Raw genomic sequence first — 71258 nt, 5'->3', positions numbered from 1 at the left:
GTTTTAATTATTGATGATTGTATTTGAGATGCTCTAACACTTGTTGTGCGGAGCACTGCCATCCGGGTAACCCCAGCCCTGTGTGACCCAATGGGGCTGTGCTGCTCTCCTTGTGGTTCTGGAGTGTGGGGTGGAGCGGGACCAACTGTGAGCAGCCCAGGTGAGGACCCGTGTTGTTTGAACGTACCGAATTGTGAACCTGACAATATGCCTTTAATCTTTGTCATTTCACATGCCAGATCCCAGAAGTGCTGAATTATAAAGTCTAAAGTTCCAAAATAAACTCTCACTCAGAAGATTATTTCCATATCATTTGAAATTTCCTGCTCTAATAACTCCTGCTCTCTGCCTGTCTCTTTGCCCTAATCCTGTTCCTAGGGCTGAGCGCAGCCCCTGGGGTGGGCTCACCTTCCCCCGCTCCCAGATCAGCCTCTCTCCCAAACTGCTGATGGCTTAATTATTACATGGGGTAATTAGCGCGAGGAACCAGACTGAGTCCTCCCCAAACTCATTTCACTGAGGAAATCAATCCGATTCCTCCCAAAGGGCTCGGCTGCCAAACTTAATTCCAAATAATTTAACAGAAAAGTTCTCTAGTGTTTCAAAGGGGGTAAACGTGGTAAAGACCACAGGTAGCCCAGGGCACTTTGCAAACACTCCACGCTCCGTGCTGTACTTGTATGGCACCGTGTGAGCACCCAGCCGTGCTGCTCACCCTCCTGCAGCCCCAAATCCCATTTGGGGTCTTGGTGGCTCAGTCCCACCGACTGCAGGGGCAGCTTTGAGGCAGCTCTGGGGCACTAGAGCAGTGTGATGCTTGCATGCAGGAGCAGAGAACTGCACCATGGGATGTGTGGGTGGGCACGGGGATGGATTGGACCCAGACAAGGTTATTTTTTGCCATGAAAAGGAAAACCACGCCTTTGCTCTCTGGATTATATATATGTATGCTTTTCCCCCTGCAGTAACTGGAGAATAGAAATAAAATACTGAATTATTAACTCTAATTACCCCCAGAATTACTTCAATAACAGTGCAATTTCACAGACGGCTGCTGCGAAGACAATGTACAGGGATAAAAGGAGGCAGAGAATCCACTTCCACCACAGGAATGTTTGCAATTTATTATTTTCACATTAGTCCTTTTAATTTTTTTTTTCCTTTTCTTCCCAGTTTCCTCATCTTTTCCTTAACAGTGGTCAGATTTCAAACGCCCCGAAGCATCACCCTGATAATGTGTGGCTGCATCATTTGGAGCATCCCAACTCCTGTGGGCTGTGCTGGGATCCACGCAGGAGCTCCCAGGGGAGCAGTAGAACGCTCCCGCAGTCCCACAGCTCCCACTGCACAGCCCAAGCCATGGGGCACACCTGGGGCAGCGCTCCTGAGCACAGCGCTCTGTCTTTCCTGTGCTCCCCTGCAAACCCAGACCTGATCTCTAGAGAGGTTTAATGTCATTTTGTGTGTATTGTATTGGTGCTAAGGTCACTCAGTGCCCTCTGCTCTGCACATGTGAAGATGGTTTTATCTTTCTTGCCTTCCTGTATGTGCACATTCTACGTGAAGTTTTACAATGAGGGCTATGGGCAGCACTTTTCTGTTGCAGGGAGGAGAAACGCTGCAGCCCCACAGCTCCATTGGGATTCTGACCCCAAATGAGGACACCTTGGATTTCCCAAGTTGCATTCCCAATTATGTTTTACAAGCAGTTGGGGACAGGTCCCTTTTGGGATGGCTGCAAGTTGGTGCTCCTCATTGTGAGGATTCCTGGGCTTCATCCCTAGCGCTGTGCTCTGCTGCACTGTACCTGAGCTGCAGCCTGGGACCATGTCCTGCAGATTTTCATGAGCATTAAATCAAAAGGGTCTCCTGTGAGGAGGGTCGGGGGTGGGGGGAAGGGGAAGAGAGTGGAAAAAATGCACTTTATGCTGGAATGTGACCAGCCTGGGTAACTCAAACCAGAAGGCAGCCAGTGGCAAGCACGCAGCTGGCAAGCATCTCACGATGCTGGCATGGCCGTGGAACTGACCTGCCAAGAGCCTCTCAGTGCTGGGTGAAAGAAATAAGAAACCCAAACCAAAGAACGTGCTGACTTGGAGAGCAGCATCCCTCTCCTCTTCCTGCTGCTGATTGGGGGCTCTTTTTTACTGCCATGTGAGGAGAAATTGCAGCGTGTCCAGGTGGTGTGGGTGCACAGCTGGATGGTAGGGGTGTGGGGATGGGCTGTGGAGTGGATGGTGGGAACTGCAGAGGGGCAGGAAGGTTTCTCAGCCCCCAGAGCAAGGCATGGAGTGGGACTCATCCCTGAATGCCTGCCCTGAGGCACTGGAGGGCTGTACTGGGGCTGTCAGGGCCTTTGGGGCAGGTGAAGGCGCTGCTGCTGTCCCTGCCTCCACCCATTGCTGCTCCAGTGAGTTACTGGGGCTTGGCCACATCCATAACTGCAGTTCATTTACCTCCATTGGGAATGGACTCACTCTCTGCACCTGGCCTCTGTTCCCCTCTGTGTCCATTCTGTCTTTCCATCTCCTGCTCTGGAGGGCTGAGGGCCCTTGGACACCTGGGCAGGCACTGCACTAGTGCAAGTCTGGCAACTCTGGAAGCCTCTCCTGCACGGTGCTGCTTCCAGTAATGAACAGGAACAGAACAGGAATGGAGCAGGCATCTCCTGTCTCCATGGACATCCTCTCTCCAGCACTGCATGGAGCACAGCCAGCTCTCCCTGGGGAGCATGTGTTCTGGGATCAGCAACTGGAGGGGTTGGCTTTGAGATGGGGAGGGAAATCCCCAGCCCCTGGCAGGATGCTGCTGAAATACTGTGAGCTCTGCACTGAGGGCCTGTGTATTTTGTCTCTTCTTTCTGCATGTTCCCATCACCTGCTGGCAAGAGAGTCAGGAGGGAGCAGGAACAGGAGGGAGGTTTTGTATCCCTGATGGGCTCAGGTCTTTCTCTGCCTGCATTCCCCCTTCCCAGGGGTGCTTTGACTCTGATTTAACTGTCCCATGTGCTCCCCACTGCAGCCTCCCTGCATCCCAAGTTGGGTGCTACTTTTGGGAACAACAGGAAATCTCACTACATTCTGTTCCTCCATCAGCTTTCCCCACAGAAGAGGAAGAAATTGCAGCAAGGAAACGAGTAGGGGACAGCACTGGGGCACAGGGACACCCAGCCTACAGGGGACATAGGTGGCACATGGGATGGCACTGTGTGCTCCTGGCATCTCCTGGCTGTATTTCCTCCTTTAGTGCATGATCAGCCCTCAGAGCCACTGCTCTGCCTCCCCACAAACCCTGCCGGCCTCACTCCAGCATCCCATCTCCACTAGGAAACCATTCTGCATGATAATGCACTAAAGCAATCATTATTTTAGCGATCATTCTCATATTTCCCTCTCTTTGTTTTCCTGCCAGACTTTAGGGGAAACGTAAGGAGATAAATCAGTGCTCTGAGCAGGTGTGGGAGATAGGCTTTCCCGTGCTGCTGGGAATTGGATAGATGCTTTGAAGCACTGAGTGCCGGATCCAGCAACACCTGCACAGCCCCTTGTGGGATGGACGTTCCTTCTGTCCAGCTCTGCCACCCCAGAGCTCTTTCCTTGCAGCTCTGCCTGATGCACAATGCTGCGCATGTGCCCTTGCATGCTGTCCCTGCACTATGCCAATGTGATGTCCCTGCGTGGTGGTGGCTTGGTGGCCCCATGGCAGGTCCTGGTGGCTGTAGCTGCCCCCAGTCCCTCATGCTTTGGGTGCTGCTGTCCTGGGAAAATGCCTGTGGCCTCACAGCACAGCCTGGGAATGGGCTGGGGGCTTTGTGCCCTCTTGGAGTCAGCCCGCTCAATGGGAGCTTTCAGCTCTGCCTTCCCCTTCCCTTCTCACTGTGCCCTGCAGCCAAGTCAGAACCCCGTCTTTGTTTGCATTATTCAAAATAAATCACTTTGGGGTGAATTCCTTGCTGTGGGACAATGCTGGCCGGGCACAGACCATAAGGGCTCTGTTATTGGCAGCAGGGTTGGGGTTTGCGGGGTGGCCTCTGCAGTGCTGGGAGCGCTGTGTTGCTGGTTCTGAACTGGGAGAGACTGGGGTGTGCTGGGGGAGGGACCAGGGATGGAGAGGGGGGAAGGGACCTGGGGGAGTGAGGCCTAAAGCACAGATAGCTTTGATAATTAGACAGGGCTGTGAAGGGAAATGATGAAAGGTAAAGAGGATTTGTTTAAGCACGGCATTTTTTATTGCTTTCCTCTCTCAAAGTCTCTCTTTAAAGTGGTTGGAAGATTTTTGCTCTTATTTTGCTTCAGATGTTGAACTTTAATTACAGTCAATGCGGTGAAATACCTGGAATAGGAATAAATCATGCAAAAGATTTTTTCAAGGATTCATGCTGTCCCCTGGCTCTCCCTGCTTGGCAGCCGTGGCACAGACCCTCTCAGCCCCCCGATATTCTCTACAGGCAAACAAAGGTACCCTCAGGAAGGACACACTGAGCTGCTGCCCCCCCATACAGGTCACGAAACGGGCGTGGGGAGACCTCAGCAGTGAGGGGACCACAGTGCTGAGCTGCTTGCTCAGCGCCAGGGAGATGCTGCAGGAGGCTGGGTAGGCAAGAGCCCAATTAAGATAAAATCACAGGGAATTGATTAATAATTAGCAAGTAATTAGTTATCTGTCTACCATCTGGAGGGCTGAATCTGCTTGTGAGGAATCTGCTGTCTGTGGGGTGTCCCCACCACCCGCACTGCTTGTGCTGTCCCTGTGGCTCCCCTGCCCTGTGCCCACACTGCAGCTCTGAGTTCTGCACAGCTCAGTGCCTGGGTACCCAGCCCTGCCTTTGCCCCATGTTGCTGCCAGGGAGAGCTCTGCCATGGGCCCAGCCTTGCTTCGGAGTCATCAGAGTTATCAAAGAGTGCATGTGCATCCTCTGCTGTAACACCAACAGAATGGTATTGAGGTGAGGACAGAGGGTGGTGGAGGGTTGGGATGGTGGCTGTGGGAACATCTCCCCAGCACTGTAATAATAACGAAACCAACATGTTTCTTTGTTTATGAAGTAGAGAGGGCGGTCCTGGGGAGAAAACACAATAACAAAAGCGGGATGGGTTCCATGGAATCCTCCCATCTTCTCTCAATGTTTTAAACCCATCCATTTCTGCCCAGAGGGTCTCCATCCACAAGACATGTTCTGCCTGTCCCACCCTTCCCAGTCCCTCTCCTCTGCCATGCGAAGCTCCCATTCCCGCAGCCCTGGCTGCCCTCTGTGTGGCTCTGCTGGCTCTTGGGCTGTCTCCATACACGTGAGTGCTGACAGCACGCCTCGGAGCACCCGGTTACAGGGAGGTGAGCCAGGAGCCAGGAGGCTGATTGCCCTTAGCTTGGGAGGGAATTGCTCTGATGAACACCGCCCGTGCAAAAAAAAAAAAAAAAAAAAAAAAAGGCCGAAAGTTTTTTCTTTCAGAGGGAGGAATAAAAGAGCTTTGAAGACACAAGGAAGACAAACACCATCTGCCAACATCCGGAGGGACCTTGAGTTGCAGGGTGCAGGCTGTGCCCTCTGCAGCCTGCAGCTCCAGCTCTGCACTGGGAAGATGCTGAGAGTGCTGGGTCATCCCTCCCAGCCCGGCGTGGTGGGCTCTGCAGTGAGGGTGGACCCTCTGTGGGTGTGCAGCTCCTGGGGCCGACTCAGGGCTGGCAGAGCTGCCCTTCTGTAGGATGGGGGGTTCAGAGCTCCCCACGCAGTTTGGAGGCTCTGTGATAGAGGAGATCCTGAAACGGAGCCAGGGAGATTTCTTTGGCTCTCCCTGCTGCAAGAGCATGCTGGAGAACTTGAGGGCTTTGCAAGACCTTCCCGGGGCTTTGCTAATGAACCCCTCCCCGTGCCACATATTTCATCATGAAAACAGAACGAAACCACAGAAGTCCATGGAGAGGCATTTCTACTGCTCCAGAGACAGCAAAAATGTTCACATGCAAAAGCGTCTGGTTTCTGCTTCTATTACGGAGCCCAAAGCAGCTCCATGCCTCCTATTTTCTGGTTACCAGAGCTGCCCTGGGCAGAGGCTGGAAATCTGACAGCGTGTATTGTCTTTCTTCTGGGAAGAAAACAGACGGGAGCTGCTGAGTTGTAATTTGGAGGAAATCAAAGCCTTGTCCGAGGGAAGGGGAGAGCTGTGCTGTCTCCAGTCATCTCTGCATCATCCCTGTGTCTTTCTCATGCCATCGTAGAGGCCCTGCAGACATCCCCAACCAGGGTGCGGTGATTTTCCACTGCCACTGCCAGCATCCCTGCAGCAAGGGCCACATTGGCCTGTTGATTCCATGCTATGTATCCCCTGTGGCCTCATGCTCCAGCTTAAGAGAGCCTCCAGTGAGGGCATCCTGGCTGACATCAGCCTTCCCAAGTATCCCAGGTTCCCTCACTGTGAAACCTCAGCATCCCAACCCCCACCCCTCTCCCTTTTGCACAGCCAGTAGTGCTTCCCTGCAACTCACTCTGGAGCCTGACATCCCCTTGTGATGTCCCCCATGGAGATGGAGGATGCCTGGGGAGTCACCATCACCTTTCCCTGTTCTTTTGTTAAAGCAGGAGTGGAAACCATGTGTGGCTGGTGTGTGTAGCCCTTAAAGGAGTGCAAAGGAGGTCAGGGAAGGACAGTTCTCAGCTCCGGGCATGGAGTGAAGCTGATGCTCACCTGCCTCACCTCCAACCCCCACTGTGAGCAGCATTGGGATCATGCTTCTTGCTTCTCTGCCCTTCATTTCTGCCTTGTGCAAGTCCTAAGCTGTGCCAAAGTGCTTCTGAGACTTAATCATATTTATTACTGCTTTTCAGGGAGAAAAAAGAGCTCCACAAATACTGAGCATTAGCAGTTCAGACGGGCTGAGAACACCCCAAATCCTGCATTCGGTGTGGCTGGAGGTGCAGCACCTTTGTGTTTGCTTCCCCTGCTCACAAAGAGCCCAAACTCTCTGCTCACATACATTCGCTTCTATTTTTTTGTCTCTGACTTCACCCCAAACTAAATTCTGCCCTGTGCAAACAGAGCTGGGCAGAGCCAAGAGCAGGTGGCAGGGCATCAGCCAAATCCATCAAGTAAATGGGAAATTTCCTACGAACATCAGTGAGCCTGGGCTCGAGCCAGGTTCTTCTGTTGATATTTTAATGACGATAAATGCAATTAAGGATGAGAGAGAGGCACATTAAATTAAATAAAATATCGAATGCTTGAGGATTCTTAGTGGATGGGGTCACAGCCATCTCTGGGGTATCTGTAGCCAAGTGGCAGGTGCTGCTGGATTGCCTTCCGCCCGTGGGGTGCATCCTGTCCGTCTGTCTGTCTGTCGCCTGCTGCGTGCAGGTTGGCTCATCGCGATGGATGCTGTGGGACACACTGTCAGCTGAGCACAGATGTACAGCACTGAGCTCCTCATGTCCCACCCCTCCGAGGAGGGCTCTCTGTCCCCTTGCCAGCTGCAGGGCCACAGCTGGGGTTGGGGTGGTGGGTGCAGGGCCTATGGGTGGGAAAGTCCCAGCAGAACACTGTGTGGGCTTCACAGCTCTCCTGCCCTGGTCCTCATGCAGCTCCTTGAGTCTCTAGGGACATCAGTGGCCCAGTGGCTGGTAGCTGAAGGAGCTGGTGAAGGTGAGGGCACCCAGTGCCTGAGGGGCTGCCATGTGCTAGTGCTGTGTGGGATCAATGGTAATGGGGGGCTCTGTGCATCCCAGCCCCATCCCTGCCCTGTTAGCATTACTGAGGGGAAAGGACAGGAGTAAGGGCTTTTGGTGGGCCGCGCTAATTGCCAGGCTGTGCTCTGAGCATGCTGCGTGGCAGCTTTGCCATTAGGCTGCGCGCCCCTAACGACGTCCCGTGGGCTTCCTACCTTCCCCTACCCCTTTTACAGCAGTTACTGCTCCGTGAGACTTTAAAGCTCCTTTTGTTAGGGACTCAAAGCTGCCTTAAAGGAACCATTAAAAAAATGGAATTAAATTAATTAGAAAGAGAACCATTCAACATCAGCTTTCCGCTGGCTCTGACAGGTTTTTCCGCCCAGTTTGCCTCCCCATGTGCAGGCAGTGGGGCTGTGAGCCCACATCTCAGACCTGGCAGGAGGACATCAGGGTCCCCAGCACCAGGACCTCTCCCTCTGGCTATGGGGATGCAGTGGGCAGACACCTTGCTTGGTGACTATAGTGCACATCCTTGTCCTCAGCTGTCCTGCATGGGCAGTGGGATGGCTCTTGGGCATCTGCACAGTACAGTGTGTGAGGAGGTAAATGCTCCAACGTGGTCCTGGAGTTTTCTTTTGTTGTTGTTGTTGACTATATCAGAAAACGAGAGCACAGTTAATGGGTTTCCAGGCCAGAAGGGCCCTCTGTGATCAGCTGCACTGACCTCCTGCATTCCGCAGGCACTGCCTTGGCAGAAACCTCACTGCTTTAGTTCAAGCTGAACCATATTTTTTTAGAAAGATACTCGGTCTCCATTAACAGACTTGGAGTGATGGAGATCCTGCTCTGTCCCCAGGGATACGATCCAACGCTTAATTGCTCTGACTGCTAAAAATGTGCTTCTTATTTCTAATCTGGATTTGCCTTGTTTCGGCTTCCAACAGGCAATGTTGTAATGCCTTTTCCTGCTAGATTAAAGAGCCGTCTGCTATCAGAGATCTCTTCCCCATGCATATGCTCACGGACCGTGAGCAAGCCACCTCTCGGTCTCCTCAATAAACCAAACAGCCGGAGCTTCTTCGCTCTGTCACCACAATGCTTATTTTCCGCTGCCTTGACTCACTCCCAGCTCTCTTCTGAACCCTTTCCAAGTTCCCCTGCTTGGGTTGGGATCTTTGCAGCAGGCTCCTTGTGCCATGTGGCCGGGCAGCAGCATCCCTCCCTCTGCCTTTGTGGATACAGCCAAGAATTGTGCTCATCTCCATGGCCCCCCAGAGTGAATCCAGCAAGGGCTGAGCTCTGCCCTGACAGCTTTGGGAGAGGAGCTTTTGGATGTCATGAAGCCCAGGACTAGATCTAGGATGCTGCTGGTCAATGCTCATGTACCTGCCAGGTCAGGAGGACCTGAAGTGTGGAGTAGGTGTGTGAGGACCAGCTCTGATGGAGGATGTATGGAAGGGCAGCCCAGGAAGGGAACCCAGCTCCCCATTCCCACTCCAGTGACTCCATCCTGGCCCTGCTGTCTTTCACCTCATCTCCCAGGTTTGGTGTTGAAATGAAATGGGATTCAGAACAGCCAAACATGGCTCACAGGGTTGGGTGGGGGTGGCTGTGGGAATGGGGAGGGGGAGAAAAAGGTCTGGCTCACATCCAGCTCATCACTACAGGCAGCATGGGGGCATTCACCCACCATCTCATTAGGGCTGAGACTCATGGAGCTGTCGGTGCTGGGAGAGCAACTCCCTGTGAGATTAATCGTCTGTGACCCATCCAGGCTTTGTTTTGGTCTCCTCTCTGAAGCCCATCCTGTTCCCATTCCCTTCCCTCCCAGCGAACTTGGCTCTGTGGCCGGCCAGAGGTCGGCATTTCTCTTCCCTTCAGAACAATGGAGCACGGGCTGCAGCAGCCGACACATAGCAGCGTGCTGATGGTTGCCAGCTGTGTTGCCTTAACATCTTCCCATTATCTCCACACTGCTGGCTAACCCTATCTTGGGGGAAGCTTCATCCTGACTTTGGCAGAGGAAGGAGTCTCCCTCCCAGCATGGAAAGCTGGCCCGGTGCTGGCTCACTCTGCCCTGAACATCTGCTGCTGGCTTGGTGGGGAGCGGGGCTGACACCGGTCTGTAGGAACACACGCAGCCATGATGCTGCTGCCTGTGTGGGGCTGAGTACCGCACAGCCCAGGGCACTGCACAGCTGCACAGCTGGGTATCACTGCCCTGGGCATCATACAACCCTGGGTATCACACAGCCCCAGGTATCACACAGCCCCAGGTATCACGCTGCCTCAGCAAGGAAACCTTACTGTCTGCAGCCCCTGCTGCTCATGTATGCACACAGGCACACACACATGAATACACACATTCACATACACATGCACATGCACACTCCTCCCTGCCAGCCACGCGTGCGCACTGCTGCAGAGCGGGATTGGTGTCTGGGCACATGAACTGCTTTACATCAAAGCAGGAGCAGCTGGAGGCTTGGATAAGTGCAAACAAAACCTTTTTTTTTGAAGCCCTGGGTGGCTGCGGGTGCATGCATTTCCTCCTGTTACTTTCTCATGACTTGCTTTACCATGTGCAGACTGGGACCTGGCTGAGAGAGGCAGAACAATGCCAAGAAATGCTCCTTCCTGCTGGAGGCAGATGCCTGAAATGCAAGGGGTCATGTCCTTCCAGCAGGGTGGGCTCTGCCCAGGGCACACTGCTCACCTGGGACCATCCCAGACATGTGGGAGGGACCTGGGGGTCTGTCCTATCCCCTTGGCAGAGTTTTGTGAGTAGGGTCCCAAGGAGTTGGACCCTGAGGAGTCGTCATGGCTCTGCCCTGTGGGTTTGACTGAGCAGGGTGCAATGCACAGCTGGGACACCCTCACAGTGTGGGTCTGTGAGGGGCCCTACTGATGGGAGAGATGGGGAACCTGAGCGTCTCTCGCTGTTTGGGTTTTGAGAAGATCCTTAACGGAAACACATGTGAAACACGTTCGCAGTGGATCTACACGAGAAGGCTTTTCCGTTTTTGCTGTGTTAGCAAACTGCAGCCAACTCTTTCTCTCCGCTGTGAACTACTGAGCGGGGACCTGGACTCTCCACTCCGCTTTCATTCAGAGCCTCTGCCAGCGTCATAAACCCAGTAAAACGTTATGGCACTTTGCACCCACTGGGAAACCAAATGTATTTTAATGTATATTTAATAGATTTCAGGTCTTTCTGTTATTAAATTTGCTTTTCGTTTGCTCCCCCTCCCCCTCTCTTTGGTGCATCAGATTGAATGGGAAATTTTAAGTGTATTAAACCGGCATCTCGCAGAAACAAATCCAGATGGCCTGGTACAAATCAGGGAAAGAAATCGCATCACAATCTATTAGAATCTCGGCTCAAATACAACGCACGTTTCACCAGGCAGGGACTGCCCCGCTGCTCCGTGGTGGAGGAGCTGCCTTCACGCCGGACTTCTTGGGGAGGGAAGGAGCAGGGGGTGTGGGAGGGATCCCTCCTCCATCTGCCGCGGTGTAAGCACACACTGAGGTTGGGCATGCTGTGTTTCCTCTGCCATGACCCAGGGCTGAACTCTGTCCCAGCACGGGCTGTCTCAGCGGTGCGGTGGGTATGGCTTTGTGCTTCATTTTGTTGTATTTAAGCCATGTTCCAGAGCAGCGTCCATCCTCCTGTGTACCCTTCCTTGTTTGCCCATGGTTTGCATTCGAGCAAACAGAGCTACGGGAGGAACGTCCACAGAACGGGTGAATGTTAAGGCATTCTTGTAAAATATTCATAGAAAGCAAATCTTGAATTAATACAGAATGTGTGCACTGAAGACTTGGTGCTAAGAGTCATCTGCACAGGGAACGGAAATAATCCCCTATGACCTATGCGGCCAATAAAGCAGCTTGACTTTTGAATTCTTGCAGTAAACTGCCTGTGAACAAGACACAGGCCAAGAATTATTTGCAGAAATTATTCATTAAGGGCCTAATCCAAAACCCAGCTAAGTCAGTGGAAAGATCCCCCTATGTTAGGCCCCAAATAATTTTGGATAATGAATACATTTGAGAAAACAGCGATCCATTCCCGGACAACTCAACTACCAGCAGGAAAAGAAGCAGCCTTTCCCAAGCAATGTTAGGGCTGTGCACGCCCTGTGAGTGGCTCCTGTCCCGTTGCATCTGCTTGTCCCCGGCCCAGGGGACACCTTGAGTGCTGCACAGTGTCCCCTTCTATGTGGCTGTGGCTCTCAGGGGATGGGAACAGCATGGCACCAAGCATCTGAGTGGATTGGGGAACACCCCATGGGGATTGGGAGAACTGCTTGGCGACAAAGTTGTTGTTATTATTATTGTTGTCATTATTATTCTCATTATGAAGTGGCTGTAATTCCATCAGTGGATCACAGTGACAGTGGAAAACACACAAGCAAGCCTTGGAGTTGCCCGAGGCCCTCTGTGCTGGAATGACACCATTAATAGCCGTGCAGTTTTATTGCCGTGTTTAGTGCTACACATTAAGTCTCACAGATCCTGCCATGTTACTGCATGTTGTTTTCCAATCCTGCCTCAGCCTTGTTTGTGCTCGGTGATGGGGTGAGGGAAGTTTGCTCTGCCTCTGGGTGCCGCATCCTGCTCTGTTGGTGATGGAGGTGTCATGGGGCCATGGTCCTGGTGCCCTGAACAGCACTGTGCTGTGTTTATCAGCTTGCTGTATGAGCAGTATCTGCCTTCAGCATCAGTGCGATGGGAAGTGAGTGTCAGGGAGCGTGACCTTGTGTCCATCTGTATGCAATTCCAGACCAGCATCTGAAAATCAAATACATATTTTTGAGGCTTATCAGACAGAAAGGGCTCCTTTCTGAGCTTCTCCTTTGGCATGTGCGTGTCTGATGTGTGTGCACACTAATGGGGTCGTTGTCACCCACATGTGACGTGCAGCAGGGTCAGCCTGGCATCCCGGCTTGGTGGTTCCAGCACTGGGCTGGTCTCAGGGTCCCAGTTAAGGCCTAGCACCCTCATCTCCCTCAGCACCTGAGGTGGGGAAGCGTTCTTCCCCTTCACTGCCTCGTGCTCCGTGTAGCTTGAAAAATGCGGAGCACGAAAACAGCTCCAACTCGGGGAGCTGGCAAATCCTCTGCATCTCCTCTCTCTCAGCACTGCCCCCGCACTGCAGGGGAACGTGGCTCTTTGTAGAAGCCCGACTCCCCTGCTTGCTGCTCCGCCACGGAGCGCAGGGAGGAGCGGTGCAGCGCCGCGGCCATGGGAGCATCCACGGAGCATCGCGGAGCCAACCCGCGCTCGGCACCGCACCACGTGGCCGGTGGCACGCGGCCAACCCAAACGCCATGGTACATGAACTACAAGTAAACACAGCTTGAGTTTCACATGTCAAATATGCTCAACAAACTGCTGGCGGATAATCTACAGGCCAAGAAACCAGACAGAAGAAGTGGATGATGAATCAGTCGCGGTGATGAATAAATTAGGGAGCGCAGCGCTGTGCCTAGAGGGGCGCAGAGGGGGTGAGGAGGGCAGCCCAGCAAATGCACGACTGTTGGGGGCTCAGCCCAGAGCTCACTTCTACCAGGAGCAAAGCACCTCCCTGCAGCCCCAGAGGGCTGTGCTCTATGGGGCAGGGCTCCGTGTGTCGTCTTTGGATAAGTGAAAACAATGGTGTTGTGCTCAACTGTTTACAATCCTTAATGGGGTTAGAACCCCCTGCTGGGGCTGGGGCTCTGTGAAGATCCCTGTATAGGGACCACCTCCTGGGGGATGGCCTCCCTCCTTCCCTTGTTTATGGGCCGCTCCATCCCCGTGCCGTGCTCGGTGTGACACATTGGGGCACTCCCGGCTCGGTGCAGTGTCACTGCGTGGAGAGGGTGGCACTGCCCAGCAATGCCCCTGCCAGGGGGATGCTGGCAGCCCTCATTGGTTCCATTGGCCACTGGCTGCACAGGGCATCTGGAAACCCAAATTCCCATCTTCCAAACTCAAACAGGAAGATTCATTAACCGTATAAATATACAGAGCCCCAGCCCTTCAAAAGCCTGCAATTTATTTTACTCAAGGCAGCCAAACTGCGTATAATCTGAGATGAATACAGGGATCAGGCGAGGAGCAGGGGAAGAGCATATGGGGACAGTGACGGGGCCAGGCAGGATAGAGGTGTCTGTGAGCACTGGGGATGAGGGTGGTGGGGAACCAGGGGGCTCTCTGGGAGGACAGCAGACGTGGGGCAACGCTGAGTGATTGATGAGCCGGCGAGGTGAGCAATCAGCATGCCACTCCATCCAGCCAACAGACCTGGAGCCACCGGTATTTATACAGGCCCCAGCGTGATTATTATTGTAAGAGAGATTTCTCTAATCAAAACTGCACAATTACATACAGGCTTTTCTGATTAATATTACATGATAACAGCAATGGGGCACATCTGGCAAGGGAACCTTGAGTTCTGCACTGTGTCCTGGAGGGGGGGATAGCAAATATCTCCTCCTCACCATAGGGATGCTTGGGGTGGCTGATGACCCATCTGGTGCTGCTCCAGCATGAGCCTTGGCCTAAGGGAGCCCAGTGAGAGGCATCAATGCCCTCTGCACCCAGCATCACCCATGAGCTGCTGTTGAGCTGCTCCTCTTTGCCCCGCTGTATGAGATGCTATGGATGCTAATGTGATGCTTCAGGGAGCTGAGGATGGAAACAGTCTGACCTTATAATGTAAAAAACAACAAATATGTGGCAAGGTGGCCAGGCATGGAAATTCCATCCAGGCTCTCAGTGCCATGAGCTCAGCTCTCCAGTGCAACCAGAGGCATTCTGGGTGGTGACTGCCCCGGATCCACGTGGCGTGGCCATTTGTTAGGGGATGTGGCAGTTCTGGGGCTGGCTTTGGACTGAACATGGCTGTGGGGTCACCTGCTCCTTATACTCCAGGGACATGTCATTGATCCTCCTCTTTGCACAGGATCCTCCTACAGTGCACAGGATTTGGGCGTGTTGAGCTTAATCAACCAAAATCATTGATGAAATCCCATACATTGCAAATAGACAGAGGTTGTAGCAGAAAAGCTGAGTCACGGCTTGAAGCAGTGATAGAGCACCTGGTGGGAAGGCAGGGAGCTCAGGTGTATATAATGTACCTGAGTGATGGAAGAGATTGAGCCAGGATCCACCTCTTCCAGACCTCACGTAAGGGTTGGCATTGGAGGCAGGGGGGAGCTTGTTGGAGATCCCTGCCTGCCTGAGGTTTTCTAAAGGTTAGGAACTTTTTTTGAACTTTTTTCCTTTGTTTGTGACACCCACAGCTATTGCATTTGAGCAAATGTTGCTTTCCATCATGTTACAGAGGTGCGTTCATGTTTTTGGAGGGTTATGCTAAGCAGCTTAAGCTGAAAACCTGACATGCCCTCGCTTGTATTGCCATGGACTGAGAAATGAGTGTAAGTACCTGCAGCCCATTCCTCATACATCTTACACGTCTTCAGGCCATGGAGGGAGATACACAGCTGCATAGGCTCTCTTCTTCTATCTCTAAAAAGGGCAGCAGGAGAATATTGTTTTTTCTAATAGAGATAAATGGGGATGAAAAATGCTTTGTGAGTATCAGCATGTAAGAGCAGAGAATGGAGAGTGCCGGGCATGGCATGCAGTGTCCAGAGCTCCTGGGGCTGTGGCAATGGGCTGCATGGGGCTGTCCCTTCTGATTTCCACAGTGCTGCCAAGTTTGGTTCCTCTCTATGCTGTTACCTGGATCCGCACAAGGTTATGCATTATCAGAGATTTATGAGGCATGATTTATGGGCCCAGTCGCTGTGCTGGTGTTATGTACCCTGACTGAGGAGTCCAAATTTATGTGTAGACTCTGTTCTTGGATCACTGTACCTCCAGATACAGCAGAGAAATAAAAACATTTTCCTGTTACCCCAGGGATGGGGAGCAGAATGGGGTCTGGTGTGGGGCTATCCTGCAGGCTGTGATGCCAGGAGGGAGCTCACAGCCCCAGGATACTGCTTACTCCTGATATGGCTCTGGACAGGGCCATGTTTCGTGGTTGCTCCAGTGGGGAGGGAGCACATGGGTTATACGCTGTGTCCTCCTCCAGAAAGAGGCCATGGAGATACTGTGCCCAGCTTCCCAAGCTAGTGATGGCCAATCCTGCAGAGTGTGGATGACTCCAGATATGTGTGTGCCCCCTGCCCACCACTGTGGCAGCTGCCTCCAGCACAAAGCAACCCCTGCAGGCAGTGCAGATCCACCAGGGCCAGGGAACGTTCTGCTCCTGGAGTGACACCGGCCATCTGTCCCCTCTGTCCTTGACATTCCAGCATTGCTGTTCAGCCTTTCTCTGGCTGTGACCTGCTGGCAGTCCCACTTGTCTTGCAGTCCGTTAAGAACTGTGCCATGGCCTGGGAACACAGCTGCTTGCTGTGCCAGGGTCTGATGCTGGCAGTGTTGGTTCCACACCTGTTTTCAGCCCATAGCACTGTTGCGGGGTCACAGGGTGAAGACTGGCAGCCCCTATCCTGCAGCCAGGGCTGTGCTTGCAGCCTCACACTGCATAGCACTAGGATCAGGGCTGGAGGGGCACAGCCACCTGGCTCCCAACGGGAGGGCTCCTTTCTCCGGAACAGGGCTGTGTTATTTACTCCACACATGCCAGGTCTCTGCTACCCTGTTCAGAACAGCAATCAGTACAACAAGACACAGCGTTTGCTGCTTCTCTCACTCTATGCCATGCAACCTCAAGGAAGAAATGTGCTCTCAGAGTTGTTGTCCCTGAGGTCCCTGCTGTGGTATTAAGGCAGCTCCTGGGTGCAAGGGTTTCCTCCAGCCCCCGGGCTGCTTGTTGGCGGTTATGCCATCGCTGACTGGTCCTGGTAAAATAAAAAACACAGAAATGAAGTAACAAACCGCTGAGGTTTGCTGCATGGCTGCCCTCCCCACTGCTCCCCAGGTATGTGTTGCTGTAATAGGATTTGGGCCCTGGAAGCCCTTCGAGGGAGGATGTGAGGTTTTCATCACGTTAACTCCTTCATGCACCAGAGAGGGTGAAACCTGCCAGGGCTATGCTGTGTCCCAGGCTTTGCTGGGAGCCATGGCTAAGACACTGCAGCATGGAGAGCAGTGGTAGCTTTCTGGGGACTGGGAGGTTGAACACCTTTTGTCAGCCTGTGGCTGCCAGTGATAGAGAAAGGAATGGGGAAAGCCATCCTGGGATGCAGCAGCTGTGGGGACCCGGGGTTGGGCCTGGGCTGGGAGCTGCTGTCCACTGCCCTGCAGGGCTTTGTCCAGATGGGAGTCCTTTGGGTGCTGCAGTCCCATGGGTGCCAGGCTCTCTGGGCACTGCTCCTTTGGCTGGTTTGGCCAAGGGTGCTGGGGAGCAGGTAGGCATTTGCCAGAGCCAGGCACTGCTCCCATCCCTACATCCAAGCAGGTGCCTGGGAGAGCTCTCACACCTGGCCCAATTAGCACACTCTCAATTAAATGTATTGGAACAAGCAGGAGTGAAAAATGTCAGACCAGGGGCGAGGTCCTGGGGAAGGAGGGCCCTGCCATGCTGTGCCCCTGCACTGGATTTTCTCCTGGGACTGGGGGAACAGGGCTGGGTGCTCTGCTTCTACCATCCCTGCTTCCCTTCCAGAGCATCCCTGCATTTCAGGGTTGGGAGTGTTTATCCTAAACAGCCAGCACTTGCCTGCATGCCAAGGCAGGGGTTATCTGAGGCTGCTGTCTCATTCATCAGATCCTCATGTTCCATTTAAAAGAAATATATATATCCTCCCATTTGAAATAACAAGCCTATAACATCTTATGAGGTAAAATCACTGCGCGTGAGGCAGTAGTACCCAATGTGAGTGCATCTGAGCTCAGCAGCACTGCACTATGTGCCCAGCCATGGAGGGATGCTTGGGGAACCCTGTGTCCCACACTGCCCCCAGCACACCCCCTGGGAGCTTCCCCTGGACCGTCACCTCCCCATGTTCCCTCCACTGCCCCATACAGGCTGAGGGTCTGGGGGCCCTGTGATGCAGCCTGGAGTTGGGAAGCTCGGGGCTGCCGCCCACTGCGGGGCCATGGGGCACAGAGGCCCCCCAGACCAAAGAGGCTGGAAATGGGGAAGAGTCACAGCACAGAGACTGAGACTATAAAGGGAGCTGAGGAAACTCATAAGGAGGTGTAAATTGGAACAATATGGGCTGTGTCGTGTCCTGATTTGGCTTTGGGGAATTAAGAGCTAATCTTTTCCCTGAGACTGGAGTTGCTGGAGTTGTGCATGCGGCACACAGGGGAGTTTGTGATCTCAAAGCAAGACTGGTGAGTGCCAGTGCAGGAGATGCAGGGCTGAGACTTCAGATGATTATTTTTACATTTGGTCTCTCTGTGGTTATTGAGGTCCGTATTTAAAGTAAAAGCTTCTTTGTGCAGATTTCCTCCTTTTTTTTTTTTTTTTTTGATAAAGTATCCCTGTGTGCACTCAGCTGAGAGAAACAGGTAACAAATCGGTGATAGTGGGCTGGAAATTGGTGACTGCAGGTTGCAAACTGGAGGCATCTCACAGGGCTTGTGCATGGATAATAACAGCAATTCCATCCCCGTGGTCAGGGACAGAGGGCGTGAGGTGCCTGTGGGGCTGAGACCCAAAATGAAGGGGCTGAGCTGGAGCTGCATGTCCCTTTGTGGCACACAGGAGTCAGTTGGAGGCTGTGCACACTGGAGCTGAGAAGTGGTGAGTGGTTCCAGGCAACAAACCCAGGAATCACTCGGAGTTCAGTGCATTTGTGCTGGCTGTGGGTATTGCAAAAATTGCTATTGCTGCTCCTATGGAAGGCTGCACTTTTGGGGTCTGCCCTTTTCCATCCCCGTGGTGTTTCCGTGCCATGCCCAACAGAATGTTGCTTGCTGCAGCCTTGCCCTGTGCCCCAGCCTACTCCTCCCCCACCTCCCTCACTATCTAGGTCAAAGACTCAAGCACAATGTTGGGGGGGGGAAAGGGGAAGGGAAGGAAAGCAAAAGCATCATGTCTTTTATGTGGACATTAATGGCAGCTTGCAACGGAAAATACATCCTGCCTGTGCTTTAGTCTCCGGTCTTTCCCACCTTGCTGCACACACCAGGTCTGAGCAGGAGGAGGAAGAGAAGGAGGGTTTGTATGTGTTGGAGGGATCAGCACAGCCAGCCTGGAAGCAGGGCTGTCCCAATCTGAGGAGCATGATGTAAGCTCCCAGCACCTTGGCCAACCTGGCTTGTAATGTCCTGGGTCTCCGGGAGAAGGGCAGCCCGCAAGTCCCACTGGGTGAAAGGTGTGTGGAATTGCCTCCCTTGGGAATATAAGAACTTCCTCTGTGGCATATGGTGCTCCCAACCCCAGGTCCGTGGGGCTGGCCTGGGGGACAGCACACTGGGGTTGTATTCAGTGATGGACAGCATCCAGGAGGTGCGGGGTGCTGGGCAGCCCTGCTCAGGTGCTGGCTGGGGAGTGCTGTGCAGGAGATGCCAGCTGCAAGCAGCATTGCTGAGCCTGCCAGCCCAGATTGTTTCAGTCCAGCGACCTCACAAGTGGCTTTGCTAAAGCTGCAAGTTGATCTCATGGAAGGAAATTGAATTGTCGTCGGGGCTGGGTTTTATCTGGGCTTTGGGCTTCGTTGCTTGGCTTGACCTATTAGCATTTGCTTGTCTGATTACATACACAGCTCACGGTGAGAGGTTGGGTTTAGATCACGCCTCTCGCTTATCTCATCAGGCAGTGTGCTGCTGGGGGCTGGATGTGTGCAGGAGGATTGGGCCGGGATGGGGGAGTGGTGGGTGCAGAAGGGAAGCCCAGGAAGGACAGCAGCTTCCCGGGGCAGCAAACCAGTGCTGAGTATCTAGGTTCTTGGGAGTTGGAGACAAGGATGCAAGGGGTGCATGGCACAATCACAGGACTTTGGTAGCACCACATCCAAAGCTGGCCCATGAGCTTTGGTGCCACAAATCTGGGATGTTCCTGTTATCTCTGCCCTATCACGGCTGGACCCAAGAGGGGATCTCCAGATGCAGGAATGGGTTTTGGAGCATCTGGTGATTATGGCTTCTCACTGGGATGAGTGCTTTTTGCATCTGCCTTGTGGCATCCGGATCTGTAGGGATTTTCTTTTGCGATGCGTTTTTCACCCACAGCCGCAATAACAGGTGACCAATTTTACTCAAGAAAAATAATAATAAAAAAGTCACCTTTCTTCTTTTACCGCAGGACTCGGGGAGCTGGAACTTTAAGTGTATATCTAGAGGGAAGGTGCCCACTGGCTTCCTGACGCTGCATTCCCGACAGAGCTAAAGGAAGCAGCCCGGCGGCCCTAAGTGCCCTTCAGCTCGGGGTCTTTAACGACCCTTAATCACCAGCTCATTTGCAGGCACTTTCCCTCTGCTGCCCTCCCCCAGCACGGAGGAAATAACATCTGCTACCCAACACTGCCCCTATAAACCGCTCCTATTTCACATCACAAAAAATATACAGTGTATTAAACTAGGTATGTTTTATAGGGGAACTGTCAGGCATCTCAAACGCAGTCTCTGACCTACTTAAAAGTTGTCCTAATCGGGGGAGGCATGTGTGTGTGTGCTGAGTTCACATCTCTGCTTCCATGTGTCACACTGGTGCTAAGGAAAGAAAATGGGAATTATTTGCAGAACCAGAGTGGCTTGGTGATGGGTGAGGAGATAGGAGAGCAGTGCTGTGCGTGCAGGGTCACTGGCTGCTGCCCCTTGGGGACGTTGCCTTGCTCAGTGTCATGCAGGAAAGGGATGCAACATGGAGCATCCTGCCCAGGTCCCTTGCAGTCAGGATGGGAAGCCAGAAGAATGGGAAGGTCTCACCCAGCCTTGACAGCAGCCCTGGTTCCTGCTGCCCCATGTCTGTGCTGCACTGGAGATGTTTGCAGATGTTCACAGTTGCAATAGGTGCTTCATGCTACACATTGTGTGGCAGCTCTTCCCAGCAGCTTCCTGGAGTACTGGAGGCATCAGCCCCCCTTCCCTTGGGTGTTTGTGGGGGTCTTTGGGTTTCTTTGCCCTCCACTGTGGCCGTGTGCAGCCTGCAAGCTCTTAAACACCGGATATTTATGAAGTGTCTGTAAGCTTTTTGAAGGCTGGCAGTGCTGCCAGCAGAAACACCCCTTTCCTTTTCCTTCCCTGCACGCTCCCGGCTCCCTGCCAGTCTGCAAGGAAGAGGAATGAGGCTTTGCCACTGTAATTCAAACCAGCATTGAGAGCAAAAAATGTCATGGCAAGGAGAGACCCAACCAGGCCCTCAGCCAGGAAAGCATTGCCTGGTGAGCTCCTTGCTGAGGCTAAGGGCTGGATGGAGAGGGTAGCCTAGTCTCCAGAGGTTCTCTCTGCCAGCCTGCACCCTGCACAGCACAGTGAGATCCCTGCAAAGGGTCTCTGTGCATCTGCTGCCATTGGGCAGGCTGGTTGGTGATACAGCTCTCAGCTCCTTGGCACACACAGTGTGGCTCCAGTGCATCTCTGGGCTGGAATCCCCTGTGCCACCAGCCCCCAGTGTGCCACCACCCCTTGACATGGAGTAGCCTTGCCGTGGTGAGCCACCACCCTGCTGCCTTCACAGCCTGTGCCTGCAGCTCATGACAAGTCAGGAGATGGAAGAGGGGTAGGTCATGACTCTTTCCTTGGTGTAGAGGAGGGAAAGGCCCATCCTGTCCCCAGGGCATTGATTCAGCCCTGCTGGGAGCCTCTGCTGGGCTTTGTTGTGAGTCACAGGGTAAGGAGTAGGAACCCGCCCTGGTGCGTAGGAGCAGCACCAGGCATTGCCACAGAGAGGAGAAACCACTCAGCCTGCGTCTTCCTTGTCCAAGCTGGGGCCTGCTGCGAGGGGTGGCAGGAGTTAAAATGCTCCTGTGCCAGTTCTCATTTCCTTGGAGCTGTTTGCCATCCCCATGGTCAGCACAGCCTTCATCTGTGCCCAGGAGGTAAAGCCTCCAGCTGGGACGCTGTGGTGTCTTATGCAGTCCTGCAGCTTGGCCATGCTTCCCACTCCCAGATGTGTTTGGATGAAGTAGCAAAGCAGAGAGGAAAAAGTGGGGGGAGCGGAACTTCACCCCCTCAGGAGGCACCAAGCCCAAGGTGATGACTGTAGTCCAAGTCCCAGCTGTGGCTCTGCAGGGTGGCTGATGACCACAGAGCTCCTCTGTCCCTGCTGTTACATGGGGACCTCCCAGCAGAGCCCAAAAAGCAGGGGGCAGGACTGCCTGGTCCCACAGCCCCCATGGCCGGATCCTGCCCTGTCCCCTGCCTGGCTGCACACTATGACGCACCATCAGCAGACATCAAAGGGGCTGCTTTAATGGGGTATTGAGTGTTCGGGGCTGGTGCCTGGGTATCTGCTGCTTTCCACTCCGCCCCCCCCCCCCCCCCCCCACCATGGCACTTAGTCCCTAATTAAACTCTACACAGCATTCCTTTCCCATCACACCTCATAAAAATGAGGAACCCACAGAACACGGGCAGTGTTACACTGCGGATAATGATTACGGTGCGGTGCAGTGTGGCTGCGACTCCAGCCGAGAGCAGAGCCCCTGCCAGGGAAAGTGTGACTGGGGTGGAAGGCAGCAGGGTGGAGGAGGGGTGCTCCTCTTGGTGTCAGTCTCTTTGCGTTAGCATACGTGCAAATAAGCAGTAATCCACTGTAATGAAAGTGAAAACTCTGCGGGCTTGCAAACGTGCCCCTGTGGGTAAGGCTGTGTGATCTGTGCAGGTCATGGTGTCATGCAGAGCAAGGCTGGGAACCGCTGGGGGTTTGCACGGAAGGATTCAGGGATGCTCGGGTTATAAAAGTGGTTCTGTAGCATGTAGGGTAATAGCAGCCAGCATGTGTTCCGGGTGAGCTCTGGGGGTGACCCATCCCTCTGCCCTGTGGGGAAGCCACCGTTGCTGCTCAGCTGCGCACCGGGTGCCAGCAAGAACCCAAGGGCTCTGCTCCTCCATCCCCCTTTAATGTGTTTTACAGATGTGACAAATATCGAAGGAATTTGTTTTTTAAAGCCTGTTTTGATTGAAATCACACACAAACCGGCTCATGCTTGGGGCCTTCCTGTGAGTTATTATTATTTTTTTCATTTGGGGGGAAGATTATGTTTCTTAGGCAAACAGGAAAAACAACAGGGAAAAAAGGCTCTGTTTGTTTCTTTAACTTGCAGCTCTCCACTGGAGTGGTTCCCTGTGGTGGATAGAATGGAGATGTGGTATTTGAGGGCGCCTGCGCCATGCTGTCCCATTCTGTGCCATGCTATGCCATTCCATGCCATGCTGTCTTGTGCTGTGCCATGCAATACAATGCTGGTAGCAGAGGTGGAGGTTTGGTAATGTGGGCCCACTGCACACTGGGGAATGATGGCCCAGTGTAGGTCCAATGAAGGGACAGAGTGGGCTTTTTCTTGGCTTTTTGAAGAGTCTCCTGGCTGCAGTGTGTTGGGGTTACTCTGGTTGTCCCCCACTATGGGTGACCCTTCTGAGACACAGCTGCCAGCACAGCAGGGAGAGCTTCCTCTGCCTGTCCTGGTGGGAGGACAGCTCTCCACAGATGTGAGGCTGATGAAGACTATGTCTGTGTTCAGGTCATAAATACTTTTTGATGACCTCTTGGGCACTATGTTTCTTTTTAGGAGCTGGAAAGACTCCCGTGCATGTCCTGGCAGTGACTGTGGATACAGCACCCTCTGGGACCCTCTGCACCCAGGCTCCAGCAAAACTGGGTGCCAGCAGCCCACACAGAGCCAGCACTGAGGGAAATAGTATTTCCCATCCTTCCTGCATGTGCTGCAATGTTCAGACCAAGCGTTCTTCACCATGACGAGGATGTGCCTCCATGTCAGCAGCTGTGGCAACATCCTCAAGGCCATCCAAGCAATGCTGGTGCTGAAGTGTGACCCAGTGGGGACCTCGTGGTGTTGTCCTCCATCTCTTCCGTGAAGCCAAGGGGACATGGGAGCCCTGCTCAGAGCACATGGCTGCAGAGGAGCAGGAGCCCCGCTCGGTGGGAACACGGAGGCGTTTGCAGGTCATTTCAGCATGTTGTCCCAGTCAAATATTTGTCTAGTTAATAAATATATTGTTGTTTTTTTCAGTGAGGAAATGAGGAGACTGCAAAGAAAAATAATGAAAGGCCTTTCTTGTGCAGCCCTGCTCTGCGAGAACCTGGATCAGGCCCTCCTCCTTCTCCTTGGCCCTCACGCTATAAGAAATCCTGCTGCGGATTTCACAACGGAGTGATTGACAAGATTAGAAATTATCTCCCCCTCTCTCTACATATAAGGTTACTGCCGCTCCAGGCACAGTGTGAAATTCCCCTCGCCGGAGCTCATTAAATGGGTCAATGGACGCGTTCCAGCTTCTCTGCAGTTCACAAAGGGCTGAGTCCTGGCCACCCCACCAAACTCTGTCCCAGGCTGTTGACGAGTAAGTGCTTCCATATGGCTCACCTCAGCATCTTCAGAAAGATAACAGAGAGCTAATGGCTTGCAGATTCCACGGATGCTCTTTGTGAGATGTGTGGGGGGAAGGGGCTCCAGGCTGATGGGAATGGAAGGGACTGTCCCCCAGACCTTGTCAGGGGGCCACAGGGCATGGACATAGGGCAGAATGGAGGGAAGGGCTGGTGGACAGCAAAGCTGAGGCAGCACAGGGCTGGTTCTGAGGCTGTGTCATCTTCACAGCCCAGGAAAGCAATGATGGGCACAAGCAGCAGTGAGATCCTGGTCCTGGGCCGGGTCCACACACAGTCCTTCAGGTATCAGCAGTGCAGAAGATACTGATGGAGTTTTGGTGATGTGAAGCTGGGGCAAAACACAGGGAAAGCATTCCTTCTGATATGTTGGCTCTTTCCTCTTTCTTTTTTTTCCTTGATGCCACATCAGCAAGCAAATTGCTGAAGTCATGAGGTACCAGTTTCTTCCTGATGTTCTCCCCTGTGAGCCCACCTGCAGCCCACCCACTGGGACATCCATCGTGTGCCTCAGACTGGTGCTGGCTGTGTCACCTTGGTCCTCGCCACAGAGTAGCTGGGTGGCTCCCATCACTTACAGGCACAGCGAGGAAATCAAATGCAGCCAAACGCTCCGTTCATGACACTGCTGTCGAATATTTGAGGATAAGATTTATATTTAATGAGCGTGCTTGCTGGGAAAGTTTGAGTGTTGGCATTATTCATGCAGAAGAGACACAATGGGGTCAGGAGCACAGGGGAAGCAGAGTGCTCCCACATCTGAGGAGTGTGCAGGGGCTTGGCTAGCTGTGCTTGGGCTGCTCCCTGCTTTCCTGTGTGTTGTGTCCCTGGCCATACACTGGTGCTTTTGGCAGCCCTGGGATGCAGCCCCTTGTGCTTGAGGAATAAGGAAACGTTCAGATCCTGGAAAGCAGTGTACAGGCACTCCTGGGGTTGGTGCTGGGGGTGAGAGAGGAGAGAGAGGAGGTCTCAGCCTCAGGAATGTTGCCTTCACCCCGGGAGGTGCCAGCATGAGGAATAGAAAGGATGGCAGAGTGGTGACCGGTGTGGTGTATGGTCCTGTAATTACCCAGAGCGGCACCATCGCCATACAATTAGATCCGTCCTTCTCAGGCTATTTGTGTAACTAAGGACCAATTAACAGCCCCGCTTTCAGCTCCTAGCTTCCCCCAGGCACTTGGGGTCGGGCATTGATGTGGGGTGGCCACGGCACCGAGGAACATCACCTCATCCCATCTGGGAAGGGATGCTGTGGGTGCACAGCATTGCTCCCTGCTCCACACCCACTCTTCAGTGCCCCCACACTCTCATTGGGCCCCCAGCACTGGGCAGAGCGGGTGGTCCTGGGGGAGCAGGGGGCTGGTGGTGGGTTCTGCTTGCAGCAACACTCAGCTACCCTTCCTCCCTGTCTGCTGAAGCCAAAATAAGTGAAATTACCTTTAATTATTCTCATTACTTTCTTTGGGAATTCTGAAGTGAAAGGCAGCATTTAGCTGTGAGCTACAGCAGGGCTCTGCCCTTCCTCCTGCCCCCGGCTGCTGCCTGGTGCTGCCCCCCAGGCACCAAACACTCATGGGGCAGAGGGGGCTGTGAGCTAGGGGCTTGGACTGGCAATGGGGTTGGGATGCTCCCAAATCACTGCTGGGCATGGGGAACTGTGCTGGGGTGTGGGAGAGGTAGGGGATCCTGTGCCATCCCTGCTGTGTGCAGGAGGGTGAGCATCAACCCCGCTGGATGCAGGGGTGCAAGAGTGTGGGCATCACCCCTCACTGCCTCAGCTTCAGTCTAGTGCTGTTCGTGAGGTGCTGCCAATTATTCCTCCCTGTTTAATGACTCCTGGCCATGCAATTTTTGCAACCTGTTTACAAGGTGTCTGGCACCTTTCAGCAGGTGCTCAGTGGCTTTTACACACATGGGCCAGGCAGGATGGCACAGGAGAGGCTCTGCACTCCATGCTGTGTGCATGCAGCAGTGTGATGCCCTGGGCCCTGCAGTAGAAACTCTTCTTTGGAGAGCAGGGAACAGCTCCCTCCTTCCCTGTCTGTTTTGTGTCTTGTCCAGGGGGGAGGGAAGACCCAATCAAACTGCGGTCCCTTAAGACCTACCAAAATAACACCAGGCAGCGGCAGAGCAAATTGTTATCCAAGCAGGGGGAGAGGAGTGGGGGGCTGGGGAGTGTGGTCCCAGATGGACACTGGGCCATTCTTCTGGAGAAGGTCTTGTTACCCTCCAAGGTCAGACAGAAGCGACACTGAAACCGCCGGGGCCTTTGGGAATGAACATTGAGACACGTTCGCTGTCAAATGGAATCTATTAAAAGGGATTAGATGCTTTTTTCATCAATACCCCTGTGACACCATGATGGGTTGAAATTGCTGCAAAAACATCATTATTAAAAATGGGCCTATTAGTATTAGAATGGACAGAAGCTCCTCACTAATTTTAGCAGCAGCCACTGGGAGGGGCTGAGGGCAGCCAGGGGGCCACAAGGAGGTGGGTGGGAGCAGAGTGGGGGCTGCAGTGGGTGGGAGACTGCAAAATGAACACATGCACTCATCTGTGCCCCAAAGTGCATCCATTAGTGGTGGGATGCTGTGATGCATTTGTTTTCCTACAGAGATGGCACTGCGGCTGAGAACACCATCAGGGCTCGAAGGAGATGGTTCTGGTGCTGGAGATCCAGTCATTAAAAGGGGATTTAATTGGGGACTGGTTGCTGCTGGGAGCTGGCAAAGCCATGTCTGAGCTCCTGGTTGCACCCCGGGCAGGGTGCTGTATTGCTGCATGGGAGCTGCTCGTGGCTGGACTTAATTGCTGATGGAGGAGGCTGCTGCAGGTGAGCTGGTTGGTATTACTGGACCACAACTGATGAAACAGAGATGCACCTAGGACCTGTCCATGCAGGAGTAGCAGGCAGAGTCACCTCTGTGCTGCAGCCAGGGCAGGATGGTGTCAACACTGCTGCCCTGTGACTGAGCATGGCTGTGGTGGGTGGCTCTGAGGATGCTGCGGTGTACAGATTCCTTGCATCAAGCTCCTGGAGCAGCAAACAGCATCTCCAGGCTCTGGCCTCACCAGGGCAGGGACATCACCAGGCCCACGGCTCCCTGCAAGGAAGGAGCCCACGCTACTCCTGGTGCCCCTCTGAAGCCAGGTTTTGTGTCAGTGCTCAGCAGAGCTGAGCAGCTGACAGCAGTTGCTGTCAGGCTGACTTTTCTACTGAGAAATGCAGCTTTATAAAAATCAAAGTGTTCCCTGGGAATGAGTGGATTTTGACAAAGTTTTTGAAGGAAATGTGTCTGAACAAATCACTTTAACTCTCTTGTTTTATTTCTCACAAAGGTAAAAATAACTCTTTGGCTCTTTATGTGATATAATCCTATACAATGCAATTAATCTAATATTTATAATTTTGCATACTGCACTGACTTTGTCAACTGAAACATTTAGCTGTTGACAAAAGGACTCAGAAATTCTCTTTCATAAAACAGCTGCCTCACTTGTGATCCCAGAGACTGCACAGTGAGCTTCCATGCAGTGCACTCTGCCTGGGGAATAGCACTGGCATTAAGTGCCATGGAAGCAGATCCTGACCCAAAGCTCCCACGGGAGTGGGGTCCCAGGGCTGCTGCCAGCAAGGGGCTGTGCCAGCTCAGCCATGTGTGTGCAGGGGTTCAACCTGGAGCTGTTCTCCCCTGGTGCTTCCCAACCTGCTGCAAAGCACCAGATGGTATCTGATACCCAGCCTAAAACGTTGGCTTTGATAATCAGCTACATACTGTCACTACCATTAAGTGTCATTTGTGTGCAGGTTTTCCTTCTTTACTCTCTTCTCTTTGTTTCACTTCTCTTCATTTTTCTTCTTTTCTTCTTCCCTTTCCTCTCTCCCTTCCTTCTTCCCATTCTCCTTCTCTTCCCTCCTTCCCTCCCTCCTTCCTTTCTGTTTGCAGGGAGTGCGTGGGGTTTGTTTCTTTCACTGGGGCTGATTCCTATAATTTTCACCTTTTGGAGCATTGTTTGTTTGCATTTCCCTGTGACTGAGTCATTTTTGGGCACTAATTAGGTAATTTCCCACATAAACTTGGCTACTCCTCACTGTGCTCTCCTGGGGTGCCCCAGGGTGCCAGCATGGACCCCATGTCAGGGTTGGGGGTGATGCCTCGTGGCAGGGATGGAGCTGATGGCCCATTGCCTCTGCTCCCTAGAGCACGGTTGTTGTGTTCTTCCCTTGGAAATCTCCAGGGAGGAAGTGTGCTCTGTCAGCATCACTGCTGCTCTATGCCTGCAGGAAGGGAAGGAAGGGTTTTCCAGGTGGTTCTGCTGTACTCACTTCTCACTCTGCTCTTCAAGTCCTGGGTTCCCAAGCTCAGTCCATATTGCTTTGCCTCAGATGCTGCTCTCATGCTAAAAGCCTGAGCCAGGATGAGATGTCATCAGCTTGTCAGCTGGGCTGTGCTCTGAGCCTGGGCCTCTGCAGTCACAAAGCTCCTTCAGGTGTCACCAGAGCCTCCAGAGCCCCCACCTACTGGGATGCTCACTTGTGTGCAGACCTGGCTGTGCCCCTGGGCTTGGGCTGGATTCAGCCTTGCACATGCATGTGCAACAAGACAGAGCTATGTGAGCCCTCAGCTGGTGCCAAAGGATGCTTGGAGAAGTGAAACTGCAGATTCTATTGCTCATGATGGGGGACAGAGACTGGGTGGGGGCAGCACACCTCAGGCTGAGCTGCCCGGGTACATCAGGCTTGGCTTTGTAATTAAGTGTAGGAATAAAGCTGTGGACAGTGTGTAGCCATGGTGACGCCGAGCCAATCCCAGAGGATCCGCAGCCAGCTGGAATATTTGCTGGATGGCAAAGCCTCAGCCCAGTGTTTAATGGTGTTCGACTCTATTCGGGGAAACAATTACATGCTCCATTTTCAATGTAGTCAGCTGAACAATAGATTAAATGAAGCAATTTAGACAGAGGCTTCTCCACTGCTGCCTGACCCATGGGGCCACTTATCTGCCGGAATGGACAGCCTCCTTCCAATGGCTGGCATAGGGTTGGTCCTGCCCACAGCAAGAGCCGCCTTCATGGGGACAGGAGAGCTCCTTGTGCTGTTGGTGGCCCCATTCCCTTCCTCCTGGGCCACTGGGTTGAGCAGAGTGGTGGCCCCAGCGCTCAGCCCATCCAGTGATGGATGCTCGGAGATGCTCATGGCTCAGCAGCCTGATGTCCCCCTATTGATTCCTCCCACTCTGCTGCTTCGCACCTTGTGCCAAGTGCTGCCTCCCTGACTGCCCCTTTGGCACCCCTCCCTCGTGCCCCTTCCCTGCAGCACCCATTCCCCAGCACTCAAGCTGCTCCTCCATCAGGAATATCCTGTTCCCGTGCTGCTGCGTCACAGAAACCACCTTCCTACTAGCAGACACGCCGTCAGGAGAAATGCCTTTTAAGGCACGCTGGCATTTAATTAATTGCCACCTTTATTTTACTAGTATAAAAGTGCAAGTCTCTTAAATATTTTCTAAGATGACATCAGCGTCTTCAGTTTAGTTTGGGTTTTATGGTGTTATTATTGTAGCTATTCAAGGTATGCAGGGAGGACTGGGGGTGGGTGACTCCTTCCTGCCGCTGCACCTCACTCAGGTCATTCTCCCTTCTCCTTGACCTCAGCACATCCCCTGGCATGGCAATCCATCCTGGCCTCCTCAGTGTCCTTTTGTAATTGCCTCGCTCCGAGATGGCTCATCTTATCAAAGCCAATCTTGTGCTCTTGGCAGCCTTTCTCTCATTGAGGTTCATTATCCGCCCCTCAACCACTTCCCCTCCAGCTCTATAACCATGGGCAGGGCTAACGCTCTCATGGACAAGTCTGCTCTTGCACAATGAGTCCGTGCAATGTTTCTCAGATTCCTGAGGAGTGTTGGCCCAGTAGCCACAAAGCAGAGGCGCTCTCCTGGTGCCCGTCTGAAGACTTTTCAAAGCTGCTGACTTAGAGAACTACCAGCTGTTCCCTCACCCTCCCTATGTGCTGTCAAGTTGGGCTCCCAGAGTCGCCGTTGCTCGTGGAGATGTGGGCTGCTGTTGTGCCGGTGACTCAGGCAGCACCAAACACCACAGGGAGTGTGATGAGGTTGGGTTACTCAAAGCAAGGTTACTCAACGTGCTCTTTATCCCCATGAGAAGTGCTCTTCCTCCTCGCTCACCCTTTCTTGCCACTTTTGTCAAAGCAAACTGGAAGGCTCCGTTCAGGTTTCAGCGTGCAGCATCTTGAAGAGAAAGATTTGTCCCAAGGGCAGGAGGAAACCATCCAAAGCCGCCTCCCCTCCCTCCTCTGATCTTTCTCCACCCACCCGAGGGCTCAGGACATCACCACGTCCTGCATGCATCACCTGCACCCTGGAAAGCTGTTTCCTGAAGGGTTGCATTGCTGTGCTGCTGCTGCCTGGCCTGAGCCCTGCAGGGCTATGGCACTGCCTGCACTGACCGCAATGGGACCCTGCTCAGGGCCACGGTTCTGGCTGCTGAGTGCAGCAGCATGTGGATGGGTTTGGCCTCTGCTTCCATACACACAGAACTCAGCAAGAGAGAACAAAGTGAGGGAAGAGGCTGAACTTAGAACAAATTGTTTATCAGTATTTTCCACGAGGCATCAGCAGTTCTTTAAAGAGGACAAAACCAGAGGGACCTTGCAGAGAAATCCTTATAGGGGCTCTGGTGGTATAATGAGTTTCTATATTTGACCAACGTAAAAGTTTATCTTTAAGCCTCCTGTATTTTTAAAATATGACATCAATGCCTTCAGCTTTGTTTTGATTGCTCTTAACTACCAGGTTTTATTATTATTATTTTTGTGTGTGTGCTTTTTTTTTAAAGCTATTCACAAAGAATCGAGAACGTTTACCCAGGGCATAAAAATACCCTCAAATTCTGATGTCTTTGGCAGAAAAGTGGCAATCTCATTTGTTTCGCATGTGCTAAATGCTCCTGCTGCCACGGTGCTCCCACCACAAATTCAACAATTGTTTAATTTTCAGCTCCGTTTTTAAAACCCGAACGTTCCGAACACAGTTAATGTTATATTAATTTTTTAAACCGAAGAGGCAAACTGGCTCTCAATATAAATATTTCACCAACCATTTATAAATATTGTGGCTGCTAGGAAAAACAACACAGTTGGTCCGAATCTTTGGCGGCTCCACACTCGGTGTGTGCATCGGAGCCAGCGGACAGGGGATGGGGGATGCGCTGCGGGATGTGGTGTGGGGTGTACCGAAGGATGTAGGATGAGATGTGGTGCAGGATGTGGGATGGGATGCAGTGTGGGGGACAGTGCAGGATGCAGTGTGAGATGCTGCACTGGATGCAGTTTGGGATATGGGTTAGGATCATGGGATCACAGAATCACAGGGGTTGAAAAGGACCTCAAGAGAACATCATAGAATCATAGAATAGACTCATAGAAGTCAAGAATAATAGGATCATTGTGTCCAACTCCCTGATGAAGCAGGTTCCCTGCAATAGGTCTCATAGGTAGGCATCCAGACCTTGAATATCTGCATAGAGGACCTGTGGGATGTAGCATGGCATACCACATGGGATGCTGCACAGGATGCTGCAGGGGGTGTAGCATGGAGTACTGCGTGGGATTCTACGTGGGATACAATGTAGGATGCAATATGGAGTGCAATGCAGGCAATGTGGACTTGCTGGAAGCTTTTCAGATCTGAAGGAGTTTCACTCCCTTTTCTCCTCATACCCTTGTGTCTCTCCATGTGTCTCAAAGTTGAATACATGGAAAACTGCGTCTGCTGCTCATGGCTGCAGGGAAATCTGTTCCTGACTCCCTCTGCTCCCTCTCCAGACCTTCCATGGGCTGCTGCTGCTGGAGCTTCCACTCTGCAGTGCACAGAGGGCAGTGAGAGCATGGAGTCTCCAGCTGAACTTTCACAATGGTTTTCCATGCAGGTGGGTCCCGCCCTGCACCTGGCTGCCAGCTGTACTTCCCAAATGCCGTTGCACTGACACTGAGTGGGCCAGCAGCGGGCACATTCTTTCCCTATTGCTGTTGGATTTCTTTCCATCCGAGTCAGCATTGCTGACAGCCACAGTGCATTCACCCACCAGCACCAGCACAGGTCCACTGCAGTTAGAGATGGGGATCTTGATGAACTGGAAACTCTGCAAGAAATGGAATAGAATTCCAGATCTCGGTGTGGTTCTAAACTCAATGTTTCCAGCAGGAAAAGCTACAAGTGACTGCGTCATGCCCCAGCCCCAGTGAGCAACCAGAGGGCTGGAGCCAGGAGGAGACATGGGGAGGAGACATGGGGAGGGGAAGAGACTTTAAAAAATTCACTTTCAAACAAGTGAAAACAGCGTTAAACAAACATGTAGCCTTTTGTGAGGGAGGATAATCCCTCCATTCAGATGTTAACATTAAGGAGTTATAACAAGGCTTTAGCTGTTTTCTCTGCAGAGTGGGAACAGTAATTCCGTAAGTACATCTTGGGAAGGTTTCCAAAGGGCTGGAAAGTGACAGTAATAAAACTGGACAGGTACCTTTGAGAGAAGGCATGGAGCATAATGGCCATGGACTGGCCAGGACCTGGTCACGCACCCCGGGCCTCCATGCTTGGGACATCACTAATGGTTTTCTTTCAATGTGTAGGAGCAGAGCAAGAGAGAGTTCTCACAGGGCATAAAATGAATGACAGGGAAAAAGTGGATGAGGCTACAAGCTGCTTCTCCAGTTGCAGTGGGAGTGGCCCAGGCAGTGGGGTCTTGCTCCCATCCACCAGGGAATCTGAAAAGTTCCCCAGGTTGCTTTGCCTGCAGCCAGACTCTGGCTTTCAATGTCTGTTCCCACTGGTGACAGCAGGCTGGCTGTCCCTGTGTTGTAGAGGAGACATGGTGGATGTCCGGTATTCGGAAGAGATGGATAACCACTGTAACCAGTGCAGCAGGGAAGAAAGGAGAACCATGATGAAAGCCTTGGGGTGTGCCTATTGAAACCGGGAGAGGAGTGGTGGCAGGAGCAGGGAGAAGGGAGTGGGGCACAGCCTTTGGAGTTTGTCCGGCAAGATGAAAGCAGCCAGTCCTTTCCTGAGCCCTCCATCCGCTTTCCTAGAACCAGAGGCTGAGCTGATGCTTTGCTCCCTCGTGAAAAACACCAGGGAGGGAGAGCTATTTCCTCCTCAGATTGGGTGATTTTATGGCTGTTTGCACATTTCCCAGCTCACTTCGGCCATGAGCCAGCCTGAAATCTGCCTGGAAAAGATCCCCACCTTTCTGGGAATGCCTGGGAAAAACAAACAGAAGGAAATCTCCCTTCCCTGCCTTTGTGGGCAGACTCCCACCCAGAGGCTTTCACCCTGCAGTGGCTGTAAACCAGGGAGGAAAGAGCAACACGAGAAGGAGGTTGCCAGATGACAAGAAGCACTGGAAGTTATGTATTCCTTGTGCACATGGTGGAGGCCTCCAGCATGGCAACTCCAGCTCGAGCAGGCAGTGCTGTGGGAGATGATCCCAACGTGATGACAGTGCTCTGGGCTCCCTCTGAAGTGTGGCAACAACCTCGGCCAGGGCAGGAGCGAGATTTCTGCTTCCTCACAATAGCTGAACTTGGGCCAGCACGCATTCCCTCGGGCCTTCTTCCATCCCATTATCCCCCAAACATGCCAGGACAGCAGCGCAGAGGGCCAAGCCTGGATGTTTCCTCCACGCTCCCTCCTCCCCTCCCTTTCCCCCAGCCTGTCTTGTCTGCATCCGATGCTCCAGCGAGTATTAATAGAGTTGCAATGTCTGACATCTCCAAGGAAGCTCCTGTTTGGGAATAGGCTGCTTCAAGCACTGCCAGCACCAATGCGTGCAGCCATGGACTCTGTCCCCAGGCACAGAACTTCAGCTTGACGGGGCTCCTGAATTCAGACCTGAATTATGGATCCCCGTGCACTGGATCTGTATATTTAAGCATTTAATGGGGTTTTACACAGGCTATTTTTACAACTTTAATGCACTTAGCACTAATTTGGGGAGGTTTAATGCAAAACACATAAATGTTAGATGGGAGACGGCCGAGGTGTTTTACAGCCGCTGGGAATTGCACAAAGTATGCGGGGCTCATTTCACCTTCTGATATCACTCAGCACAAAATTACCTTTGCCTGGCCAGGTGCCAGGGAGCCGCGGGCTGCGGCTGGCAGGCGTGATGTATTGCAATGTCACTCTTGGAGCAGTGACCGTGGCCATATATAAACCCCAGACCCAGGCGAGAGCTCAAAGCCTCACTAATGCCTTCTCTAATCTGGCAGGATCAAATTTGCCCGATGCACTCAGAGCCATTCAGGCTTCCATCCTCTGGTTTGTGTGGTTACCTTATGATGTGCTGTGGGGAAAGTGGAGACATCTCTGGTGCAAGGCGAGCAGCCTGCAACAACGATGGCTGTGGGGAACTCACTGGGAGCACTGGCTGCCCACATCCTTGCCTGGCCTTCATGCCTCCATGCTCACCACAGCCAATTCTTCTCTGTCGTACAGTGTGAGGGGTAGGGAAGGCTACTCTGTACCCACTTCCCTCCACACAGTGGTTTGTCTGCAGTTGATTTTCACCAAGAGCTCCAAATCCACAGGGACGACATTCCCAAGAGGACACCCACCAGCTGGGGAAGGAGTAGGGACCAGGCTCTGTGCTGCAGGGTGAGGTTGGGAGGAGCATTTGGGAATCACTGACTCTTTGGTTGGAGGGATTTGGCCATGAATCTGAGCGAGGATTTGCAGCCTTACTCACCATTCCTGAAATTTCCCTCATTAAAATCAGTGTGGCTCTGGTGCTCTAGGAAGCTGCACAGTAATGTTAGCAAGAGATGGTCTGAAGAGAGGCTGCAAAGCAGCTCCTGTGCTCATGAAAAGAATTAAGCACTGCTTTCAGCCCTTTGCATCCCACAGAGGTGTGTGCTGGGAATGCGGGGGCAGCAGTGATGGGACTGCAGTGTTGCATGCCCTCCTGGCACAGGGATGCAGCTCTGGGTCCTGGTGGGCCATGGAAGCACCTGCACAGTGCCTTGGCAGGGCAAACAGCATGAGCAGGTGTTCCCTTTGCTGGCTGATCCCCAGGATGCTGCCATGGCCATAAGACATTTGTGTGCTGCTCCCTTCCCAGACTCATTAGAAAGTCTTTCTGCAGCCTTGGTCATGGACTCACAGGGAAGGCATGGAGCGGGGGCTCACATTGTGAGATGGAAATGGTTTATGAGCCATCCCAGAAAGTGTCCATTCAGTCCCTGCATCTGTGTGCTGCTCCTGGCACTGCAACAGGCTTCTTTCACCTTTTCCTTTGCTCCAGGCTGAGCCTGCTGCTTTATCAGTACAGGCCAAAGGGCACATCAGATCCATATCTCTGGCATTGCTGCGGTGATCTGCTGTCCCCACACAGCCTGGTTAATCTGGTTATCCTATAACTAAACAGTTTAACTATTCCTGGAGCCCAGCCATCAACTTGTGCTTCCTCAGCACACATCCCTGGGCAGCAGACGGGTCATAGGCTGTGCAGTGACCCCAGCAGTACAACTTGTCTCAGTGATCCTGGCATTGATTTTCAACCCAGATGCTTGTCCAAGCAGGGCTGTGCCAAATTCCTGCCAAGCAGCCGACCACTCCAGCACAAACACACACCCCATGGCTGCTGTGACTATGCCTGGTCTCTGTCCTCCCTCACCCAACCCAAGGAGCTGCATGCAGAGTCCCAGCAGTGCCTGGAGTGAACTCTGGTGCTTCAGCCCCCAGCTATGCTGAGCAGGGGGAGATTTTAAGTCCATTGCAACGACTCAATGTTTTCCCTTTGAGATTCACTGGAAATCCTTCCTTTGCTTTTCTGCCTTCCCTTTTGTCATCTCTTTTTAACTACTTGAAGGGCACCCCAAAATGAAATTACAATGAATGCATGCTCCTGGGAGAGACCCAAACAGGGGCCTGGCAGTGAATGATGAATCATTCCTGAGGTGCTCTGTGCATTTCGGTTGTGCTCCTGTGCTGCATGGGGACAAGGGGACTGAGCTACCTGGGTGAGACTGAGTGGAGGTCCACCCAGTGAAAACCCCCCTCCAGCCACATCCACACATATGAACAAAGCCCTATGGGCCCTGCAGGCTTCCTGCCTTGCCTTGGCACCTCCAAGCAAACCCCTCTCCTCCCAACACTCTTGATGCAGGGGGAGCAGTGAAGCCCTGCCTTGCCCTTCCTGCTGCAGTGACTCACGGGGGAGGCAGCAGAGTAGGTAGCAAGGTGCAGGGCTGGCTGGACTTGCTGCACAGAGCTCAGTGGGACAGGCACACACATCCCCACCACCCATCCCCAGGAAGCAATCCAGCAGAGCTGAAGTCCGTGGCAATGCACCCTTGCACACGCAGGACTGCAATGGTACAGAACAGCACTGAAGCTATTTATCCTCCTGTCCCTGCTCCCTCACCGCCTTGTTATTAGGTGTCTGCTTTGGGGCTGGCGAAGTAATCAGGTTTCCCTGTCTCGTGTCATTGAGCGGCTGCTGTCTGGGGGCTGCCCTGTTGTCACCTGCTCTCTTTCAAACCTAATGCACGCATCAATCACCGCCACCTGGGAGCAGGGAGGAAGGGACTGCAGGGCCCCCTCCTGCCATGCCTCCATTCCAGCACTGTCACTTGTCCCTGCTCCACTGGGCTCTCTGCCACCAGCCCTGGGAGACAGCACAGGGCTCAGTGAGCAGACAGGCTGTGAAAACTTGGACAACACAGCACATCCCTTCTGTGATGGGAAGGGCTGGAAATGGAGCTGGCACCTGGCACTGCTGTAGGAGATAGGGGGACCACTGGAGCTCAGCACAGCTTGAGGACATGGGGCTGCCAGTCACACACCTGGATGACCACCATGGTGAGTACAGACAGTGATGCAGCCCAGTACCCCCCTGGGTGGCAGACATCTCTTTTTCACTTATCTGAATCTCAACACATGCATTGCTCTCTCTGAGAGGTGTCAGTTTGGCTCCCACACTGTAAACCCATAGATTTTGGGGGACAGAGGCAGCAGCAAGGGGCTCAGAGACAGACTGCTCGTCCTCTGCATTACGCCAGCCCTCCCATGCCACCTGCATGTGAATGAAGGGAAAATAGGACATCAATTACTCTGGTCAGAAATGGAAATGGGATTTCAGATAGGCTGGGAGGGCCCTGGGTGCTGGTTGGACACACCTCTAATCGCCACTGAGAGCAGGAGAGCAAAATGCTAATTGAAAGGGACCAAAGTTACAGCTCTGCTCTGAGCTGCTGGCTGGGAAGGGAGCAGTGTGGCAGAGTCTGAGAGCTGAGCTGGGTCCTTGGCTCTCCTGGGATGTCCCAGCATGTGAAAGGGACAGGGACAGCCCATGAAGGATGATGGGGTGATGAATGTGGGATGTGACATCACAGCTTTAACATGACAGGGTCTGAAAATATTGCTTAGTACATAGAATAAATATCTTTAAAAAGTCCTCTTGGCAAGGTTCAAGTGTTTTTGAAGTGGTCAGAGCATTTTGTTTTGATTTTGCCATTTCAGCTAACAGGAAAAATGATAAAATGGAAATGAAATTCCTGGGCCTTGTAGTATGTTTTCATAATTATTCACAAAACACGGTGATGAAATAGAGATACATTTCCAAAACCCCTTCTAAAGTGCGGGGTCAGCGTTTCCTGATGACAGCTTTCTCTCTGAACAATTTGGGTCAGCTCTCAGAAATGCCCACGTAGCCCTGTGCTCCCATCCCTCTGCGTTCGTTCCTGTTTCCTCTTTTCTTCTCTTTTAAGGGTGAGGGCAGCTATTTCTAGGACCCCCTACCGCTGCCCAGCTGTGCGTGTTCAGACACCCAAGGCGAGGGGCTGGCATGCTTCCTTCCCAAGCCACAGAGCATTGCAGCAGCATGCAGGCAGGCAGCAGCCTCCAGCCGTACACTGCAGGCTGGGACAGGCTCTGGTGTGCTCTGCAGACACTGACCAGGATGGGGCAGAAGGATGAGCCCTGTGCTGAGCACTGGGCTGCCACCAGTCCTCTGCTGGCTGCTGGGTGAGATATCTCTGGGGAACTTTGTATGCATCTGGGAGAGCAACTGGAGGGAGAGCATTCAGCTTGTGTGGAGCTCTCCTGAATGGCTTGGACAGGCAGAGGAGGACCTGCCCCAATGCACCATGCTGCTCCTGGAGGGCAAGGGAAGGGCACAGTGACTGTAACCAAGAGCTCTGTTTGTTTGGGCTTGGCACTTGCATGGGATGGGAAAAGGATATGAGCTCACGCAGGGATTACAGTGTATCTGCTCACCCTTCCCACAGAGCTGTGCCTATTGAGTTAACAAGAGCTCTTACTAATTTCTTACACCTTGGATATGAAACACACTGAAACAAGATCACAGTCAAATTTCCAAGAAGCAGAGCCAGACCTACAAGCCCTGTTCCAGGAAGTGTTTTCTTTTCCAGGGCTGGGGAGGAAAACCCTATAATTAAGAGCCTCAAAATGGCACGAGGTATCTGTGACATTCTGCATGCTGCTGGGAGGTGAGCAGGGCAGTGCTCAGTCTTCACCCCTGCACTGGTGCCAGAGCCCTTGGCAGTCAGGAGAATGAGAGGAATGCTCAGCAGGAGGAGGATGTATCCCCACTGAGCCATCTGGGGAGGATGCTCATGGTTCTATTGTGGCTCTGGTGTGGAGGTGCAGCATCCCTTGCCCCACAGATGACAGATGAGGCTGTTATGTGCAGACCTGTCCCGGGGCTCTGCAGGCAGCCCCATTATGGAGCTACTGAAATCCTACCAGGATGCACCAAGGATGTGCCTGACCCTCAGCCCAGGAGACTTCCCACACAGAGTGCTTCCAACAGGGCCTTCTTGGGTTCCCTCGTGCCAAACTCCTTCCCATATTGCATGGAGCTTTCCTTATACTCTCTGCATTCCCACACTCAGTTTTCCTGCCCCACAGCCCACTGTCTTCACTGCTGGTGCCCTTCAAGGCCCGGTGGATAGGAGCAGGCAGTGGCACAGGGCACTGGGGCACCACCCCTCTAGTGATTAATTATCCCCTGAGCCTGCTGACTCCTTCAGCTCCAGACATAATTCAAAGTCTCAAAAACAAAACAAAACAAACAAACAAAAAAACCCAGTGTTTTTCTTCTCCCTGTACCATTTAATTAGTTACACGTGTCTCCAGGACTGTATGTTTTTGTGGTGCACTTGGAAAATTAGAAGGCAGCAGTGATAAGGTTTCCTCATTACCTGTTGCTCACTGCTTGGAGCTGCTGCTCACCTGGCTGTACCTGGGGGACCAGGGAAATACAGCGGGGTCTGGCTGTGCTGGGGTCACTGCTTGAGGCCTCCTGGATAGGTGCCACTCCTGTCCCCTGCCCACTGGTGTTGTCACAGCAATGTCACATAGAGCTGCCCTCTACAGCACAATCTGTACCCTTTATGTCTGCCTTTGGGCAACAGACTTAGAAGTAAAGATCAAAGCCATCTGTTCCTATCCTGCTCATGTGTATACTGACAGTATTTCTCCTAGCCTGACATGGTCACAGGATCCAACCCTACTCCCAACACCACCTGTACAAGTGCTGGTGTGTTCCCCATGGGACAACACAGCACAGGGCACATCACCCCCTGCACCCATGTGCACCAATGAAGCAGAGAGCCCCACTCCTCTTGCAGCTGATTGATTTGGAGGCTTTGCTGAGTGAATGTGCTGTCCTACAGTTGATGAGAGAGTAGGTCCAGGGCCTGATGCATCACTCAGGGAGAAATAGTGAGAACAACAGGAGCACAATCCACAGGATCCACAATGGGCACAACTGCATCCCAGCCTCTTCTCAGCTGAGCACAGTGGGTCTGGAGCCACTGGTCACTGCAGGACTCAGTCCCCTGCTGCAGCACATGGCATGCAGCTGTGCTGCAGCATGGGGGTTCCCACAAACCCTCCTACACCCACACCTTCCTGTTGGCTCTCCGGGTAGGATTATGTGCTCCCACCATCCCCGGATGCAGAAGAACCTTGGGTGCAGGGGACAGGCTGCCATCCCTGGGTGCAATGGCAGCAATGCCAGCTGTCCGTCTGCCCTGCAGCAGGACATTCTCTCCCACACATACCATACCCAAACCCCTAATCCTGGATCCGGCCCAGGCTCTGCTTGTTCATCGTCTTCTGCTCTTTGCCAGTGCACTGATTGCTGCACTTCCCATCCAAAAGCACAAGACAAAATACAAACACAGCAGGAAAGTGCGGACTGCCTCACAGTCCCATCAACAGTGTGGGTGCCACAAATTCCTCCTGGATGAAATCTATGTTTGGAGATTTTCTTGCAGACCATAAATGCAGGAATCCAGACTGTCAGGATGAGGGATTTGCAAAGTCCCTGCAAGGAAATATTTGCTTTAAAGAAGGAGCTCAGAGCCCCCAAGCTCATTTCTCCTCCCTCTGCCACCGTCAAGGCTGGCTGTGCTGACTGGCCCATAGTATGCAGGGCAGGGGTCAGTTGGGTGGTGGCTTCATCTTCCCCATGCTGCATGCTGTCAGCTTGCACTTGGAGACCTCCCAAACATGGGGAGAGGAGACCCTGTTCTCCACTGCTACCCTGTCAGGCAAGGTCCAGCCTGGCAATGGGACGCAGTGGGAAATATTCCCCATACTCATGACTGCACTTGCTGCCTTGGAGCATCCCTATCCCAGGAACCTGACCTGGAAATCAGCGAGTGGATGAGCCCACATGGTGTGCCTAAGTCTTCCAGACCCTTCTGTGCCCGCCCATGAGTGCAAAGGGCCATGGGGCAACAGGGCATTCAGGGAACAGCTGAATTCTAGGATTTGTGCAGCGCTTGCTTGGGGTCTGACCTCAGTGAGCACTGGATGCCACGCACCACAGAACTTCCAGGCTGCTTCAGAAAGGCAGCGAGGAAAGGAGGGGGAGTGCAGCCCACACGGAGGGGGATTTATGGTCACCAGCGACAAGTGCAATGGGCATGAAGGGACCTCCAGGTTTTATGAGCAATGCTTTAGAGTTGACTGGCTGCTTAAATAAGACTGTGCTAATCCCTGGCACAGTGTATTCAGCTCAAATTGGAGAAGAAAAAGAGTTAGCGGGAAGGCAGGAAGAAAATGGGAGTATAAAACATATTTTACATCGTGTCAGAGGAATATGTAATGCATAGCAATATTATGTTAAACAAACACCTGAGGCACCCAGTGAGGCAAAATTGGAGTGGAAGGAGGTGAATGCTCTTGCCTGGGTTGTACTGAAGGGCAGAGGGCACTGGCACTTGCTGCAGTTGTGCCAACACCTCTGCAGGCTCTATCCATGCTCCTTTTCTCACAGTGTTGCATGAAGCATGGTTTGGGAGATGCTCTTCTTTCCCCATCTCCAGCAGCAAGCAGCCAGCTGCCTCCCTCCGTGCTACTGATCTGACCTTCCTCCTCTCCTCTTTCTCTCCTTCCTACACTTCTGGTTAAGAAGTAGGATAGCAGTCCCCAGGGATGGCAAAACCCACCCCCAGCCTCAGGCTCAGCCCAGCAGGATGCAGGGTTGGAGAACCAGTCCCTGCTGCCAGACAGGAGGTTGGGGTGCTGGCTTCCTGTCTTGAGAGGCGTTTGCTCTCACTCACCACAGTCCCTCTCCTAGCTCCTGCACAGCAGCCCGGTAGCCCGAGGCTACCAGGAAATTTATTAGACTTGTAAAACTTCAGGGCTCAAATCTAATTGTCTCCATCTCCCCCAGATCCCTGGAGGGAAGCTCTTTGATTTAAGCCCCAATTCCAAACTGTGCTGGTGAGTCAGCACTTGCCGCTCCAAGTCAATGAGCAATTTGTGTGAGGGCTAAAGGATAATTGCAGCCCCTGCTACTGGGGCACAGGGACCCAGCGAGCATCTCGGCTCCAGCACCCCTCGCTCGAGGACACCGCACCTTCCTGTCCATCCCAACAGCGATGGCCCCATTGGGGCATGGCAAAGAGCAATGCCAGCTCAGAGCAGCAGCGAGGGACAGCACATGGTACCCATCCTGCAGCACACACGTCACCCTGGAGGTGAACAAAAGCCCTCAGATGTGGGCTCTGCTCACATGGCTGCAAGCTCCGGAATTTGCAGAGGATCACAGAAACAACTTTAATGGGAGTGAACTCGCTTTAATCTCACAAGGACTTCCAGCTGAGCAGGGCTTTGCGTGGCGATACAAAGCAGCACCTGCTGGGTGGGAAAGGCAAAAGTGGCCAAGTGCTGGGAGGCCGGATGGGAACAGAGAGCAGCTCAGAAAAAAGAGAGGCTTGCTTGTCACTGTTTGCAGAGGGTTGGAGGCCAGGCACTGCAGGTGAGGTGAGGTCCAGAAAGGTCCTCAACCATTCTTGGCAGAGAGCTCTGCCTGGGACTGACGCCTGCTCACCACAGAGCATCAGTAGTGAGATGGGTGGTCTGAGGTTGTGCCAGGTCCAGGGTGCCACAAAGGAAGGGCTGAAGAAGCAATCACTGCAGAGGAGGTTAAAGGAAAAAGACATACAAGCTTTGGCTGTAATGAAAGTGCTGAGATGGGTAATGCAGCTTCACCTCACCCAGGGCTCAGGAGCTGAAGGGGCTCAGCTGCTCACCATCCATGAAGGTGAAGACTACCATAAAGGGCCCTTGGAGACACTGGGGCTGCTCAGTGTACAACTCCTATTTTTAAAACAAAAGGATGTCTAAGATGCTCTTACCAGAGGAAAGATTTCCAGCCGGACAGTGCTGTAGAGGGGAGGATGCTCTACTGCAGACCTGGGGCTGGCCAAAACACTTTTCTGCTGCAGGTCTTTATAAACTGCATGCAGCCACCCTTGGTGACCTTCCTGGGCCTGTTTTGTCGTGTACATCATGCCAAGGAAGAATAATGCCTTCTCTCCACCTGGGCCTTGCATTCCCTTGGTGCTTTCTCTGAAGTTTATTGTGGTGCTCAGGAGCTGCTTTGCTCAAGAAGGGGCAGAAGGATGGGTGCCAAGAAGAGACATTGGGTGCTGAGGGCTGAGGACTAGGGCTACTGCTCCTGACAGCTCTGGGCTTGCCAGATAGAAGCAGGAAAGGAGCCCACGTGGTGTGAGCATCGAAATCTCAACCCGCAGCCTTCCCCAGCTTCTGGGTGCCTGGTACTTGCAATCTGCTCACAGGCAATCTGCAAGTAAGAAAGGAAGTTTAAATTCAGTCACCAGAAATAGCTCATTTCTGCGTTTGCACGTTGTCTGGGAGCTGCTCAGTTTTGTCATTTGCAGTTGGGTTAAAAAAAAAAAAAAAAAAAGGAAAGAAAGAAAATGTAAAAATTCAAAGAAGACAGAAAACAGAAGTCTGGCTGGAGAACAGAGCTGAGCACTGCTGGGGTTGTTGAGCGAAAGCACCGCAGAGCTGTGGTCCCCAAAGCTCTGGGCAATGGGAGAGGTGAGAACAGTCCCCCCCCAGCAGCCCCTGCTCAGCCATGCACTGCGGTGTGCACCACTGGGCCCCTCATTAACGGAAATAAATGGATACAGTGCAGCGAGTGGATCAGGGTAGATTTATGGGGAGGGATTAAAAGAACTAAATAGACATAGTTTGGTGAAGAGACGTTTAAAGGAGAGGGCATGTGTGTATAGGGAGGGAGTGAAAAGTATAATAACAGTCTATAAATATTTGAAGGTGTAGGCACCGAGAAGCAGACTGATATATTCTTGGTGATGTAAATGGGATGCAGTTAAAGAAGGAAGAATACACCATGGGGAGAAGATGTGGACATTTCCCTGCAGGATGAGCTGGGTCGGTACCCATGGAGGCAATGGGTGCAAGGGAACACAGCCTTGGCCTGACTGCATCCATGGTCTGCTTCAGTGCTACAATGAACCCAGGGCCATGGGTTCAAGGCCACCAACCGACTGTGGCACAGGGACCCTTCAGCTTCAGCTCACCCCCAGTGAGCTCAGATGGTTTCTGTTCTTCCCCTCCTCCTCCCGCTACCCCTTGCCATGCCAAGCTGTTCACATGGGGCAGGACGTGAGTTCCCATCCTGGCCTGGTTCCATGACCCCTCATGATGTACTCCACTCTGTGCCATCTCCCGGCCCCACGGTGCTGGGTGGCACAGCCTGGTTGGCAGTGCCAGCACTGCGCTTGCATGGACGTGACAGATGGGCGTGAGGAAGGCGCGCGCCGCCGTGCCAGGGTGAGAACAGCTCAGCTGCAGATGAATATTTCCAGAACCCCCTTCTTGCTTGGTTTGTAATTATGAGCAGATTTTCTTGTGGATAAAAGAGAGGCTGGTTTCAAAAAAGAAATGACCCCGTGTGGGAAGAACGGATTCTTCTTGGAAAAGATGGTGCCTCGATTTAACTCTTCTGCTGCCTTCAGGCAAGATCCACCACATCCAAATCCTATTAGCAGCTCTCAGCCCTGGGACTCGGCTCAGGCTGACAGTTTTGGTGCTGGAATGGAGATCTGTTTCAGAGCAATGCAATCCTCATCACAGCCTGTGCATCCCCTGCATCCCCAGCACTGCCACGTGGCCATCGGGAATGGCAAGGAAAAGTCCTGAGATGGATGTGAAGGGCAAACAGGGCCTTGGAAGTTTTCCCCAGTGTGAGAGCAGCTCTTGAAGTTTATTCACATAACAGCCATCTTATTAGAGAGCGTCTTGGAGAACTTTGAACAGCTTTCTATATGGAAACAAATCTGCCTCTATAGCAGCAGTTTTCTGTGTTTCTTTTGATAACGATAATGATCTTACATTTCTGTGCTGCCTTTCATCTTGCCGGATCTTAATGAGCTTTACAGACAAATGTGCAAGCTATACGCAAAGATCAATTCGCCCAACAATGACACGCAGCCACTGCCGGGTGGATGCGGCAGGTGTTTACGCAGCCACTGCGAAAGCATTTCAGCAGGGATGGAAAGGATTGGGCTCGGTTTGAATTTTGTTATTTATTGGAAATGCAGGCAGCATTTTAGAGAAGCAGAAGTTGGCAGGCTGAGATTTGGCCAGAACAACAAAGTTGTCTCTCTGTCTTTCCTTTTGGAGCCGTTCCTCCTTTCAATACATATTTCAGCCTTCTCAGTGCCAGGGAAGGGATCACTTCCCAATAGTTAAAACTCCTGCCTGGCATGGAGGCGGACGGCTTCGGCGCTCTGCTCTGTTAAATATTTAATGCATTTCATAGGAAGGGAGATGGTGCCAAGAGGAGAGCACTGTGCCAGAGCAGCCGGCGGCCCACGCCCATGGAGCTCAGCTGGGCAGGGTGTGCATAGAGTCATATCAGCACCTCACCACTAGACACCTGTGGGCTGTGCTCCTGTTGTTCTCTCTGTCTCACCCTGACACTCCATGTAAGGCATCTGATCCTTCCTCAGCAGCTCCTGTCCCACACAGGGTGTTCCTGGCAGCTGTCGCATTGAACATCATCTTGGAAGTGGGATGCTGGAGCCTCAGCTGTTCCCAGCCCACCAGGGCAGATTTCGTGTTGTAGTGAGGAGCAGCAGTCCTAGTTGTTTCTTTCCTGTAGCAACAAGATGAGGAGGCAGCCTTCAGTGGAAAGGATAACATGGGGCACATCCGAACTGCCCCACGTTTCCCGTTTGAAGCCAATATACTGAACAATAGCCATAGGACAATCAGAAATCTGCTGCTGCTGTTACTCAGATGCCAGCAGAGCCTGCAGGTGTGTATGGCTGAGGATGGCCACCTCCTCCTCCGCCTGTTCCAGCACCTCCTGCCCAGAGACCTCTACTCGTTCCTGAACCAGGGCTGGGTCCATGTGGCACAAAGCAGCCTGGGGACAGGGCACCTTGCTTGGGTTGTGGTACTTCAGCTCACAGATTCCTTTGGCTGTTTGGCCTTTTCTCTCCTCTGTTTCCCTTCCTCTCAAGATGTCTCCTCCTGAGAGCCCTTTTATCCTCCTGTACCTCCATTCTCACCTTTTTTTTTTCTTGGTAGTGGTTGGGTTAACCTGTCCTTTGCTGTTTGGAATTTGCAATACTATGCCGGCTCAAGGTGCATTATTTAAAAAGCAATATCCTGTTGCACTGCTAGGCTGCTTGAGTGCCATGCCCTCCGTGTCACTTCTACACCACCAAAGCCTGTAGCAGGAACATCCCACGTGGAGGTTTTGAAGTTACATCTCATCTTGCTCCAGAACAAAATGATGGAGCTGGATTTAAAAACAGCGTGAGTTCCCTGCAGTGCCCAGTGGTAACAGTTTGCAGCAGTGGGAGGATGGGGGAAACCTGAGGGCTCCTTGCCGAGGTGGGTGCCACTCCCTAGCCCCAGTTCTGGCACTGTGGGCTCAGTGCTGCCTGGGGGGGATGCATCACAGTGCTAACAGTCAGCACCCACCTCCCCTCACCTCCTACTGCAGCAGGACGCTGGCACAGAACTGCTCCCTGTATTTATGGCAGCAGAGCTGTAATCTCCCTCCATCCTCAGAAACCTCCAGGAGAGATTGATGGAAGCCCAGGTCAGCCATTAGTGACCGCTGCATAAATCATCCTCATTAGCTGAACTCCCTTGGCAAGGCGTGCTGATATATGGGCCCATGAAGTCTGCAAAGCATTAAAAACTCACGGCTGCATACCTGGGACAGCTGAAGATCCCTGCTGCACAAGCACCTTGTCTACAGGAAGAAGGGACGCATTCTCCTCATTCTGCTTTCTGTTGTCTGCAAGTTCTTATCCCTGCCCTGAACCACTTCGTGGTTTTTATCAATTCCAGACTGTCTGGGACTGACTACCAGGACGCTGAACAGGAGCAAAGGGAAACTCACCTGGGGTTACAGCTCTCAGGGAGAGAAGTGTCCTGAGCCTGAGCAGATGCCCAGCCCTGTGAGGAGATGCTGGAATGAGCTATTGGGAGAGCATTTTCCAGTAGCAGGGTTGGGGGAAGGCTCTGCTTTTTTGTTCTTTCTGCTCAGCTGGGAGAAAATCCTGGCTGTGCTCTGCAGGGAGGGTGAGAGCTGGGCTGGATGCAGGGGGTCTGAGTGTTGCATGGAGCTGCATGGTGTTGGTGGGCAGCCTGGGAGATGTGCTGGTAATGCAGACGCTGACTGGGGGAATTTTGAACAGGGAAACACTGGAAACCTGTGCATATTCATGGTGCTCCTTTAGGAACCTCTGAGCTGCTGCCTAGCACTTGGTGGAGTGGCCATGGCCCAGCTCTGATTCAGAGCACGCATGTGGGAAGAGCATGTGTTGTGGCCATAGGGGAGAGAAAGACATGGGGGGGAGATGAGCTGAACACTGATAAAAATTCATCAGTCAGTGCTGATTGACAGGAAAGGACACAAGCAGCTCCCATGAGTGCCTGGCTATAATGGGAATGCTGGAGCGGTTATCTGCAGAGGGATCAGGGATTCAGGAACCATCCCACTCACAGCTGCATGGCTGTTGTGTACTGTTGGACATAGTTACTGCAGGAAGAGCCATAGCCCTGTGGCTTCCGTGGAGGTCCCATGTCGTCATGGGACACCTTGAAAGCAGTCACCTTTGCTTTCTGCTCACTGGCACAGAGGTGATGAGTTATGAGCTCTGCAGGGAAATCTGAGCCCTTCAAAATCTGTTTTCTCTGATAATAAAAAGTAAAAATAAAAAAATCCGAAGACAAGCTAAAAGCAACAAAAGGCAAACTGAGCCAGCATGAGATGCAGTTCATTCACATCCACTCTGCCTGGGCTCCTCACTCCTCCAGCCACCCCATCCGAGCCTGACCCCAGCTAGGGTCCCCTGGTGAGGGCTGTTCAAGGCAGCAGCCACGCACACGGTGGATCTCGTTACAGTGTGGGCTTATGGGGAGGCTGCAGTGAGGAGTGAGCCCTTCTTTCCTCTTCTCAGCTCCTTGCACAGCCTGTGTGGGGTTAAATGCCCAATTAGTCCCTCGCACTTTGCGGTTGTTGGGTGCTGAGTGAGAGATGCTGGGATCCATTAATTCTTCCGCTTCCCTGGCTGCAGGGGCTGCTGGGCTCTGTCCCTTCTACAGAACAGTGTGATGCATGTAAGGGTGCTGTTGTTGATATGGAAACTGGGTTAATGATCAAGGGAAACGTTGCCTCCTGGCTAATGCCATAATACGAATGGAGGCAGGGAGCATGAGGCTCAGCCTCTGTAGGTGTGAGGATGCAGGGAATGCTCAGCGCTTTGGGGAAAGGTGTACTTTTGAAGTGTGGCATCTATTTAACATCAGTGCCACTTTGGCAATATCCAGCAGCCTCCAACAAGCTGCTCTGTTCCAATCAGAGATGCCCCTCCTCCATCCCATGGCTGCAGCTCCACGGAGCAGTGCCAGAACATCTGTCAGAGCCAAGGAGGTGCTCTGAGTGCACTCGGTTTGAGTTCATGGCATAGTGAAGCACAGTGGGCCATGGCCACACTGCAGGGGGTTGAGTGCCTGCAATATGGACAGGGTCCTAGCTGGACTCCCAGTGCTTGGGGACAGAATGACAGGGGAGAGCAGAGGAGCCCCTAAGCCTTAGCAGCCCTGGGAATAGATGTGCTCAAATCTCATGCATCTGCAATGTGCCTCTGCCCATCGAGCACCGTGACAATGGACCAAATAGTGCAATTTGTCACCCCAGTCTCCTGCAGCAGCCGAGTGTCACTGACCCTGGTTTGTAGGCAGAGAGGGAGTGGTGAGCCAATGTCACAGTGAGGGCTGTAGCACACAGAGCTGGCCTGTCCTCTCCCTGCAGCATCCCTGAACAACATCCACTCTGCATGAGACCAGTGCCATAAAGAACAAATAAAATGCTGTGCAAGCCAAAGGAAATGGCATCATTTAAAAATATGCACAAGGTTAATGGGCATAGGGAGGACACACTGCCTGTGGATGGATGGCAGGAGAGCAAACAGATGAGACCCAAAGGGCTGCAAGTGGGTAAGGCATTACCAGCACATTCATCCAATTGCAAAAGCCATGAGTGAGCCCGGCTGCTCTCCCTGCTCCAGGGCTGTCCTAGGCAGGTGCAGGGATGCAGTTAGTTCTGCTTGTCCCCGGGGACTGACTGATGGATGCTGCAGTACTGCTTCGTCACAAGCAATTAGCAGGGAGTGATGTGCAGCTCCAAGTGACAGCCAGACTGTCTCTGCACACACCATTCCAGCTCCATGGCACATCCCAGCTGCAGGAGATGGAGTGAGGGGAGCACTGTGAGATGCTCCAGGGTCTCCTGGGGAGAGGGAGCAGCGCTCAGGGATTTTTAAAACGTTTAAAAATGTTTGCTCTCCCAGCCCCACCGGCACAGCCTGAGGCATGTTGCCTCTCCAAATTAGGCCACTGTCAGCTTTGTCGGCTGAGCGCTGGGTTTTCATTTAATTTCCTTTACCGTGCTCACTGGCAGCGGCCTGGTGTGGATATCCAGAGAAGGATGCAAAGCATCTGGGCAGGGCTTGCCTGCTCCTGGCTGCTGGCACTGATTGCCTGAGAACACTCAGGTGTACAAAGCAGCGGGGATGCTCTTCCAGGGCTCAAGGAGCTGGAGTCAATGCCCAAAGCCATTGGCTTCATACAGCTTCATGGGGAAATCTGTTCTGCCTTTATCTTCCTTGGACAAGTATTTAGGTTCCTCTCAGAATAACTTCTGGGTAACAACCAGACTTGTCCCCTGTGCCGAGCACCAGTTCACACCCAGCAGTTGTACCTGCCTCTGCTTTAACCTTCAGCTCCTGGCTGCCTTGGGGTGGGTCAGGAGTGCCTCTGTACCTGCTCTCCCAGCTGGGAAATTGGGTGAGTGATACCCAGGTTCCTTTCAAGCAAGCTCCCATGTTATAAGAAAGGGCCAGTGAGGAAGCAGAGTTTTAGTGGCAGTTTGTGAGGGTTGGTTTTTTTTTGGTTTTTTTTTTGGTGGTTTTTTTTTTGGTGGTTTTTTTGTTTGGTTTTTTTTTTGGAAAGAGGCTTTTTGTTGTTGTTTTTGCACATACACAGAGGAGATTTTGTGGAGGTAGTAAAGAATGTGGGTGAGTCTGCAGGTGAGCCCTGTGAGAGGAAAGGGAGTAGCATCCAGTACAGGGCAATGTCAGCAGAAGAGAGTTCAAGTGAGTTCCTATTTGCTAGTAGTTTTCCACCCCAATGCCCAGCACAGATTTGGGGTAGGAGGGTGCTGGATTGTCTCTGGCTTGTTGGAGAGGTTCTGGTGAGAAGGGATCCCTGGGCTGTAGGCATGTGGATGTTCCATCCCAGCTTGGCTTTCCCATCTCTCCTTGTGCGTGGGAAAAACTCAATAGGACCAAATTTCTGCTTGCCTTTGAAGAGCCAGCAGGTCCTGTAGCCAGAAAAAACATTTACTGAACAAATAGTAACGTATCTGTTTCTTTTTTGTCATAGTGAAGAAGGGAGCTCTGATGTTGATGTTCCTTATGTGAGGTTTAGAATTTGCTGTCTCTAATAGGAGAACTCAGTGTGTGAGCACAGCCGCCTCCCAGCCCCTGGAAGCAGCCCAGGGCTGCGCGGACAACCTTCAGCTTCCTTGGTGGTGCTGGACTTTGGATGCTTGTTTCTCTGAAAACAGTGCTTCTGTTTAGTGGTTTCCCTTTAATAAAAGAAAACTTCCTGCTGCAAGGATGTCATTGCTGAGGAATTATTGTTTGACATCCTTCAGAAGTTGCTTGCTCTCCAGGGCTGTGTGCGTGGGCTTGCAGTGTTTATGTGGGAGTCCATCTGCTCCTGCCAGGTGAGATTCCCCGCCCTGCTCCTACAGCCCTGCCCTGTCCCCTTCCCACTGGGATGGGGGCAGAGGAGCCCCAGGCAGGAGGGCTGCACTGGGAAAGGGTTGGGGAGCGTCCTGTGGTTTGGCTGATGTCTGTCTGTCTGCCTGCCTTGCTTCAGGCCTTTGTGCCACTGGATTAGTAGCTACACCTCTCCAAGCCCTGACTCAGGCAGGGCTGTCATCTCCGGCAACCACTGGGCACTGCTGGTGGAAGTGAATGTCAGTGCTTATTAATCCCAGTTGGGGCTGGGTTCCCTCCTCCAGCTGGTTTTTCCAGGAGCCTCATCCAAGCATAATCTCCTTGCTGGGTTTGTGGTGGTTTGGCAATGGCATGTATCCTTCCTTTGCCTCCCTCTCTTTGCCCACTCTTTGCCCTTTTGTTGGAGCTGCCCCATGTCCTTTCTATTCCTTTTGCTCTGGTTTCCCTTAGTGACTGGGTACACTATGAAGGAAGTGGGTTTATTTCTTGATTCAGACTCTGCTGTGGAGAAGTGGGGATGAGCTGTTTGTTCATAGGAATTACAGCTCGGGGAAGGGAAGGAGCACAAAGTGCAAACCAGAGATGCTTGTGTGCCCCTCCTGGCCCCTGCAGCCTCAGGATGAAATGTCCTGTTTTTCTGACGTGGAGATGTCTTCCAGACAAAGTGCCCTCTAGTGATACTGTGCCTGTTGACCAGTGAGCACAATCACACAATGGCCCAGGGTGGAAGGCACCTCAAGGATTTTGAATCTCCAACCAATCCATCACAGGCAGGGCCACCAAACTGCACATTTAAGATTGACCAGGGTGCTAGACCAGGCTGCCCAGGGCCCCATCCCACCTGGCCTTGCGCACCTCCAGGTTGGTTGGGAATCAGTCAAGAAAGAGGGCTGGGAACAGGGTGCTTAAATGACGAGCACAGAAAAAATGATCTGCTTGAATCATAACTGAAGAGGCACAGAGAGCAAGTTACAAATGCTTGTAATGACTCAAATTCCCTTCCCTTGCTGTAGGCTAAGAGCAGGGTACCTGGACAAATCTCAAAAGTTGTCGGCATGCCAGACATGGTCAAAACTCTCAGGTGCATTAGGTAAGACCTGAAGCATTCCTCCTGGAAGCAAGGGAAGCACTTCTCCCTTGCAGGGAGGAGCATCCCATTGTGTTCTGCAGTTGTTATGGGGTTGGCATGCATGCTGTGGCAGCAGCAGTGAGGAGCTGCCCCCTGCACTGCACCATGGGGCACAGAGGTGCTTGGGGGATAGCAAGGAATCAGTGTGCAGAGCACCCCTGCCTCAAAGAGAACACTTGTTTTTTTTGTTTTAAGTGATGACATTCCTGTGTTAGCCCCCTTCCCTTTCTGGAGGAGAACTAATACAAAGCCCAAGAGCCATGTGTTGAGGGTGCTTGGCTCAGCTGAGTCTGGCCTCAGCCTAAATACACAGATAGTTTCCATCTTGCTGGAACTGCTGTTCTCAGTCAGTGGGGTTTTTGCTCCCGTTACACAGAGTCCCCACGCTGGTGGCAAGGACAGGCTCTGCTCGTCCCCGATGCTGCTCCGCAGTGAGCCCGCCCTCCCTGGAAAAGTTGATGTCAAGAGTGAATATTTCTCTGTGCGTCTTTCTAGTTTAAACAATGAATTCTGGGAAGTGCCATGGCATATGTTCTGCAGAAAATCAGAGCAAATGACCACAACGATTCCCTCTGGCTTCATGCTCTGTGAAGCTATTGTTTGCAGTGTGTTGCAGGGGTGTTTAGCTTGGCCCAGCGTGTCATCCTCTCCCCGTTCTTTGAATAGACTCTGCTGGAGGAATAACTGGAACAGGCCTGTTCTGTATTTGCTTTTGGCGTTCCTGTGTTTGTTTGTTTGTTTATTTCTCAAGGATTATTTTAAGGACCTTGAGGTCTCTGTGGCCAGGGAGGCAGGCCCAGCCGGCCCAGCACATGTGGCACATGGCTGCTCCCCATGCTGATGGCCCCGAGCAGAGGCTGGGATGATGGGGAGCACCTCCTACTGCCCGGCCATGCAGAGCCATGGTCCTGCAGCTTGGGGTGTTGGGAGCTCCTTGCTTCCTAGCAGCCACTCCTCCAAAGCTCTGTGCTGGTGAGCTTGGCACAGCCCCAGGCAATCTGCTGCAGTGATTCACTGTCCTTTTGTAAACACCAATCTGGATCCCTTCTTCTTCTTTTTTTTTTTTTTTTTTTTTTTTTTTTTTTTTTGCTGCAATTTAAGACTATTGTCATCTGCCCCGTTGAAGCAGACACAGCTTGTTTGCTCTGACGTCTGAAGTTCTGTGAGAACCCTCAGCTCTGAGCAGCCCCTGTGTCTGTCTGGGCCATGGGGGCACCTACAGGGTGTCACCCCCAACTGGCTGCCGTCTCCAAAGCAATGGGTGAACCCCCAGCCCGTTCTCACAGTGGAAGTTTGGGCTCTAGCAGCAAAAAGGGAAGTTCTGAGCTGTCAGCAGGTCTGTGAGCTCTCACTGGGAGCCCAGAGATTTCCAAATGTCCGAATCACACTTGGTGGATGTCATATGGAGGGACAGGAGCAGGAGTGGGGCTGTAGCTGTGGGTGAGCACCATGGGCAGCAGTGAGGGAGGAAGGAGCAGATGGGGAAAGGAGGAGTAAGCCAAAGAGTGACAAGCAAGTGAGTGGATGTGTACGAAGGAGCTGGGAGGAGAGAGAGAGATGGAAAGGAGCTGTAATTAGGGCAGGTTTAGTATGCATGAATTTTGCTGGGTTTGCAGCAGGAGGCTTGCCCAGCAGCTGCAGAAATGATTTATTACATGCTCACTACATTTGCCCTGTAGGAAGGTAAATAAAATGTACACACCGTCCCATTTACTCAGACAATTGAGGGGATGTGACCTAATTTCTGTGTTACTAAAATGTTTTCCACCCAAGGATTGGACCCCTGGGAGGAACCACAGTGCTCCCCCCGCAGAGCAGCAGTGCTGTATAGAGATACATCCATCTCTCCTGCCCTTGTCTGAAGAAACTGTGAGTTCCTTTGCAGAGTTAGCATCCTGGTTAGTATGCCATCCTGCTTGCACCCAGCCCTGTCTGTGGTATAACCATTCCTGCTCCCCACCCTGGTGACCTGCGATGACACAGCGATGGTGGAAGTACCAGGCCAAGCTCTGTGGAAATCCACCCAAACCACCTGCATGTGGAATTGGGCAATGCTTTGCCTCTGACAGTGAGATGAGAGGGGCTGGCAGCACATCTGGCTTACCCAGCTGCTCACTGTGCCCAGGCACAGCACGGCTGGTGGCTGTGGGACAGAGCTCAGAGCCTGCTGGGGGCAGTCTCTGTGTGAGCACAGAGCCTCAGCAGGGTGAGGGGCCAGTGGGTGTGCTGAGGGAGCAGGGTTTGGCAGCAGGGCTTCTGCCTGGTGGGGATCTGTGGCAGGTGCCAGTCACTGTGACAGGGACAATAATAAACTTGTCCTGCAGGTGACACAATGGGAACAGAGCAGCCCTTGAACCTGGAATTATCTCCTTAGGATTTGAGATCTAGGGATTTGCTGTGGGAAGAAAGAGTGGGCCATGGGTGCTTCTGAGTCCAAGTTCAGTTCAGACATGAAGTAAACAGGCACAGGAAGCGTGCTCTGCTTGGGTCTGGTTCTGCCAGCTGGGCTTCTCCATGCTGGCACTTGTGCTTGGAAGAACCTAGCAGCTCCATGGCTCTCACTTGAAGCAGTAGTGTCACTGCTGTTGCCAGGACCTTCTCAGGGTCCGTCCTGCCTGGGGGGGGCTTTGTCCTCCCAGCTGAGTGGAGAAGTGATGGGTGATCCTGAGGACAGGACTATGTTATGTAGCAACTCCTGAAGGATGTCGCTTCACTCCATCTGATTCCCAGCAGTACTTTCTGCAGCGGTCACCACTGCTGAGTTCCACTTGGGGATTTCTCCCTTGTTATATGTTCGCTTTTCTGGTCCATGATTTGGGGTGTTCAGAGCCCTTGCTGCCCAGCCAGAATGGGATGCTGACCTGCAGCCGCCCCAATGGACAGCAGCAAGCTCCTGGGGCTGCTTCCTTTTCTGCCTCTATTCACTGGGCTCAGGGCTTCTTCTCCAGCTCTGCACTCACGATCCCTTCTGGAGACTGTAGACAAAAACCTAATTGCATGACATAAATTACCTCAGCTCTCCAAATAAAATCCCAGGGAAAAAGGCTGCGGCTGGATGGACACTTGAGGGCTTTTAGAAGATGCATAAATTCTTTTCCTTCGGTTTTTCATTTTTACATGTCTAATTACATTGAAAGGAGCCCTTTCAGGGGTTGCTCAACTGCCAGGGTACTCGGCAGCCCCTGGCAACTGGAGTGGGAAGGGGTGCTGGGGTCAGCTGTCCCGTTTACCTTGGCTGAAGCCTGGGGCTAAACAAATGCCAGGGCCTTGGGAAGAGGCTGAGAGGGGAACTGCCACATTCCCCTGGGTCTGTCCTGGGAACCTGCTAGCCTCCCATTGCTCCTAGCTGTACTTTGATGGCATTGCAGCCCCTTTTGATTTGTTTGGTGTTCCTCAAGCATCCTGCAAACTTTAATTAACCGCACTTCACGGGGGGTGTCCTGCAGCTTCGTTTTAAAGACAGGGAGGCTGAAGGCAGAGTGGTGGTTCTGGGGCAGGCAGAGCTTGGAGAGAAGTGCTGAAATCAGGAGGGATGTGCAGGGTCAGGGGGCAGGAGGGCACTTGGGCTGAAGCTGGGGCATAACGAGTGCTGTGTTAATTAAGGGCAATTTATACTTCCGGGTCCTGAGGTCGCTCTGGCTTGTCGTCGATTTTTGGGTGGGTGATAAATGGCCTGGGAGCCAGCTGTGGTATAGCCAATGGGAGGGAGATGCCTTTCTGTGTGAACCTGAACAGAGACCCAGGGGAGTTCTGTGTGTGTGTAGGTGCTGCTCCAGCAGAGGCAGAGGGACAGCAGTAGTGCGTGCACACCCCCAGCCATCAGTTACATCTCTTGGTGGGTTTGATTGCATTGATACAACCCCACTCTGCACTGCTGCATCCAGAGTCCAGCTCTGCTTCCTGCAATTAAAGGCGTCAAGTTATGTCATGGACTGAACTCAGAAGTAGCAGCTAAGTTCTCTCTAAGTACATTCAATTGTCCAGGCCAGGGAGGGTCATGCAATTAAAGCTTCTGAGTAGCGAGTATACGGGTGTGCTCTGAACTATTTAGTCTGAGGAGTGCCCTTTTCTCTTACAAACAGGTCCAAACCAAATTAAAAGCACTGTGGTTGAAGAGAATCACTGTGATCAGAGATCAATCTGCTTGACCTGAGACTCTGGCTGATCTGCAGCCCTCACCCACTCTTCTCCTTGGATGTGCCCCTGAACTTCAGCTGCTCAGCAAGGATGTGAGCTCTACATTGGCTCTAGGGCTGGGGAGCACAGCCCCATGCCAGCATGCTCCACCCTTTGCTTCCTTCCCAACATGCCAGCTCTCAGAAGTACTTGCTTGTCCTCGTGGAGACCCAGACAGACACATGTAACCCAATTGCTTCTCCTTGCAGCTGTGGTAAAGAGTTGAGTCCAGGCAGGGAGGCAGGAAACTGCAATTCCGACAACAAATAATCTCATTTAAAGAAATCTGTGCTTGCAAATGGGAAATGTGGAATCCATCAGATAAATTGTTTGCTCACAATGCTGTGAGCAAGCACCCAGGGAGCCCCAGTGCCCATACAAAGCACTGCACTCAGCACATCCCCGCTCTGAGCATTCAGCACATCTCCTGCATGCTGGCAGCTTTGTGGGGGCTGCTGAAAAATGGCAAAGGAGGGGGAAGGGCAGTGCCTGGATGATGGGAGGGTGACTGTCCATGTCCCTGGGAGCCACCTTGGAGCTTGGCTCATCTCCATGTGCTGGAGAAGCCCCTCACAAGCAGCCGCTGGGTGGTCTGCCTCTTAATTACAGGGTTAATGCAATGGTACTATCAAGAGAAGTTTCTTAACCTGATAATGAGTAGGAAGCAGCTGTAGCTTGGAAAATGTAATAATTGCAGAGTGGAGCAATGTAATTATAAGGTGTGTATCGACTGCCTCCATGTTTACTTAGGGGAGACTAAATCCTCTGTAAAGCAGCAGTGGTGCAGCAATAGCTCTGCTCTAAGGGGCAGTGGCAACACAGGGCTTAGGCCAGGCTGTGCCCCTACCTCATGCACGAGGTGTCAGCAGGAATCTGTTCCCTCTGAGCCCTCTGCTTGCTGTCCTTGGATGAACCACCCATCCCAGGTCCACGTGTGCCCCCACTACCTCCTCCCTCAGCCACAGCCCGCTCAGTTCCTCCCCCACTCACCTGCACATGAGGCAGATTTCACTCTGCGGTCTCCACGCCAAAGAAAATTTCCATTAGGTGGAAAAAACTGCTTCTCTTTCATGCCCTGAAGGCAGAATAAGCTGATGAGTGGAGGTGCACAACCCATACTGAAAAAGTATGGATGTGTCGAGCCTTGCTCCCCCTGCACACAGACCACTGGCTGGTCTGCTGCAGCTGGTGGTGCAAAGGGAGCATCATGCCACACACACAGCATGCACCATAACTCCCTTTCCATAAGCAGGCAGTCAGCTCAGCCCTCAGCATGGCACAGCCATTGCTCACCCCCAGTGCTTCCACCACACAGAGCCTGGGAATCCATCCTACAGATGAGAACTGCCATTGCTGTAGGACAACCACTGCTGTAGGGCAGTGTGACACAGGTTTGGGGCAGCTCACTGCCATGTGCACATACGTGTGCTCACATGCTGGCATGTATCTGCTCTTTCTCCCACTTTCTCACTCTAATTCAGAAAAAAAGGCTTTGCCAACTGCTTTATTATAATTATTATTGTTATTATCCTGAAAAAAAACCCACAGATTTGGCTCAAACAGAACATTTGGTGCATTTTTGCTGGGCAAACTCATTTATTCTCTCCTTATGTTTAAAAAAAAAAAAAAAAAAAAGTTAAAATATGCCAATATGGAAATAAAACTGGGTCAAGTTTGAAATGAATTGCAGTGATACCAACTCTGAAGCACAGTCAAACTGTTTCATCAGCCCTTCACAATGCTCTCCTTGAGATCCAGGCACAAAAGCAGAGTCTCTCTGAAAACATATTTCTGGGCTTCATTGCCTGCACAACCTTTGCAAATGTCATTTTTTTATCTTTAATAATTACCCTGTGCTAATGCCTTTGTGACGCGATGAATGAGATGGAGAGGAGCAGCGCAGGGTGAGAAGAGCCCTTACCTTTCTCTTGTCAAGGCCCTTTCGTCATGGGCTGTGATCTGCTCCCTTTGCCACCCCGGTTATCAGCCATGCTGAAAAGCAGCTTGTGTGGCAATTAGGGTCCTGTCATGCTCCATGATCTAATGAGCCAGCTCCAAGAGCTAATTAATGGCAGGGCAGCCTTCATGACCTGGCACGACCCCCCAGGCTCCCTGCCTTTGGGGCATGGTACTCTGCCTACTGTGTCAGCCCGGGTCACAGCTCTGCATGGGGCTCTGCCATCCTCACCCAAAGCACCCATCTGGGGCAACTCTGCATGAGAGGCTCAGTCTCATACATTCTTGTGTGCCTGCACAGGCCCTCTGCTTTGCAGAAAAGGATCTTCCTCCCTTCGTCTTTTGCTGTACAATTTTCATTTAAGCATCCTCACTTTCTGGTGTCTTTAGTCAAGCTCAGGCCCTTCATGCTGAAAATCAGCAACGGAGATTAAAGCTGTGTTTGCAAACGGTTGGGACTGCTAAATCAAAGCAAGCAGATTAGCAAAACCATTTGGCTTCTCAGTTCTGCTTCTCTGCCGTGACCACAACACGGAGCCCAACAACTCTGCTAATCCTGAGCCAACTCCTGCCTAAGGCCATCCCACTCCCTGCTAAGTGAATTCTGCTCCCTGCTCAGGGCATCCCACTCCCTGCCCATCAGTGTGAGGCTGCAGCCCCCGATCCCATCCCACCTCTGCCCTCTGACCTCTGGCATACAGCTGAATGCGAACAACAGGCAGGTATCCAACAGTTTCCCAGGGATTTCTTTCTCTTTACTTTATTAAAGCAGGTCATATAAACAGAGTTGCTTTGTGACTACCTGACTTTAAATATGCCCAAGGGGAAGTCCTACAGCTATGTTGGCTTTCCATTTCCTATTCCATGGCTTTGCTTTCAGGGGCTTAAAGAAGTGCTTGCCATGGTGAAATACGCTGGGCTGCATCTTGCTTCCAGCTGTTCTGATCTTCTGAAATTTCCATGGAAAAGCAGTTAATTGGGATTCTGAAGGAAATGAGATGAGGGTGACATCTTTGTTTCTCTCATACTCGCACCACAGACAACAAAAATGATGACAAGGGAACAGATGCCTGGCCAAACCTGCTCCTCTATGAGGGGCAGTGAACATCAGGGAGCGCACTGTGCCAAATGAGCCCAAACCCAACCCAAGCCCAGCCAAACTCTGGGATTTTAAAGAAATCTCAGTTTGTTCCTATACGGTTTGACAGCAGATTTTGCTCTGCCTGGGGGGGAACCCAAGATGGGGCTGCCTGAGCAGCCAGTGGCTGTCAGCAAGTGGATGGAGGAAGGCTGGGTGTGATGCCATCAGACTCCATAGACTGGACCCTTTTGGACTCCCCTGTGTGCAATGCATGTGACAGCACAGTGCTGGGTACCCCCACCATAGGGATCACCTTCACCCTTAATGCTTGAGAAGTTTCAAACCACCATGTGCAGAGTGCTGGCTCCCCAGGCAGCTCCCGACTGCAGCATGCAGGTCCTTTGCGGTCTTGCAAAACCCATAAAAGTGGTGGTAAACCTCTCAGCACAGGGCATTTTTTACAAGAAATTTCAGTTGCCTCCTCAGCTCCAGGCTTTACCTTGCATGCACCCCAAGGAAAAGCTTTTTGCTTCACAAGCTGTTGCTCACAGAACTGCTTTTACATTTGCCTTCTATCTCCCTGCTGGCAGCGGTGCCCCTTGTGCCCCATCAGAGCAGCAGTTGGCCTCTGATGCACTGCCTGCAGCAATCACTCACAGGATATCAATATGTGCGTATCAATATCTGCGTGTGTGTTTGCATAAGCATATATTTTTAGGTGGATATGTTGAATCAATAAAAAATTAACATTTAAGCAGCTGTAATACAACCTGCGTCATTGTCGGGAAATGCAGCAAGTGTTAAAAGCTTAATGGGCAGTGGAGGAGCGGATTTAAGTGAGTTGTTTGCAGACTTCAGCATGCGGGACGAGAGGGAAATCAAGGAGAGAGAGAAGAGGAATTTAGAGGGATTTGGAGACGCTGCCTCCGGAGCTGGTAATGAATAAGAATGAAGAGCCTGAAACACCAGGCTGCCTCCTGACGTGTCCCTGGCACGTGCTCCAGCACCCGCTTTAATTTTATTCTGTAGTTACCTGTTCCAACCTCAAATAAAACACTGATTCCGATGGGAAGGGTGAATTAAATCGGCTGCTTGGCTCCCTGAGACAGGCTCTTTCCTCCTCCTGCTTTTTGTACCCTAGAGATGTTAAGAGTGCAATGCAGAACCCTGCAGTTTGGGCAGTGGGTGGAAGCCCAGGGGGCGAAGCGGGAGGATGATGTGTGATGGGGCTGACAGGCGGGGGGGGTGGGGGGGACTGCATCACATGCTTCCTGTTTTGCCCCCACCTCCAGTGTGAAAGTGGTGTGGGGGATGCTGGGAAGAGCCCTGTGAGCTGGGTGCCTGTGGGCAAGGAAAACTGGACTCGGGATCTCCATTTGATGGGGTGGAGGTGGAACTGGGAAGGGCAGTGCTGAAGGATTAGTGGGGGAGGATGGAAATACAGTGGGTCTGCTGCTCCCAGGGACCACTCTGAGCCCACACCCAGCAAACAGTGCTGCAGAGAGCCTAGGGTTACTGCTGGACCTGGGGCATGGCTGGGTCATAGCACTCTGTGAAGGTGTGACTGCATTGGTGTGATGGCTACATGTCCCTGCTTAGTGCCAGCAGGGAGGAGGGCTGGGAGCAGGCGTGACTTTCCCTCAGGACAGTCCATTTAGAGAGCAATGGCTTGACTAATCTGGTCCTTTGGGAAGGCTCTGTGAGCAAGTGTATAGCCACGATTATTACTAAAGCTTTCACTCTTGACACAAGCTTGCAGCCATCAGTCTGTGCCTTGCCTTTCTTCCGCCCCTCCTTTTCTTCCCTCAGGCATTTCTCTCCGCAAACTCAGCCAAGCCTCAGAAGATCCCTTTTCACCTGTTGTTCAACACGGTGCAGGGCTCACCCTCCCTGCATGGGCAGCGTGGGAAGGGTTAAAAGCCAGCTCCCACAGGAGGCTACGCTTCACTTGATAATATCATCAGCTTGTGACAGTGTTAATGTGGGGATCAGGTGCACAAGGCAGCCTGCATTACCCTGGAGAGAGATGAGTTGTGTCCGGAAGAGCCATGACTGGATACGTGGCATATTTGCCCCGGGGCCTGATGACAGCTCCCTGACCCCTTCCCTCTTAATAAACCATTAGCTGCCCCACAGCCTCTTGTTGCTCCAGCCTTACGTTCTCCTTCTTGACTCTGCCCACACCCCCTGCTCCCATGCACTGCCTCCTGCTCAGGCTGCTCAGTGCCACCCTGGGAGATGCAACCTCAGTGTGCCAATTAACCTGATGGAATAGTGGCAGTGGTAAAAAGCAAGTGACACCCATTCCTGCCACCCCTCCATCCCTCTGAGTTCTCCCACACCATCTTCCCTTCACCCTTCTGTGTATTTGATGTGCTGGGAAATTTTTCAATATATATTCAAATCGCTGCGGCTGGTAGGGAGCTGAGAGCTGCCAGCCCTGTGTGTCCTCCCATTCACCCCAGTGCTAGAGCAGGGAGTTCTGGGGCAGGGATGTTGCTGGTCTCCCTGCTCTCAAATGCTGGGATGAGGCACAGCATCTGCTGCCCTGACCCACTCATCCAGGTGGGCAATGCAAGTCAGTGGCAGTGGGTTCTGGTACTCTCCTGGTTGCTGGAGAAGGCTGCTCTGTACCATGAGCACAGTAGGTCTCAGTGCTGGTGGCAGTGGTTCCCAGAGGGAACTGGATAGGATATCCCAACAGAAGTTCCCTAAGATGTTGGGGAAACCAGTGAGGGAAGAAAATGGTGATGGAGGAGCAGAAAAGATCATCACGCTTATAAATAGAGGTAAAAAACATGAACAGAGATGGGTCTTTAGGGCAGTGCTTTCAAATACGTTTATTTATTTATTTATTTATTTATTGTGGGTGCTCAAGTACACAAAGCAGAGCAGCACAGGAACTTGGTCTCTACAGAACTTGTTCTTCATTTTGCCAACAAACATATCTACAGCCTTTGTGCTGGGCAGAGTGCTTCAGCAGGCTCTGCCAAACTTCTGCAGCAGAAACTTCTTCACTTATCATTGGTTCTTTGTATTCCTCTGATACCAGAAGCCTTTTTGCTGCAGGGTGTGGTAAGAACCCTGCACAGTCCAGAGCCACCAAAGGGAAAGGGAGCCATCCCAACCTTGTCAGCATCAGGGGCATCAGGTGCTGTGATGCACAGGATATGGCCCCAGCCTCCTCACACTGCCCCTGCAGCCCCTGGGGAGAAGGGAGCCAGAACCCTGGGTCTGCACTGCACCCCTGAGAGCTCAGATGCAAACCCCTCTTGCTCCCTTCCATTCCTATAGAGAAAGAGGACAGTGCTGCAAGGACAGGATGCAAAAAGGACACAATGCTACAAAGACAATGCAATGTTGCAAAGAGAATGCAGTGTTGCAAGTTTCCAAAACATTGTCACACCTTTTGCATCATTGGTACAACCTCTGATGGTGTGAATTATTTTTGCAACAATATCGACTTTTGTAAGCAATGTTGTAGCTTTACTATCTCAAAGCAGTGTGCCCCAGGGCATGGTCTGTAAGGGCAGGGCAGGAGCAGCAGCCCAGTGACTTGCTGCACAATGCACCCAATTCTGCAGCACGTGATCTGGTTCTCTGCATGTAGCTTCCAGCACACAGACATGTGTCGTTGCTCTGTCCCATGTCACCTTCTCTGCTGGGGGCACCTATGGTGGCCATGCAATGCCTGCTACTCTCTTCCTGCATCCCTGGGAAGATCCTGGTAGTTATGATATGGTGCCTTTCCCTCCTGTGGATTGATCAGATTTTATTCACTGGCTTCGCCCTCCTTATCTGGCGTCCTGTCACCCCAGTCCTGGTCCTTCTCTCCATCAGCCCTTGCTGGCTCTGCTGTACCATCTCCCCAGGTGATGCTGGCCCAGCACCGGGCCATGGTGGCCATGACAGTAACCCCCAGTGTGGGTCACACCACTTCCTGCACTCTCCTCCCTCTGCCCATCCTCCTGCAGCCCTCCCCCACCCTCCCCCCTCTGGTCCCATCCCTTCTCCCTTCAGACACATCTCACTTTTCCTGTTACCCTCATTTCCCCATTTCTCCTCCTCTTTGGCCAGTTTGCTTTCAGCAGCTTGCTAGGGACCCTCAGGCATCATCTCCATGGGGCTGTGACTCCCCCACCAGTGTCATCTCTTTTCATTTCCATCTCACTCCCAAGGCCGGCCCCGCGGCTCCTCCAGCAAACTGATTTCCCCCCATCCATACATGGGACCATCATTACTTTGAATTAACCCCCTGCGCTTCCTTCCTCCATCCCCAGGCCGTGCCTTCTTCCCTTGCAGCTCCCCGTTCCCTCCCCCTCTGCTGTCATTCCCAAGCCTCCTCCACTCTCCCTGCCACTGTTCCCACACTCCCCAGCACCTCCGTGTCCCCCCGTGCTCACGGCTGAGCTCCCAGCTCTGCAGCCACCGCTCCCCGACAGCTGTGATGGATCGGTGACAAGCTCCCATTGTGTTCTGCTCTTGCACAACAATAGATACTCCTGTCTGTTTATACAAGTTTGAATTTGTCCGCATAAATACGGTGTGGAAGAAACAGTAGACTATAGATTGCACGCTGACAGCTGAAAGATTAAGGGAATCCATTAACTAAACCAACTGCCTGGAAATCTTATGCAGAACATACACCTGAAAGCTATTATTGCTGTCCTGTCATACTACTTTATCTCTTTATTTAGGACCCTTTTTGTTTGGTTGAGGGCCTTTTTTTTTTTCCCCCTTCTTTTTCTTTTTTTTCCCCCTCCCCCTCTAATAATGTAAACTTGTTCTGGAGTAACAGAGAAGCCCTTGATTAAGTATCTAAGTATTTTCTGCTGAAGAATTTATGAACTCTGAGCCAGCACTGTCCTTGCCAGATCCCATGGAGTGTGAGGGGAGGGGGCACTTGCCTGTCTCTGGGTCTGTGCTGTGAATGGCCTTGTATCAGATTTCTTTGCAATGAACTGTTTGCATTGCTCTCATGGGCGACTCTGTCTCACTTAAATATCTGGCTGCACTTAACCTTTTTTCACCTGAATTCTCTCCATCACTGGAGCACTCCCCACCCCTATCTCTCCCGCCAGCTCTCTGCCTTACAATAGCAGCCCACCCTCAAGTTTACAAGTTCATGCAGCCAGTTCGGCTTTCCTGGAGCCTCGGTGATCCTGGCTGTGATACTGTTGAAGTTTTTCTATTCTGCTCTATTCACGTTCTACACAATGCTCGTCACCATAGTATCTGTGTGAGCTCCTTGTTCTCCATTGAGCACCACGCCTGCTGCTCTGTCTGCTTGTCCTTTCCTCCTCTCCCCACCGTCTGAGGGAGGGAGGGCTCTGCTGTGCACCTTGCTGGGAGCCGGGGTGAGGGGAGGGGAAGCAAAGCTGTGTGTCTCTTTGAATGCAAAGCCTTTAGGTTGGAACAGGGCTGCTCCCTTGTTAACACGGAGCTGATGTGCAGCCTTTCTGGCTTCAGGGTGCTTCCAGAACATGAGAGCAGCTGGATGAGTGTAACAACCTGTGGACTGCTTTGGGAAGCTGGTGTCGAGGAAAGCACCTGAAGGTTGAAGCTCTGCTCTTCCCCTCTTTTCCTCATCCCTGCTTTCATGTTCCTCTCCTCTCCTGACTGAGCTGGTTGCACTCCAGCATTGATTTTGCAGTTATTTGGATAACACGTGCACCTGTATGCTCAGGCTGTGCTACATGCCTCAAATGGGGATTCTGAGCATAGATCTTCTTACTGTTGTTGCTGATTGTTTTCCCCTTTGCCTGAAGTCCTGGAGTGGGGGATTGCATGGAGAAGTTCATCCTTTGGTTGTAGAGCTGCCTCCATTCCATATCCCCTTCCTCTCAAGATCTCCATAGGGCCAGGCTCAGCCCAGCTGCTCTACGGGAGCCCTCACCCCAGGCAGGAGAAGTGCCGGGGCTGGAGGGCTGAGCAGCGCTCCCCAGTCATGTAAATCAGCCCTGATTGTGCCGAAGAGGCTCCATGCGGCTCCAGCTCATTTGGGCTGTGCTGGGGGGAGATGGTAGAGGTCGGAGAGAGAGTTGCCAGGCAACGCTCCCCGGATATTAGGAAGATAAATCCTGTAATAATGGAGAGAACTGATACTTTGTGTGGCCGTTGTTTATTCCTTTCTTCCCCGGTGGTTCTACTCCCATGGCTTCAGGGAGAAAAGAGACCTTCCTGTGCCCCAGAGGAGGGGTTTGTCCGGGGGAAGGAGGCGGTGCAGCTGCAGTTCCTGGAGCTGGGTAGCACTGAGCCGGGCTGCAAGGGGAGGCTGCAGGGACAGTACTTGATGATGGGAACAGGGATGGTGGGAAAGGCTAACTCCTTATCGCTGGACACATCCCTCTTGTGTGTTACTTTGTTCTTGCAAAGCTCTGGGTTTTTGTGCTTCACCTCTCTCACAGACAGCGTGTCCCAGACTCTCCTCCAGAGCTGGCACTGGGATCTGCATGCATTGAGCATTCTCCATGAGTGCTCCGTGTGCAGCCAACCTAGGGCTGGGGGTGGCACCAGGTGATAGATCCCATCAGTTGTGCCTCCAGCTCATGCACAGCGTGAACGCCCAACACCCGCAGAGAGCTGTTTGCAATCAACACACACAAAAAAGCCAAGTCTGCTTCCCAAAGATGTTTAAATACTTCCAAACAACAAGAAAAACTGGGGGAAATTGCAATGATTAAAGTGAACAGAAATGTAGGCTTAATTTGTCACATGTATCATTTGCTCCGACTCATTCAGCTGGCTCTACTATTTTCCATTAACGCACTTCAGGGTTGCAACCAGGATGAGAAGGAGAAGTGACAAAGTACGATGAGGGCCTGCAAGTCTCCAGCATGAAGAGCATTTGCTGAGCACACCGGCACCTGGAGCTGGATCCTGCTGTCACACAGCAGCCGTGCAGCTCCAATGCAGGGGGCTACAGGGGCTGAGCTGTGCCTCCTCACTACCCCAGGGCTGCATCAGCCCTCTTGGGAGGAGCTGGGGGGAACTGCAGTCCCACTGGCTTCTCACTGAGCATCCCATCCCATGCTGGATGCTGGCACTGGATGCTGGTGGTGCCACTGAGCCTATAGCACCGGTGCTTTGTTCTTTCTATATGCAATTAGCTTACAGCAGCATGGTAAATATTTCATACCTTATAGCAAAGGTTGTTCAATTTTTTATTATTTTAAAGCTGCTCATGAATGTTTTAAAGATGGTCTCCTCCAGTGGAGACTGGAATGGGAAAGTGTAAGGAAAGTTTCTTGCAGAATAGTTTTGGGGACTGTGCTCCAGCCACCCCGTGCCCAAGGTAGCTGTTCATTTATACTGCAAATGAGTGCAACTTAAGCAACGCATACTTAGCAAATATGTCACTGTGTGAAATAAATGCTTGTAATATGCCTCTGCAATCCTATTTATTACAACAGTAATTAAATTGTGTTTTACTCCATGGACTCAGCTGCACCAACTGAAAAAAAGGACAAGCTCTGTCTCTTCTGTTGTTTTACCTTCCACATTCATGTTCTCACTTCAAATTCCGCTGTTGCAGAGATGTGTAGAAAAGCCATTGCAAATGCTTCTGTCAAAAGACATTGCCTCTATGTGTTGCTGGATGGCCTTTGTGAAACAGTCATGCCCCTACCCGAGGCCAGGGTTCACATCTCAGGGCTTTTGCTACACTACCAGCTCTGCGGGAATGGGGTCTCTGGCTGCCTTTGGAAAGTGGGATGTCTATCCTGAAGTTGGGTGAGATTAGCCCAATTCATGGTGTCCTTCTATTCTACAGGAAGAGAAAGTGAATATCACCCTTGCTTGTGGCATTTCCCACCTGGCTCTTCCTTCTGCGCACTGGGGGTTCCCTTTGATTCACACACCATTCTGTCCCTGCAAAGCAAGCTGAGGGCGAAGTCAGTTGTCTGAACCCAAATTAAGTCTTCAGGAAGGGACTTGGGACTTTAATCACAGCCAGTAACTCAACCATGCAGGATGCACTCACACTGCAGTATCGCTGGATGTCTGCTCCCCTCCCCCTTCCACCCCCCCAGATCCCTCAGCAATTTAACAGAAATAGATTTCCAAAGCCTTTATCATCTGTGAGCCAGATCAGCTCCTTTGAGTTGTGCTTTCTTTGTCTGTTATTTGCTGCATGGCCAGGGATGACTGCACAGGGTCATGGCAGGTACTTGTTTTTCAGAAGCATTTCCTGGAAAAAATCCCTTTTCCCATCGTCCTTCCCCACCTCTTAGCACAGCTCTGCAGACAACAACTGCTCTCTGTGTCTCCTCCCCTTGCCGAGCTGCCCCAAGTAGTTTGGCTGAGCAGGCACTGCTCATTTGACCTCTTCCAGCTGTACACATATGGAAATCCTTTTGCTCTCCAAAAAGGAAGGAATAGACACGATAGAAGGCTGGGGCTGCCAATTAGGGACATGACTGGGATCTGGTTATCATCATAGTATCATAGTCTCGTGCGGGTTGGAAGGGACCTTAGAGATCATCGAGTCCAACCCCCGGGATTTGAGCCTCCTGTGTAGCAGAGCAGCACTTCTACCACTTGCGCCACAGGGGGGATTTGAACCCAGGGCCTCTGGTGTTGCAATGCGGCATTCCTACCACTTGCGCCACCGGGGCACGGGAGGTTATTATGGGTTATCTCATTTCTTGTTCCACTTTGGTTGTTTCAGGTCTTTCCTCTGGATTCTTGGTTTCAGTCCACGTAGTATGGTTCATTTGGGTTGGAAGGGACCTCTCAGATCCCTAAGTCCAACCCCAGTCCACCCCACTATGCCCATCTCCTCTTCCCTCAGAGCCAGTTCCCCATCATTCCAGAGCACCCCTGGGGACAGTAACTCCACCACCTCTCTGGGCTGCTGTGATGTTCATCATAGCTCTTTTGAAGAAGTAATTTTTCCAAATATCCAACCTGATCCTCAAGTCTGCTGCACCCAGACAGGTAGGTGGTGATAGCTGGGGGTTACTGTCACTGCAATGCAAGCCAGCAGAACAGATCGGCCATTACCATCACAGCTTGGTACAAGCCGTGACCTTAGTAAAGAACTGTGAGAAAAACCCTCATGGAAGTGCTATCAAGTAAATGCTGCAGCTGTGATGTGCTTTTCTGAGCTTCCCCTGGGTCTTTGGAAACAGTGTGTGGCTGTCCTGGAACAAAAGAGCTTTGGGGAGAGTTTGGTGATGGGTTCTCCCTGGGCATGGGGGAGGAAGGTGATAGCTAGAGGGGCTGCAGGAGCATCTGCCCCTCTGCTTCTTTTGCCTGATGTCCCCACGATCTGCCTCTGAACTGGGACAACCCCCAGATCGCTGCAGGATGGGGACGGGGCTTTGTGGGATGCTCACCATCTGTCACCTCCCCAACACCTCAACACCCCCACCGCCACCCGTGGGGACAATCTGATCCTTGGGCCTCCATTTCACAGGGAGGCAACATCCCACTCACTCTTTCATGATACCAGTTTCCCCCTTTATGAACAGCTCAAAGGAGCCACAGCAAAAGCTGCATTTTGTTTTCAGTTTCCACTTCTCCCTGGGGCAGCAGCAGGTAACAAACCCATCAAATTCACTGTTCTCAGAGCTGCTGCTCTGCCTGGGGCTGCATGGGTGGGAGGTGAGATGCTCTCCTGGAGCCATCTGGGGCTCTATGGGGGCTCTTGAGTGCGGGGTTTCAGGAGGTCTGCACCCACCATTGGTACAGACACAGGGAAGCTGGGGGATGGACAAAGTGAGCAGTGTTGACCTTCCCTGACAGCCCTGCATCCCATGCTGCTGATGGAAACATGGCCCAGGTTGGGTCTTGTTGGCAGACATCAGTGTTCTGGGGAGGCTGTGACCAGAAATTTGTAGATAATGAAATCACTGCGTTCTACCTGCTTTTCCATCTGCAACCTGCATTCTGCGTGATTTTCCTGAATACATTAATTAAGGGCTATGTATCTTCGAGTGATATTAACGATTAATCACTATGCATTTGCCCATGCTTCCTCTAAGTGTCCAGTATTTGAAAATCTGATTAGGATTGGTTAATTTTAATCAGACAGCCAAGGAACACGGTATACCTCTCCTTCCAGGCTGGCTGAGTGATGCGGACACATGTGCTTGAATTCCAATTCAGCTCCTCACAGCCATTCCCTGGAAATTTATAAGACTTGAGGTGAGAACTTCTGCTCCCCTGGACATCTCCTGGGGCACAGCAGAGCAGGGTTATGGCATCCCAAGTGGCTGTGAGAAGTCTTGGAAGCATTCGGCTCATGGTGACCTTGAGCAGCAAGCTATGAAAAAGGAGACTAAAAAAACAACCACAAGGACAAAGCCCGCTTACAGGCAGACAGTCAGACGTGGGTGATAATCTGTAAGCCAGCATCTCCAATGAGCAGCCCCAGCACAGGGAGGCATCCCCACCGTGAGTCCTCTCCAGGTGCCCATTGCGTGTCACCTCCATCTGAAACAGCATCATAGAGTCCGGCTGATGAGATACAAGCATGCTGATCCAGACCAGATTTTTTACTTAACCTCTCCTGCCTGAAAATATGCTACTAACAAAGTGTCAGACAGGGAAGAGACTCCCCTTTGTCTCTTCATTCACTGGGAAGAATCCATCATCCAACACTTTTCACCTGTGTCAGTCGCAGGTAAATCCCAGAGCAGATCTTTTAACACACAGCCCCTTGCTGCTTCCTCTCACCTCCCCGAATGAGACAAATAAAACCCGATAATATGCAGAATCCTGATTTCTAGAATTCCTTCCACACCAAGATGTCTTCTGGCAAGGAGCCTCGTGCAGAAGGGATGAGCCCAGTCTGTGCCAAAATGCAACTCAAGCTCTTGCTTTCAGCTCCGTGCTAGATTTTTGTCATAACTTTGCCTTTGAATGCATATATGAATGAGAAAAAAGGAACAGTGGATTTCAAACAACAGCTTTGAAATGTGAGCAGGGCTGGGTACGGCTGGGCGAGCTGCTGGGCTCCGTGCTGCCCTGTGCCCACCCCGCGCCAGGCAGCCCTTTGTGTGCCCACATGCTGTGAGAGTGATGGGGCCGCTTCCTGGGGCACAGGGGCTGCTGTGCAGGAGAAGGGGAGTTCCTTTCTGCTTTCCTGAAAAATTATCTGCCTTTTTCTTTCTTTTTTTTTTTTTTTTCTTGGTCTTTTCTATCTGCATAAATGCTGTGATTCTTTGTAGGATTTTCTTTCTCTCTCTGCTAACAAATGCTCCAGTGTCCTTACTGGGATAAAAGGATGGGGGAGGGAGAGGCACCACCCCTCCTCCCCACACCGAACCGGCAACATATTTGTGCAATTTATTTTAATAGGAAATTAATACCATTAGTGGATTAAACATGCCAAGGGCCCCTGCACTCAGCATTAATTCCAGCAGCGTGGAGTGGTGCACGTGCACCTACCAGGGGCTGACAACCAGGTGGGGACAAGCTGGTCCTTGCACAGTGACACTGCTGCTGTGCCATGTCCCCATGCAAGCCTGTGTCCTGCAGGGACATGCATGGTGCAAGGACAACGTCACGCTGGTGTGCCATGGGCTGGAAGTGCCCTGTGGGTGGTGGGGGCACAGTCTGATAGAGACCTTCCCCCCCCTCACTTTTCAGTGATGAACTTCAGCTTGTGACAACCCATCGTAGAGAGTTACTGCTGCCATGCCATAAAACCACAGGGGTAGTTAGGGCTGCTGTGGTATCCATACTGCAGAGATCCCAGTGTGTGTAGCTGGAGGAGGGCAGGGACTGATGGGGCAAAGCAGAAGGGGGGGAGGCACGGGGGTGTGGGATCTTGGGAAGGGTGAAAAGGGAAGTGATGTGAGAGAAGCGTAGCGCAGAGAGGAGAGGAGGGAAGGAGGCCAACAGAAGCATCACTGGGGCTGGTCAAACATTTCATTTTTGGCAGCCATGCTCCAAAACGTTTGAGGAGCCAAAAGAAAAGAAATAAAGAGAAACCACTTCAATAGACGCTAAAAATTACAAGAGCCTTTTATTTTAATATGATTTGCACAGTATTTTTGTTAGTGACTGACAGAATTCCCTCCCTCTCTGGCGAGGCACCTGGGAGAAGAGCAGGGCTGAATGTGGGAAGCACAAGATGAACAATACAGGGATGTG

Source organism: Coturnix japonica, chromosome 4, assembly GCF_054131305.1.
Source record: "Coturnix japonica strain WE chromosome 4, WE-NBRP24, whole genome shotgun sequence".
Lineage (NCBI taxonomy): Eukaryota > Metazoa > Chordata > Aves > Galliformes > Phasianidae > Coturnix > Coturnix japonica.
Note: the sequence above shows the minus strand (reverse complement) of the source record.